Below are 72089 nucleotides of genomic sequence, written 5' to 3' on the forward strand. Positions count from 1 at the left end.
ATATTGGATAACTACGGTTTAACCAAATTCCACAATGCTGTCGGGTATGTTGCACCAGAGCTGGCTCAGAGTCTGAGACTAAGTGAGAAATGTGATGTCTATAGCTTCGGAGTTGTTCTTTTGGAACTGGTCACAGGGAGGAAACCGGTAGAGAGTCCTACTGCAAACGAGGTGGTGGTTTTGTGTGAATATGTTAGGGGATTATTGGAGACTGGCTTTGCTTCAGATTGCTTTGACAGAAGCTTAAGGGATTTTGTAGAGAATGAACTGATCCAGGTGATGAAATTAGGGTTGATTTGTACATCCGATCTCCCTTCGAAAAGACCAAGCATGGCTGAGGTTATACAGGTTCTTGAATCCATCAGAAACGGATTGGAGGCTTAGCTTGTCAAAGTAAATCGATAAATTGTGCTCTTGCCTCAGCATCGGATCAATGATGCATCTTCGCCGGAGCGGAGGTCAGAAAGATAGTTACCTGAATTGGTTGGATTAGTTGGGGAGAGTAGGAGGGTTTTGAATATAGGAAAAATAGATACAATTCATTGTATTCATTTGGGGTTTACCAAAATCAATTGTTTTCTTACATTTTTCAATCCTGCAAATAAGAACATTCATTTACTGTATGTCATTGATGGACAAACTAATACTTAATAAGAAATGTAGCAACATTTTGTTCTGGTTTCTTGTGCACAAATGGGGATGTAGAAATTGATTTCCGCACTCGTCTTCTGTCCATGTGTACCTTGTTTGATGTTAACCTTTGAATTGAACAAATCACAGATAATTGAGGACAGAAACAAACTGAATGTGTACAAGAAAAATGGTGTCTGGAGATCATTTCACTACTTTACGCTAAGTGCATGACATTTCGACTATCAAATTAGTAACACCAACGGACGGTGTGGCCAGTTCAGTTAAAAATTTTTCCCTTTTAACCACAAGAGAAAGCAATTGTGCTTTGTTCTTGGATCCGGTGCACTGACCTAAAAAAATTCTGTGCAACCTGAACCCGGAGAATGAATGAACAATACTTCAACCGTGTGATTTACTGGTTTCGGAAATTTTCCAAATTCGTTCCATAACAACAGGAATATCTTTTACAGTCAACGTTGTAAAACAAAACCGAAACCATCCGGGTTCAATACAATGACATGTTGATCCGGGTGTTACATTTAGCTTAGCTACATTCAACAACCTATCCCAGAGCTCAAGCTCCCCTTTCTCGCTGTAAAAGCAGATTAACCCGCTCATGTCAGCCCAACAGCTGAAACCCCCATTGCTCTTGGTGCACTCAATGCCCAATTGCTTCAAACCTGTCACAAATTTAAGGTACATTCCACGAAGCCTTTCTCTACTAGTATCAATGAACTTCCGGATGAATTTGGTGTCTGAAAGCATAGAGATGAGCACCTGTTGGGATGGGGAGGAAATGGACCAGAACCTTGTCAACTTTTTAGCAGCAGCCAGAACATCCTTGTTAAAGGAGTAGATAGCGCTGGCCCTAAAACCTGGAAGAGAAAGGTCTTTCGATAGACCGTACACTATATGAACTCTGTTCTGGTCGATATCTTCCGATTCAACAATTTCTGTCATGCTTACAAACTCTGCACTACCATACATGGATCCAGAAAATATTTCATTCGAGATTATATGTATGTTTTTCTCTCGGGCAAAGTCTAGAAGGTTGTGAAGTGATTCACGACTATAGAAACTGCCAACGGGATTTGAAGGATTTGAAATTATAATCCCACAAACCTTTACACCGCGTTTCTTTGCCTGGTTGAATGCACGTTCAAGTGCAGTCACGCTCAAGTTGAATTTGTCCGCACTACGGCATGGAACAGGTATAATCTCTCCTCCAGTTCGCCACTTTACATCTCTGTCCAAACTGCATATCATATTAAAAAAGTCAGGACTTCTTAGAGCCAGAGAGCAGAGATACTTACCTACAGAAACTTTCTATGTTGACATTAGTTGATAGTTATTACCCAGGGTAATATGGCGCTGGAACAAGAAATGCATTTCCGCTGTCTGCTAGGCAGAAACTTAGTATCTCAATTGCAGTTGTTGCACCAGCTGTCAATACTATTTGGGAGGGGTCGAAGAAAACTGACTTCCCCATGACTTAAGACATGAATCCTGCCACAGCCTACAGGTCTGGGAAAATTAGAAGTGCACAAAAAACTGACTGCCACTGTTCATATGAAGTATATAATGTAAAAGCATATGCATCCTAAAAATCAACCTGCATGGAGTGCTTATAACTGTTTTAAGTAAATGGACTCACGTTCGACGGACCACTACTAGTTCCAGTTTTCTAGTAAGATATACCATTTTCTAGCCAATTTGTGCAAATTATCAACTAAGTTCGCAAGTAATTAATTGTATTCTACAGGCGATAAATCATTTCGGAGAAACAATGAAACCACGTTCAATTAGAAACTTAACACCAATTGTCTCAAGTGACTTTGCTATTTTGATATACCCCAAAATTATTGAATCCCATCTAGACTCGGACAAAACTTTCAATCATTAGCAATGTATTAAAAGCGTGAGGCGTGGGCGAGGCGTCTGAGGCGAAGCCCGGCCTAGGCGTGAGGCGAAGCCTCACGGGATTTAACTTTTTTTTTTATATATATATATGTTTTATATATTATACATATAATTGTATAAAAATAATACTATGTAAAATAAACATCCATTCTCAATTTTTCATTCAAATCCATAGTCATTCAAAAGATAATATCATCTAAATTCATCATTCAAAGGTAATATCATCCAAATTCATCATTCAAAAGGTAATACAAACAAAGAAAACAATCTTTCATCCAAATCCTCTTCGTAGAAATCAAAATACAAACAAAGATATCAATCAATCATCCAAATCCTCTTCATCTAATTCTAAATAAAAGGCATCATCCTCTTCATTGCCAACTCTAGATGACCTTGGGTGTATGTCATCAATTTATATTTGTGGTCAATGTGTAAAAGACAAACCCCAACCTATAAGTTTATTGTGGCTTTAGTTTAAACTAAGGAGGTGGATATACTTTTCTGTCAATTAACCCCTCTACACTTTCTGACCTACTAGCACCTTCCACTATTATCCACTTATCTACACTTTCTGTTTTCTATCTAATACCAACTATTCAAACATTTCTACAAACAAGGCAGCACACAGAGGCAGAGCTCTTCCCCAGAAAACCTTCCTCAGAAAACTAAATCCCCAACTTTTTCAGAATTTCAGAAACCCTAACCCTTGGGATCTTGCTGATGGCACTGGGCTGACGGTGCTGGGGTGACGGCGGCCGGGTGATGGCGGCGTGGCAACGGTGTTGCTCCAAGCGGCGGCGTGGCGACCGGTGCTGCTCCAAGCAGCGGCTGTGTTCTCTGTTCTGGGCTTCTGGCGCGCGGGAGAAGAAGCAAGAAGGCGAAGAAGGCAGAGGCAGACAAAGGCGATCGAAGGTATGGTATGAAGAGGATGTTTAAAACTGAAAATCCTTACCCAAACGGTGTCGTTTTGGGTTTGGATGGTTTTTTTGAAAAAAAAAAAAAAAAAAAAAGAAACAGGGGCAGACAAGGCGTCCAGCGCCTCCGCGCCTCGGCGTCTCCGGCGAAGCATTTCGCCTACTCCACCAAAACAGAGGCGTTTGCCTCACCGCCGAGCCTCAAGGGCGCCCTGAGGCGAGTTCTTTAAAACATTGATCATTAGGTACATATTGCATAAAAAAAACTCAACCATTTTGATTCATAACTTAGACATACTTTTTGAAAAGTTTTCGGACATCTCAATTGTTATTCAAATAGAAAACAAGAGCCAAAACTCAATTTTCATATATTGACCAAACTAATCATACAATCGATACAGAAAATACAAAGTTAAAATTCAAATCAGGTTCCCACGTTAACCAACCAAACTAATACATTCGAATTTCGACATACAACGATTACATCAAAGGACACAACTTCTAATATCAATTGGCATTTACGTACTTTTAATCACAATCTTGGAATATGAGTACTATGAAACTTACCATTTTTAACTCCATCAATCCATCAAGAGGCTGGTAACAAGCAATCCCACAAATGCCGAGCTCGCCGCCACCCATAATTGCTTCCTTTGCATTCTCCAGGAACCAATCTCCAATCAAATCCAACGATAACTACACAATCCCAAATTCAACAAAACCCAATTTTTAAATTTTAAATTTTTTTAAACAAAAAAAAAAAAAAAAAAAATGAAAATTGTAAAAAGCTAAAGACTTGAAGATATACAAGCCAAAGCAAGCTTGACCCACCTTGTTTTCATCCAAACCCAATTGAATAACCCCATTCGGATTACTCAACTCGTCATACGGATCTTCCGCCACCTTCCTCAACCCATCGTCGTACGGCGACTGGCCACCTTTCAGAACCGAATTAGCCCGACCTGATGCGTAAACGGGGCCCCCGGCGCACCTTGGGGCGAGGAGGGTCCTGGAGACACTCCGGGGGCAGAACGGGAAGTTCCACCGGCCGTCCCGCATGCTCAGAATCGGATTCCGGCGAAGGCGTAGGCGGGTTGGGGTAGGGGTTGGAGCGGTGTCGTTTTAGATAGAGCTGGAGGAAATAAAACAAGGCGCACGGTATGATCGAGCCCAAAAGCAGACCTCCCCTGCCTTGGACGACGCCCTGGAGAGGGACTATAACTCTCATGGCGGTGGTGCCGCCGCCTCCGCCAGGGACTTCGGAGCGGTTGGTGTCTGGGACGGGGGGCAGGGTCCGGGTCATATTGGAGACATGTTGGGCGGATTGAATAGGGTGTTCGGGTCGTCGGAGAGTACAAAGCTTGGAGAAGGAGGAAGAGAGCAGAGGAAGCAATGGTGTGTCGTGTGAGGGAAGAGTGCCGAAATATTTCAATATTGGGGTTTTTGGGGGAATTTGACGCAAGGAACAACCACCACGAGGGTCGTGCGTCCCCAACGAATTTCAAGTTTTTATTTCATACCATATATTCTGAATTTTATTCTTGGTAAATCACATGGATTAGAGAGCTAAAATAATTTTGTAAATCTCTTTTTTTATTTTTATAGCAAAAGGAATACATTAAAGAGAAGAATCCCGCACACAACCGGTGCCATTAAAGTAGAAAAGAAAAGCCATATTTGCTTTCATTGGGAGACAAGCATCCCAAATACAAAGCTCCTTTCTCTTAAGCCCAACAGAGGCCATGACATCCACAACAAAATTTGCTTCCCTAAAATTATGCCTTCATTTGATATCATAGAAATATGTAGCGCACCACTTGATGTCTTCAATGATGGATCTTAAGTTCCAAGGCACATCATAAGCATCATGGACCGCATCAATGACTAGCTTTGAGGCACCCTCCACAATCACATAATTCAAGTTTCTCCTCCTAGCCCAGATCAACGCTTCCCGTAAAGCTAGAGCCTCGACAACATTGATGGTCACAAAACCCAGGTTCATTGCCCCTGCTAGGATAGGTTTACTCTCCCAATTTCCAACCACGATACCCCCTGCTGCCATAGAGTTTGAAACTGAGCCATCAAAATTAATTTTAACATAAAGGGACATTGGGCATTGCCACTTAATCAAATTGTCTTTAGCAATTGCTTCTGGTTTCTCTGCATGACCTGAATTCTCCTCGAAGTAATCATTAACCACATTCATGGCGCGAGTAAAAGAACTATAATGAAATGGCTTCTTATTTTTTAATATACTAGCATTTCTATCATTCCAAATTTACTTGCAGATAGCTAGAGCTTTACTTAAACTACGCATTGTACTTTTATCATTGTGTGGTAAGCCACACAGCCATTCATTCACCGTGAGGTTACTGTCAATATTTAAAAATAAAGCATCATTTGAGCAATTCCATACCTGTTTCACATACGAGCAATGGAGGAAAAGGTGATCCTGATCCTCCTTATGGTTATTACACAAAGGACATTTGCTATCCAAGGTTGTTATAAACTTGCTAAGCCTTTTTCTAGTTTGTAATTTCTCCTTCACAAGACTCCAGGCGAACAACTTAATCTTTGGAGGAACAACTTGCTTCCAGATCTTATTCAGAAGCCATTGCTTTGAAGAGGAACCCAAATCCTCCATTTGGAGCCATGTTGCAGATTTAACCGAGGACTTGCCATTGTTACTTGGGACCTAAACAACAGTGTCCCTTGAGCTAGCAAGAGGGAAAAGGATGTCACAAATTCTGCTAACAATGGCATTATCCATTACCTAGCTTAGTGTGTTTCGATCCCACTGCCCATCAACAATGAACTCAGCCACCTTTATATCCCATTGAATATTCTAATATTGGTTTTCTGGTATGAGGTGAAATAAGGGGTAAGGAAAAATCGAGTTATGAGTCCAAAACAAGATGTCATTGCCATCACCGACTACCCACCTCATACCTTTGGAGATGATATCCCTGACACCCAGAATGGCTTTCCAAGCAGTTGAGTGGTTTTGCTTAGCTTTAGTTTCCATAAAGGAATCAATTCTAAGATATTTCCTTCCAACTATATTTGCCCACTAGTTATCTTTATCGAACAGAACTTTCCATCCCAACTTAGCAAGACAAGCCCTGTTAAAATGTTCAATGTTCTTGATGCCTAAACCTCCAGCTTGTTTAGGTTTACAAACATTTTCCCAACTCATTGGATTACATTTTTTTGGTATTACCCCAGAAAAACTGCCTACAATCCTTATTCTATTTACTAGTGAGTTTATGGGGGCACTTAAAATAAGACATAATGTGATTTGGCATACTTGTAAGGTTAGCATGGATCAGAGTGAGTCTTCCAGCTTTGGACAAAGTATTTGCTTTCCAACCTACTAGTTTTTGCTTAATTCTCCTGCTCAGTTCACTTCTATTCATAGTGTCCTTCCATAACACGATATTATGAATGCCAAGGTATTTTCCAATACTAGTTTTATGCTGGATTTGGAGAATAGTAACTATATCATTTTTAGTCTGGTTACTTGTATCTGAAGAGAAATAAAGGGAAGATTTATTAAAATTTACTTGTTGCCCTGAAGCATTTGCAAACATATTTAAAACCTCCAGAATTTTCCTAGCACTCTTAGTAGTTGCTTTTGCAAAATTTAGACAATCATCTACAAAGATTAAATTTGAAACTCTATAGCCAAACGGGGAGGTGAGCAAATCAATATGGAACTTTAGGGTAATTGCTAACTCATTTAAGCTTCTAATTAATGGTTCCATGCAAAGAATGAAAATATAGGGAGATAGAGGGTCACCTTGTCTAATACCCCTACATGCATTGAAGTAACCATGGGATTCACCATTAATATTAAATGAGAACGAAGTAGAAGTCATACATTCCATGACTAAATTGATCCACTCTTTGCAAAAACCAAAATTTTCCAATACACATTTGATATAATCCCAGTTAAGCAAATCATAAGCCTTTTCCAAATCCCGTTTAATAGCTAGATCTCTCGTGTCACATCCTGGCCCGGGGTCCACCACATCCCGAGCCCGCTCCACCACCGTAGCACGATATTGTCTGCTTTGGGCTTCAACCACGCCCTCACGGTTTTGTTTCTGGGAACTCACACGAGAACTTCCCAGTGGGTTACCCATCATGGGAGTGCTTTCACGCGTTACTCGCTTAACTTCGGAGTTCCCATGAAACCCGAAGCCAGTGAGCTCCCAAAAGGTCATGTGCTAGGTAGGGATGGGAATATACATATAAGGATCACTTCCCTGGGCGATGTGGGATGTCACAATCCACCCCCCTTAGGGGCCCGATGTCCTCGTCGGCACACCACAGCCAGGGTTAGGCTCTAATACCAAATTGTCACGTCCCGGCCTGAGGTCCACCACATCACTAGCCCGCTCTACCACCGTAGCACGATATTGTCCACTTTGGGCTCCGACCACGCCCTCACGGTTTTGTTACTGGGAACTCACACGAGAACTTCCCAGTGGGTCACCCATCATGGGAGTGCTCTTGCGAGCTACTCACTTAACTTCGAAGTTCCTATGGAACCCGAAGCCAGTGAGCTCCTAAAAGGCCGCGTGCTAGGTAGAGATGAGAATACACATATAAGGATCACTCCCTTGGGCGATGTGGGATGTCACAATCCACCCTCCTTAGGGGCCCGACGTCCTCGCCAGCACACCACAGCCAGGGTTAGGCTCTAATACCAAATTGTCACATCCCGGCCCGGGGTCCACCACATCCCGAGCTCGTTCCACCACCGTAGCAGATATTGTCCGCTTTAGGCCCCGACCACGCCTTCACGGTTTTGTTTCTGGAAACTCACATGAGAACTTCCTAGTGGGTCACCCATCATGGGAGTGCTATCGCGTACTATTCGCTTAACTTTGGAGTTCCCATAGAACCTGAAGCCAGTGAGCTCCCAAAAGGCCTCGTGCTAGGTAGGGATGAGAATATACATATAAGGATCACTCTCCTGGGCGATGTGGGATGTCACATCTCGTCCTACCCTTCTTCCTGTTAAAACTTGTAAACAATTCATGAGCAAGGAGTATATTATCCTGTATAGATCTCCTTGGTGTAAAAGCACCCTAGTTATGAGAGATACATAACCAAAGAAGGGGTTTCAACCTGGAAATCATAACTTTTGTGATGATTTTGTAACTAACATTACACAGACTTATTGGGCGGTAATTATTGACCATCTCGAGGTTCTCCACTTTCGAGATTAAAGAAATGTTCGTATGGTTAATAAGCTTAAGACAAGTATTATTTGCAAAGAAATCTTTTACCATGTTGCATACTAAGGGTTCTACTAGATCCCAACACTCCTCGGCAACGGTGCCATTTTGTTGAAGTTCCTTTCGAGTGCAAATATAAGAATAGTATATGGTGTCGAACCACAGGGACTGAGAAATAATTTAGTAAAACCTTTGACTCTTACAAATTAGCATTGGTTAAAGACTCATATGAAATAAGATTTGGGGGGGGGGGGGGGGGTGTTTGAGTAATTTTGGAAAAGAAATAAAAACAAAAAGAAAAGGGAAAAATTAGAACTATCTAAAAGCAAACCTAAGACATGGAATAGGTTAAAAACGTTTTTAGCACATAAATCTGACTTCAAATAAACAAAGGCCTTCCCTTAAACATTCCTGAATCAGTGATATGATCTTTTAACTTATCCCTTTCAAATGCAGAACTAAGACGTTCACATATTTAGCATGGCATATAACTAGATTGTATAAAACCTCTCTTACTTTGCATGTTAGATGCATGGCATATACATAAAACTTATATTTGTAGGTGCAACTTAGCATGGCATATACTCATATTCAGCACCTAGAAACTCATTAAGAACGAAGAGGATTATGAACATCATATGAACCCTAAAACATGGCATTTATCCTAGAACTTCATGGAATCAATTTACATGATTAGTTCTCAACCTAACCACATGTTGCTAATGAATGAAAGAAGATATGGCAGTCATCCTTATCATTCTCAACAGAAAGCAACATAAACAAGGTAGCTAAGCTTGAAAATATGTACTTGAAATGATTGAAACAGAAAACTGATTCTAGCTTGCAAATGAAATTGATTAACTAAAACTGCATCATAACATTAATTCAATCATGTCTAGAGCTTCAAAGCAGCTATTAGTATCCATAAAAACAAAATACATAAAAAGTCATGAAAGCTAGGACCTAGAAACTGCTTAAGGCCGAAGACTTCTGCTCTCTTTTCAGATTCTCCTCAGATTTTGTTGATTATTTGTCTCCTATTAAAAGGCTTAGGACTTATCTAACATCTGACACATTTACATCCTTGAATTGACTCTCATTTATAGCTCATAACAACCAGCTATTACTATTGGAGTAAATGAAAACTGGCTGTTATCAGATTTTGTAGCTATATAACTCCACTTTATTCTGTCATAACTTGTCGAAACCTCGAAATCACAAGCTGTAAAGACCATCAGAAAGAAGACTTCCAGGGCTTTCCAACCATAAATGGCCCATTTTCTAATTCGTTCTGAGCACTTCGGGGCAAAGCTCGCAAGTTGGCTATTTTGCAAAGGCCTTTTCTGGTGGATCTTGGGCCACTTGTTACAATATCCAAAATAAGATGATTTCTTCAAGTCATTACTTTCATCCTAAAATACAATACAAACAACAAAATAACTTGTGATGCATAAAGATTTGAAGTTAAAAACCTAAGTAAAAGAGGGCATATAAATATAACTTTATGCACTTAACATATACTAAGGGTTCTACTAGCTCCCAACACTCCTGATAAAAGCTAGCATGAATACCATCCGGCCCCGGGGCTTTGAAAGCACCAATGCTTTTGATAGCATTCCAGAGCTCGTCATTTGAGGGGATAATATTTAGCATGATAGTTAGGGTGCATTTCAAGCCAATAGGTATTAGCAACCACTCTATCCAGTCTCTAAAAAATAAGAGTATTATCCTTGTGTTTATTAGTCCAAGTAAAAGGAACACCGGAAGCTTGTAAGGAGATAAGGTTAGCATCATTTAGGAAATTAACAAATTTTATCATATAGATATGTCCACTCTAATTTCCCCCCCATTTTTCTTGAGTACTGGTAATACATTTAAAATCACCAAGCACCATCCAGGGTTTATTATCAGGGTTAAGACCTAATAACTCATCCCACATATTCTCTTGTAGAGATTTCTAGGGATAGACATAAACAAAGGTAGCAAAGAAGTCAATATTCAAGCACACATCTTTAACTAAAGCATGGATAAATCTTGAAGAAACAAACAGCATAGTAACATTCATCATGCCAGAGTTCCAATAAAAAAAAGACTCCCCTGGATCTCCCTTTAGGGTTACAACAAAAAAACTGATCAAAACACCTACTAAGGCAACTAACAGGGGCATTTTCCATATCAGATTTAGTTTCAACAAAACAAAAGAAGTCTAATTTAGCCAAACTACAAAGATAATTAAAATTACTCTTAAACTCTGGTCTTCCCATTCCCCTATAGTTCCACACAATCCTCTTCATCAGTCTATCTCATCAAGGTACGCAGATGGTCCAACCTCATCAGCCTTCTCCTCTCGGACTCGTTTCCTCAGACTCAGCACTCCCACAGTTGGCCTAGCACTTGCAGACGTTGCTTCCGCCACAAACATCACAGCAACAAAACTCTCAAAGTTCTCCCTAGCCTTAATATCACCACTTCCCACATTTGACATCACAACATCCCGATTTTGTTTCAAAAAACACTTGGTATCAAAGAAATTTACTTTGTCTAACCTGACACAAAACGAGGACTTAAATCAGACAAATCATTAAACACATCACAATTAGGCAAGACTTAATTATTAATGAATTTAATAACTAGACGAGACTTGAAGCTATTAGTGCCCCGATAGTCTAGAATCCCCACACTTACCTGCTGCACACGTTCCTTAGCTTTCCCAGGTCTCCTCTAGTCCTGCAACAAGTCCGCCTTTACCACCCATTTTTGCTTCGGGCTGGCCACCACATCCTTATACGATTTATCTTCCCTAGAACTTTCACCCGACTTTTTCTTATCCCATTTTCACCTCCACCTTGGAATTACCGTAGTCCAACCCTCCTCATCCAAGCCCTCATCCTCCATTTGTTGTCTTGACTGTTCATTCTCAGTAAATTCCTCATCCACAGTTGTAGCATTTAGAAAATAGAGCATCACATACTTTGGTAAGCCGGCTTTGACATCCTCATCCACGATCACATCCTCCGAGTAGATAGACAACTCATCTTCAAAAACTTTATCAATCATAAAGCAGCCATCGTTCGCTTCCACTTCCGGACACACATATCCTTCAACTTTTCTTCGCCCGCAATAGAAACAAACCTCAAAGAGTTTTTCATAGCTAATCAGGATTGGATAACCTTTTTCATGGTTGACAATGAGCACTCGCTTGAGGGGAAAAAGCAATCCACCTCTAACAGTCTAGCTCCGATCAAATTAAAAGAATCTAGACTTGAAAAAATCAACCGCATCTAGGGAGAGCAGACCCCAAGAGAAGTTAAACCATTCCACGCCCCAAGCAAAGCCAATAATGATTTCGACTATAGACAGACAATTTCAACATGAGGAAATAAGTTCTCCAAAGCACAGAATAAAGAGAGTCACAAAAAAAAACTCAGCCAAAAAAGCAAGAAACACACAAACAACCAATTACACTTACCAATTAAGAAAAAGAAAACAGAGCAAGCAAAACTTAACTTAGTCGAGAAACCAAAAAACCCTAACATAACATACCACTTCACCAGACATCACTTAAGCCTTCTAACACTTGGGACAAGAGGATATATCAATTCAAAGGTCTCCTCGGGGTTCCTTCCCCACTCCACTAACATCCAATTATTATACATTCTTACCCTATTCGAGTTCATGATTACCTTTTCCCCATTTATCAAGAATCCAATTAGGTTTTCTAGGAACTTACCTATCCCATAATCATAAAAACCCATCTTTCCCATCAACCACTCAACCTCCTTCCACTTGATCTCGACCGATGTGGTATCTTGAAGATCAGAGCGATAACGCTCACGGCACCTCTCATCCTGAAACCCTAGAGCCATGACTTTTGTAAGTTTCTTTGCCTTTCAGAGAAGTAGATTAATGTGGCAAAACTACCCGCTGGTTCCCTTTTAAACAAAAAAATATTTGAGGAATAATGATTTTGTCATGTATGTGCCTTGTTCCTTTGTTTGTGGCAAAGATTTGATCTAGTCGTTGGGATATTGGAGCTCACTTTTACTCTTTTAACAAGAATTTCTTTTCCCCCTTTGCTCACTTCACCTCTACTTCATTTATATTTGATTAATCATCATATGCTACGTGCAATCGCCCACAAACCATAATTGCTATATGCTAAATTTGTCATCATATTTTGAGAAATCCATGTTCTCAAAATTCAACAAACCAGAACTGCTTCCAAGTCACGCACAAAGAATATCACTTTAAAAAGGAAATGGTTGGAATTCAATAATTAGCATTTTAATTTAAAAAAAAAATACAATAATGACATGTAATTTAAATAAATATAAAAAATGTTGTCGTGGATATGGTTTAAAATGACTTAATCATAACTTAAAATAGAACCAATGTTTTGATCTAAAAAGTGTTTAAAAAAAATGCAAGCGATTTTAATTTTCTCCATATTTATCTCACAATGTGGTTCTTAATCATAAAAGCTTACTTGCTACTTCTGAAAAATACTTATGTCCTAAGCACTATCATAAAATTTCGACATGCTTATAATAAAAAGCATTTTTTTATAGTGCTTAGGACATAAGTATTTTTTAGAAGTAGTCGACATGCTTATAATACAAAGCGGACAATATTGTGCTACGGTGGAGTCGAGCCCGTGATGTGGTGGGGGCCCGTGCTGGGATGTGACAATTTGGTATCAAAGCCAATCCCTGGCCGGAAGTGTGCCGACGAGGACGTCGGGCCCCTAGGGGGATGGATTGTAACATCCCAAATCGCCTAGGGGAGTGGATCATGTAAGCCTTATATGCATATTATTTCCATCTCTACCTGGCACGAGGCCTTTTGGGAGCTCATTGGCTTAGGAGTTCACCGAAGTTAAGCGGGTTCGCACGAGAGCAATCCCAGGATGTGTGACCCACTGGGAAGTTCTCGTGTGAGTTCCCAGAAACAAAATTGTGAGGGTGTGGTTGGGGCCCAAAGCGGACAATATTGTGCTACGGTGGAGTCAAGCCCGGGATGTGGTGGTGGCCTGGGCCGGGATGTGACAATATTACGTTTAATTACATCTTAAAATTTTACAACATTCTCTAGTTTTCTTCCTATTTCTTGGATTCCAATTAGAGTAGGGCTTTGCAAAAAGTCAAATTTTTATTAAATTATTTAAATAATTTCTTGAATGTGAAAACCAATGAATGAACGAGGAGTGAAACTCAATTTTTTGTTCCGTTCATCAAAAGATATTTTTTCATCAACATGTTTGTGCTTTTAGGGTTTTGTTCTACAATGGAGAGTAAGAGTAGCTATGAGGGCTCGAAAAGTCATTTCATATTAGAGTTACAAGTTGTTTAGTATTACATTTTTAAGTGGGGTTTATTCAACAACATGTGGAAACCTTTTACTTGTTAAAAAGTTTTTTTAGGACTTCCGGAACCAATTCCAATCCCTTACTTCTTATTGGAAAAATAAATTTCCAACCGCTACTTAGCTTGCTTCGAGTTATTAATACAGGATTGAATTGTTATTTTTTCTGCAAGAAAAATTTAGATGGATTTAACAAAAATGTTAGAACATTGGACGCCTCGACTTATTAGCCAAGATAAAAATTTGCACAATTCTACATAAGATTGTTATATGATCTTATATTGATTTTTTTTTTTTTTTGACAAACAATATTATCTATACTAAGGGGAGGGGGTGGGCTAAGTCTCACAATAGGCTAGCAATAATGTGGTTCAAATTCGTCTTTGGCAAGAATCAAACATAAGACTTCTCACTGACAAATGAAGAGGAATACGACTAGACTGTAATGGTCAGTGGCGGACGGACTAAGGAGTAAGGGGGGTCAGCTGACACACCCCAACCCAGAATGTCCACTAGGACCCCTGAAATCGAGTTGTGCTAGCCGACACCTGGAAAGTGACGAAGCCATAAAGTGTGATTGATAGGAGCATATTCATGCGACTTAATTAGCTTGTTCTCGTGCATTTATGTTGTGTTTACTTAGCTATTTTAGTGTTTAAGGCTACTTTTGTGTATTTTCAGATTATAAGGCCAAAATGTGCAAGAAGATGCAAATTGGAGTCTTTTGGAGCGAAAGAGGAATGAATGAGTTGAAGATTTGAAGAAACGACGAATTCCTACTCCAACGATGAATTCTTACCAAAACGAGGAATCCTACTCAAACAAGGATTCCTACTTGAGGTAGGAAGGTTAACCCTAGGTTTCCCGTTTTGGTAACCTTTCCTAAACTTAAACGTCCGTATTTTCTAGCCACTTTGAAGGCCTTGTAGGCACTTTAGGACACAAAACAAATGCCCTAGGTCACTTTAAACCATTGCCGTGCCCTTGTATCTTCCCCCCTTCCCTTGCCGTGCAAGGGAGGGCAATTTTGTCCCCTTTTATGCACAAAACCCTAACTCTAAACCCTAGCCGACCTAATTCATTGCATGCATTCATATTTCTAAACCATTCAGCCACCATATTCCTATTATTCTAATCAGCCGCAACTTTTGATTCCATTCATCATTCACCCAAAATTACAACCATAAGCCATTCATTGATATTTTAATAAGCCATTCATTGATATTTTAATCAGCCATTTTCATCCTAATTATTCTTCTAAGCCGTGGCCCCCCATATATTATTTGACCCTAATTTCCCACTTTGGCCATGGATCCCATCACCCAAAAACCTAGCCGCAAATCCGATTCACCTTTTTCTCCATTCCATCCGCAAATCCCATTTCTTTGTCAAACAGCCGCAGCACCATTCCATTCTCTCTTTTTGTGCCGCAACCACTATCACCCAGAAACCATCCAATTCATTCAGCCCCTTCACACATATTCACTCTCCAAACCGTAACCTAAACACTTTCTGCCGCAGCAAGGAGAAGAGGAAAGAGGAGCTTCGACGCGCAGAAATTCAAGTGGATTCGTTGTGCGTTCTAGGTGTAATCAATCCTTTGTGCTTTATGTTTAAATTCAATTGTATTTCTCTTTTTGTGAACATGAGAGGCTAAATCCCTAATTAGTTAGGGGGTGATTCGAAACCATGTTTATGCTTGCAATATGATTTGATTACTTTTGGTTGGAATTTCTTGAATGGTGAATTCAATTTGTTTAACTGCTTGATCGATAACTTATTTATGTATGTTGATTGAGAGTTCACGCTTAATTTTCATGCATGAATATGACGCTAGAATTTAAGTGAGTTTTGATAGGAGCATATTTAGGCGACTTACTTAGCTTGTTTTCGTGCATTTATATTGTTAATTCATAGTTGTTTTAGTAGTTTAAGCCATTTTCGTGTGTTTTTAGGTTCATATTGTTGATGTATATTTCCTTCCTAATGTTAGAATATATTTAGTATAATGGCACAAGTAAGGGTGTCGAATCCACAGGGACTAATTGGACCTATGTAACTACTTGCTTTGCTTAAAACTCTAAGAAATGAATCAAACTAATCAAATTGAGCAGATTTGTTGTTGTTACTTAAAAGCATAAATAAAAGAAGTAAACACAACTAAATGAATCAACAACCAATATAATGAGATAGTATCAATGGAAATGAAACTAGGGATTCGATTTCACCATTGCTCAACTAAGTCCATGTTTGTCAAGTTAGTTTATACTCATTCATCTACCTATTTCTTGAGTTTGTTTCACTTGGATATGATCAACCATATGATGTGTGGATTTGATCAAATGTCTCTAATCATGAACCTAATTGTGATGTGCAACTTTGGTTCATAATCAAGATTATGTAATGTACAAGAAACTTTCATAAAACCAAAGGGAGTAATTCGGCAGGATGTGTGCTAAACACTCCCTTCATTCATTCACATATCTACCAAGATTATGCATGATGTGTGCTTTAATCTTGGCTACACAACTTAGTGATTAATTCAAATGATGATCAAACATTAAAATCAACATACTAAGTCACCATTAAAACAGAAAATGAAACAAGAAATAGATGGACAAAATGAGCATTCTAACTTAATTACATGGCAAACTTTGCAAGGTTACATCGAATCCCTAGAGGAGGATTAGTTACAATTCATGTTTACAAAAGATTTAACATAAACATACACAACATGAATGACATAGAATTAAGTAGAAGGGACCCTTGAAGCAAAACTGATGTTGAATTCCTTGAAGAGTGCCTTCGGTGTTGGTGCTCCCAAATGTGTTTGTAAATGAGGGTGGAGAAACTTATGTCGAATGGTTTCTGTGAGTGGTGCATAAATGGAGAGAAATGGACAGTTTTTGTGAAAGGGAGAGAGTGTCGAATGAAAATGGAATGGAGAGGGAGAATGAGAGTGAATGGTGGGCAGAAAATGTTGCAAAATGGTGTATGTAATTGAATGGAACCGAGAGAGAGATTAGTGAGTGTTATGGACAGAAAATGGAGTGTATTAGGCTGTGTGTGATCCCCCCTGATCTGAGTCCGAAAATCCCTAAGTCTTGGTGCATTTCTGAATGAGTCTAATGATGGAGAGACAATCAGATTGGATCTACCATTTGTTTAACTCAGATGGCAGAGCATATTTCAGTTGGAATGATGGATTTCTGGCATGATACCTGCAAAGCATGGACATAATCTGCAAAGGTGTGGTTTATTTAATCAAGATGCATGTGCAATGTCTGCAAAGAGAAGTGAATAACCAGAAATTAGTTATAAAATTCTGGGAATGGCAGAAAGCTCACGGCATGGGCAAGAAAGGGGATGGAAATGCAAAGGTGATGTGTTTCGGTGGTGGAAGTGCATCAAGGAGCAGGACAAGGTCTGCAAGTATGTGGATATTTAATCCAAGAAACATGTGCAAAGTCTGCCACAAAGGGGGTGGATAATCTGAAACTTGGTTAGAATAATTTGGACATGGGAATGGAAGTGCACGGGTCAGGTTGTGGACATGCATGTGAATGCATGTTTTGATGTTTTAGAAGTGCATAATCTGACTTGCAATCACATGGGAGTGCACGGAATGGACTGATTGAGTTGGAAATGCAAAGGGAGCTCGGCAAAGTGTTTGAACATGCATGTGAATGCATGTTTTGGTGTTAGAACCTCCCAATCTGAATTCAATCTTTTTGCCTTGTTTAGCTTCACCCAAAGTGACTCCAATGCACCACTTCCTGTTTAGAACCATCTAATGTGGTCGAATTACACCCTTGGCTGCACACTAACACAAAACAATGTAAAACGCAACTAGTTTAATCCAAAACAATCACAAAGATGCCAAATAAGGAAGATATAAATGTATGCAAAATGTGACTTAACAAATACCCCCAAACCTGGTTTTTGCTAGTCCTCGAGCAAACTTAAAACTAAAACACACAAAATACAAACATCTAACTAAACCACTTTCGCTGGCCAAACGATTGCACTGAGCATGTGCAACAAGCCTTTGAACCCCTAGGTGTCCCTAGTTGGAGGAGTTTTGTCTCCTGAGGGTTTACAGTGATGACACCCACAAACATTTACCAAATCTGCAAATAACTTGGTTAAAACATGCTTTAAACAAACTAATAAGAACCAATGAAGATTTTGTCATTCATTCAACTCAAAAGTTTGCCACTTCAAAGAATCGTATCAATTGTAACGTATAAAGATATTTCTCCATGTCTTACAACTTCAAGGTCACCATACCCAAATGCTTAAGATAGAATTCGCCTCAACTCTACTCCTCACAGAATCCATTCAAGTTCTTACTCAGACCCTAAGGTTTTAGTCTCACCACAAGCATATATGAGCGAAATTATGTAAAGGGAATCAAAAGTCTCACATATGAATTTCGAAATGAAAGCACAATTTCTGAGTAGATCTCATGAAATGAATCAAATGCTAAGAATATAGAAATACACACACTTACCATCACCCATGAATACATCCTCAATGATCAGCTAGGTCTTTCTCAAGATTGTAATGTAAGGCTTAGGTTATAGGTTACGAAAGAAGTGATATGAAGTACTAGAGCTTGGGGCATACCAAAGTGTTCTTGAGGATCATGCTCTTGACTTGCATTTGATTTCTTTCTTCTTTGTTTTTGGCAACCAGGCCCTATGTCTTATAATGAGGAGATTTGGAACTTGTATCCATTTTACTTCTCTTCTCTCTTTTTTATTTTTATTTTTTTATAACCCTTTTTTTTTAGAAGCATCTTCAACATAGGTGCCCTCGGTACATGCCACAATCTTGTTCTAAGCTCAATTTACCTTTAGCCTTCATCACATTGGTATTCCCCAAACTATAAGGTATGGCTTGGTATGGGCTAGAATGGTAGATTATGGTGTAGGTGATGAAAGAATTAGGCTAAAGTGTTTGGCTGCAACGAGGGTGAATGGAGCACACAAATGGGTAGGATTTAAGCCTTTTAGTAGTTAAACATGCATAGCCTAACATCATCTCATTGAGTTCATTCACGAATGATACTAAACACATGGTATCTGCAAAGAAGAATGATTCTTAGCATCCAAACGAAATAGAAGTAATGAGATCATTTAAAGTGAAAATGAAAGAAAACGATAGGAGTAGAAACAATTTAAACCCTCTCAAAGAAGCAATTAGGCTCAAAATAACTCACTAGGGTAGTCTCCACTATTCTTCTTCCAGAATTTGAGTATGGTACCTCCATGATCATAATTTCAAGAGTTATAACTTTATAAATGACAATAAGATGCAACTCTTTTCCATAGCAACCCAATCGTTTGTTTTCAAACATAGTCCTCATATACATTCATATTAGCATGCAAAAACACTCTTAACCAAAACTAACACCTCAAACAAACACAAACACACAAAAACGACTCAAAACACTCTTTTTAGGCTTTTTAAAACAAGTTTTTCAAATTTTTATGTGATTTTCGGAGTTATAAAAACAAAACATACTAAAACACTCTAAAACAACTTAAAAACACCTTAAAACAGCAAGGAACAACATTTGAAGTTATGAGTGATAAAATCCCACGAATTTGCATTAAAATCTTAGTTACCCCCCCCACACTTAAATCAAACATTGTCCTCAATGTTTTAAGCATAGATTCACACAAAACATAAGTAAACACACAAAAAGCACTTAAACATACTAAACATGGCAAAATGTAATTAACAAAGAGAAGAGTTTAGGGACGCAAATCTGGTTATGGAGTGTAAATTCCCTCTTCTCCTTGGTGATTGCATAGAGGCATTGATCTTGGTGATTCCACAGGCTTTCTCTTGAACTGGTTTCCGCCCATCATTGATTTTCCTTTGTGCTACATAATCTTGAACTGGGCAGCAGGATTCAATTGGTCTCCCCCGAAGGTCTGAGCTTGCTCCTTTGGTCTGTTTCTTTGTTCAATCTTTCCAATTCGTATTGAAAAGGGTTGGAGGATAACTCAGCCTAAGTTTGTCTCCACATGCTTCAATGTATCATTTTCACTTGCCTTACTCGCTCCCCTTTGCAGAAGTGGTCCCTTCTCTGGAAGTGTATCAACCGTTGAAGATGACTACTCAAGAGCAACGCTAGGTAAGCAATCAGGAATAGATTCCAGGCAGTTGGCTCCAGATCGGAAGAATGACTCCAAGTGCCGGCTGATTGCTTCTTTTACTTTGCCATGCGAGTAAGAACAAGGACAAAGAAAAAGACAGGGAAAGAGCATGATATGAGATACTTTTGCTTTTGACCTTGATGATATGAGATACCTTTGCTTTTGAAGAAGCGGTGAATGAATCAGCACACTTCAATCCGCCGTTTCCTCCTGGGTCATCTGTACTCCAGGCATCTGGTATCATCTTTGGGGAAGAAGAAAGAATTGAGTATTTCGAAAGGCTTTGCTGGGAGTGCGCCCTCAGAGGTGAGGGAGAGTTGGGCATTTTCTTCAGGTTTTCCTTGCCATAAAAGACGAAGGTCGACATATATAGAGATAATATCAAGTGGTGGTACTCTTCTTTTACCCTTGTCGACAAACGTTTTGATCCCGCAAATCCGGCTTTTTGAAATAGTGGCGCCTCCTCGATCTTTGAAGACGTCTCTTCGATTTCTGAGCAGGCGCCCCTTCGATTTCTGAACGACGCCCTTTATCTTTCTGAACGACACGTAGTAGTGCGGATGCGGCTCCTTTTGACAAAGCTGCACGCGTTTTCTGAAAAGCAGAGAAAGCGTCGCCGGACTTTGCGCTTGTCGGCTAAAGATGTGTAGTTGCGATGATGGCCTCCACGTGTTTTCAGCTTTGTCAGAAATCTTTTGACAAAGTTGAACGCGTTTTCTGAAAAGCTGAGGGAGCGTTGCCTAAATTACGCCGGAAATTCCGGCTTTTTGAATTGGTGGACGCGTCGCCTTGGCTTTTTATTGAGCTATCGATCACCACAACAAACACACTCTGAAGATTTCCCATTCTTGAAAATCGACTCCGGGCCTTTGAAATTTAACTCCATCCCTTCTCTTTGAACACTTTTGAAAAATGGCAAACTCATCGAACCTTAGCTTAGATTTGAGTCTCAGCAGCGATCCGGTTGCGCCCCGTCAAGGTAATGTATGGCGCCCTTCTTTTTTATCTTCTAACGGTCTTCTTACAGGTGAAGACTCTGTGATGCAGGACGCCATAACAGCTACAATAGTAGCTAAGAACCTCCTCACTCCAAAAGATAGTAGGCTGCTGTCAGGACGGTCCGATGAGTTGGCCGTTCAAGAGTCCCTCGCACTTAGTGTTCAGTGTGCGAGCTCTGTGTCCAACATGGGCCAACGCCTGCTTGCTCGGTCCCGTCAGGTGGAATCATTGATGGCAGAGGTGGAAAGACTTAAGCAAGAGATCCAGCAGCTTAAGTATGAGAATAGAAGTTTGCATGTGCTTGCAAATAACTATTCGTCGGGGATGAAGAGGAAGCTTGATGAGCTGCAAGAATCTGAGGGTCGAATTCACAGTGACCGTCAAAGGCTTGCGTCTTATCTCCAGAGGCACCTTTTTCCTGGGTCATCCAGCGCTTGGCCAAGTATTGAGGCTTGGAATGCTCTAGCTCCGATGCCTCCCGCTCCGATGGCTTCCTCTCCGATGCCTCCCGCTTCTATGCCTCCCGCTTCTATGCCTTCCGCTTCTGCGCCTCGTAGTGGGGCTTCACGCAAACAACCTTTGTGAAGCTCCACCTTTCTCCATGTTTAGTATCTTTCTTTAATAAATGAATTTTTTTTTTTTTTTTTTTTTTTTTTGACATGCTTTGTTTTATTCAGTGCATTGGGTTGCCTCCCAAGTAGCGCTTTCTTTTACGTCTTGCAGCCGGACGAAGAACCCAATCACTCCAGGATATGTTCACAAATCGGATGAGAACTCCGAGTCATGAACTAGTACCTAAAACAAGAAACAAAACAAAATTAAGAATCTGTAAAAATACAAACAAACGAAATTAAAACAATCCAAGGGATTAGCAAAGTTCTCCAAAGCTCGAAGTTCATCTTCGTTGCCCGCCATCTCTTCTTCTCTTTCCCAATTAAATTGCTCAGATTCTTTACTTGTTGAACTAGGTGAATTCCCTTCCTCTTCCTCACGGTTAAAGGATGAATTTGATGGCACAAAGTTGTCCAAAGTGTGGCCCTTTAATCTTTCAATTCTTTGGCCTAACTCAACAAGTTTATTTGACATATACTACCTGAAACAAAGTAACACAAATGTGAATGAAAATCAAGAAGCAACAACAATGAAAAGAACAAAAATAAACTTAAAAACGTTTGAAAAGACTCAAGGGATGTGGAACTAAACTCTTAGAACACTTAAACAATCCAAAAACCCAAAACAGCAACTAGAAGACTCAAAATTGCCTAAAAACCACTTTCTGGGCAGTTTTGAGCACCTACACTAATTTGGACGAAATTGGATGGAAACTTGAATCAAAACACTTATAAACACAAATCAAAACACTTTCTAACTAATTTGGACAAAACAAAGACTCAAAGGACTCAAAACAGATTCACAAGACTCAAAACAAGCTAAAAACGCTCAAAACTGCCTAAAAACACAAATTGGGCAGTTTTGACACTAAACTCAATTTTGGACGAAAATTAGGTTTGAGCTTGACTCAAAATGCTTCAAAACACAAGATAAGACAGATTCTAAGCCTAAAACCTAACAAAATATGGGGGAAATTGTATTTGGACGAAATGCAATTAAATGGTCAGATTATAACAAAACCAGATTGTAAAGCAAGTTGATGTAAACCAATGGATAATGGAATGGCTAAGGGATTCTTTTCCACACCTGAAATGTATGCAACTTAAATCAACTTCCAGTTATCAATTTGACAAGTTATGAACCTTGACACTAATCAAAATAGCAAACAAGCAATTACAAGGGACTGAAATCAGTCCCCGGCAACGGCGCCATTTTTGTTGATGTATATTTCCTTCCTAATGCTAGAATATATTTAGTATAATGGCACAAGTAAGGGTGTCGAATCCACAGGGACTAATTGGACCTATGTAACTACTTGCTTTGCTTAAAACTCTAAGAAATGAATCAAACTAATCAAATTGAGCAGATTTGTTGTTGTTACTTAAAAGCATAAATAAAAGAAGTAAACACAACTAAATGAATCAACAACCAATATAATGAGATAGAACTCATGCCCATTTCATTCAAAGCATGTCATTGATTTGCATAACACATATTCAAGATGAAGTTGTGTAGTGACCACCATCAAAGCCAATTAGCCATGTGTCCTTAACTCATTTTGTGTTTAAGTTTAACCCCATTGAGCCGTGTTAGCCCATGTTCTTTGTTAACCCATATCATCCTCACCTAGCCTAGATTAGGACCATCCGTACCCTTATTCTTGAAGCATAGTAAGCATGAATGAATTCCTTTTGATTATGGTGTTGCAGAAAATAAGTGTGGGGGAAGGATTATTGATGTGAGTTATGTGCCATAGGCACGGCTAGAAAAAGAAAAAAAAAAAAAAAAAAAAAAAGGAGAAAAAGAAGAAAAAGAAGTAAAAAAAAAAAAAAGTTGAAAAGTATTGTTTGTTGAAGTAAGGGCCCAAAACAATGAATTAGGCCCAAAGAGCTGTTTGAATCTTCCCTTTATGTCTAAAAGTTGATTTCTGCATTCTAAGGGAACTCTAGGTCTTAATTCCATTACTTTGCTTGCTATTGCTTAAAGAACTTTTGTTTATCCCTACCTTTCCTTGTGAGCCAATACCCCAAGCCCCGTTACAACCCTTGACTTCTATCTTGAGTGTTGTGCATTTCAATTGTGGAGTTTGAATTTGGTATGAGCATATGGTGTCACTGGTTCTCGCATCTAAGTAGTAGCATTCCATTCATGAGATCATAACTAAACACGTTTAATTACTCCAGAAATTGCTTTCTTTGTTATAACGTATGTGAGTATTAGTCTTTCATGTTTACATCAATCTTCTCACATATAACTAGTGTAGGGTGTGTAGTCAGAAAATCTGAGTGAAAATTGAGTGCATAACTAGTGAGGAATTGAGGGAATTCTCTAAGGCATGTTACTACATTCAAAATGTGTTTTAATTGATTAAATGCGAATTAGTGAATGGTGACTATGATTAAGTATGTGCTTGAGGGGAAGGAAGACTAAAAAAAACTATGTGAGTAATGATCTTTGACATGTCATGTTCATTGGAAATCCCTGAGGCAAATGTTGGAAGGTTTAGGTTTTGTTTTGTTTGTTTTGTTTCGTCTTATTTTCTTTAGTTCTTTTGTTTTGCTCGAGGACTAGCAAAAGTTAAGTATGGGGGAATTTGATAGGAGCATATTCATGCGACTTAATTAGCTTGTTCTCGTGCATTTATGTTGTGTTTACTTAAGTTATTTTAGTGTTTAAGGCTACTTTTGTGTATTTTCAGATTATAAGGCTAAAGTGTGCAAGAAGATGCAAATTGGAGTCTTTTGGAGCGAAAGAGGAATGAATGAGTTGAAGATTTGAAGAAACGACGAATTCCTACTCCAACGATGAATTCTTACCAAAACGAGGAATCCTACTCAAACAAGGTTTCCTATTTGATATAGGAAAGTTAACCCTAAGTTTCCCGTTTCGGTAACCTTTCCTAAACTTAAATGTCTGTATTTTCTAGCCACTTTGTAGGCCTTGTATACACTTTAGTACACAGGACCAAGGCCCTAGCCCAATTTCTAAACCCTAGCCGCACCTTTATATTTTTGATTTAATTTCCTAAGTTTGCAAGCCTTTGATTTAGTTTTAATAAGCTAGGGTTTTAATTTTTCTAAACCATATATAAACTTAACCTAGCCGCACCCTTCCACAATCTCCCTGGAAGCCGTAGCCTCCAGAACCCTTTTTCTCCATTTTTTCAGCCGTCACCACCATCCCATTTTATTTTTCTTCTTTTTGGCGGTGCATTCCATGATATTTCACCCAAAATTCTAACCTAGCCGCACAAAAAAAAAAACATTCATTCTCTCTGCCGTGTCTTGCCCCTTATTTTCCAGCCCCCTTCACACATATTTTCACGCAGCCACCACCATTCCATTATATTATTTTACCCTAATAAACCAAAAACCCAGGGCCGTCAACACCATTCCAGCTTTTTCCCATCTTCACGCAGCCACCAACACATCTCCATTCTCTAAAAAAAGCCGCAGCACCATAAATCCCATTCTTGATCCGGCCGTAGCTATTATCACCCATATTGCATAATCATCCAGCCTTCCCCCACTTGTGCCGCAGCCACCAAAACCCAAAAATTACAATCAGCCATTGCAGCAAAACCCCATATTGCCGTGCCTTTTTCCACACCATTCCACCACCATTGCCGCCCACTTTAACACCCTAAATCCATCCCAAAGTCAGAAAAATCACCCAAATAAACCCACACAACATCTCTGCCGCAGCAAGGAGAAGAGGAAAGAGGAGCTTGGATGCGCCGAAATTCAAGTGGATTCGTTGGGCATTCTAGGTGTAATCAATCCTTTGTGCTTTATGTTTAAATTCAATTGTATTTCTCTTTTTGTGAACATGAGAGGCTAAACCCCCTAGTTAGCTAGGGGGTGATTCGAAACCATGATTATATATGTGAAATAAGTTGATTACTTCTAGTTATCGTTGCATAAGTTTTGAATACAATTTGCTTAACCGTTTGATTTAAAACTTATTCTTGTATGTTGATTGAGAGTGCACGCTTAATTTGCATGCTTGAATTTGGTGCTAGGATATAAGTTTGTTTCACCTAATCGTTATGAATTTATATTCACAAGTAGTGAAGGTTGCTAGTCACAATCATGTTAAGTAGATTCCTGGCAAGCGTATCATGTTTTTCATAGTTACAAATGCCTTGTCGATGCTTATGATTTCCAAAGAACGTAATGATTCTAACTTATGTCTTTATCATGCTGTTCATATAGAGAATTTGTTAGGAATAATTTGTTTGCGATGCATATTCATCCAATTCAATGATTCTAGGGAAATCTGAAGGTTAATTTAAGCGGACCTAATTAACTTGGAGTGTCGAGGTTCACAACTTATTGGATTGATAATTGGAAATTGATTTACGTTGCATATATTTCATGTGTGGAGAAGAACCCCTTAGCTATCCCATCATCCTTTGATTCATCACAATTTTGTCTTAAAATCTGTTTTCTTTACAATCTGCCCATTTAGTTTAGATTCGTCCAACCACAATCCCCCCATATTTTGTTGAGTCGTAGTCATTCGTATTTGTTTTATTTTGTGTTCTTTTAAGCATTTGGAGTCATAAACACTTCCAAATTCGTCCAAATTAAGTTCTAGTTTCTGTTTGAATCATTTCAAATTAGATTAGCACCCCTAGTTAATCCCCGGTTAGAACGATCCCTACTTACTTCATTACTACAATTGTCACAAATAGGGTTTAATTTGTGTGTCAACATAATTTTCACATCAATAAGTTTGCTATCAAATTATTATGGCAAGCTCATTATGCGATTTAGCCCAAACCTCCCTCACCTTTGTGTAAATATATTGTTAAATTAAAACAAGGAAATGCTAGGAGACTACATTTTGTAGACCACATGTGGATCATTTCTCTAACCAGAGGTGAGATGTAATTGTATTGGTGGGTCTTACTTGTATTAGAAAGATCGTTCACATATAGCCTACAAAATGTGGTTTGTCTATCAACACCATTGAAAAAATGAACAATGCTTGACTACTCAAGGATGAGTAAGAACTTATACTCAAAATTTTGCGTGTCTGATTAATAGAACTTTATACTTATAGTTGAAAACGTTCATATTATAAATACATTATGAATGATTTTGATTAGAAACACTAAACTCTATGGACAAGAAATAAAGGGTTTTTGAGTACGAGCTCCTATTTATCTTTTGAGTAGTCAAGTATTATTCAAAAAATTCCACATAAGTTGCATTTTGAGAAATTTGTAGTGGAATTGGTCTTAATTAATGTTTAAAATATCGGTATACCGATATGCAAATTTGTAGAAATATCGATGGATATATTGAATTGCTATCGATCTTGGTTGGCTTTGATGGAAATAACGGAAATTTAAAATGAAATTTTATACTCTGTTTGGATGAAGAAATTTAAGGAATTTTAAAATGATGAAAATTGAAATGACAGAATTTAATTTTCTAAAATTTGTGAATTTTCTTATTTGGTTACCTTAAAAGAACAATAGAATTTGAAACTTACCTTAGAAATTTGGAAATGACACCTATTTACATGGAATTTAAATTTGGGAATTTGAGGTCCCAAATTCCAAGTATTTTTCTCTGCAGAAATTCTAAATTTCTATGTTTATGAATCCAAACAAGGGATTTGGTGCATGTAAATTTATAAATTCTGACTTTTATCAAAATCCCAAGTTTATTTTCTTCATCTAAACATAGTGTTAGGGATTGTCAAGTATTAGTTTGGACGAAATATAAGAGTTTCTCTGATATTTAACAGATTTGTCAAAAATATCGACGATATCCGTTGATTAGGCTAAACTTAAGAGTTTCTCCGATACCCCCATTTAAGTATCTTTCTTTGATTTTTTTGAATATTTTCACGATAATATCTATAATAATGAAGAAATTTTAAGCACGGGTCTTAATTCACTCCATTACCTTTGTCGACTCCATCAACATCTGTTATGCCGTAATGTCCTCCGTCATCCTTTATTTCACTCCTTTAATTTTTATTTTCCTTTCTTATGATTAATATACAACAATTAATTCCAGAATCTCTTATTTCCTCCGTTGACCTTGGATCACAATCTCATTTTTGCACCGGCCTAGGTCTAGGGAGGGCCCCAATCTTCCCTCTTTTATGACCCTTCATGCAAAACCAACCGTTAGGGTCAATCTTGCAATTTCCACCCAACCCCAAGGGCATACTCAAGATGCGCCGAAATTTCGGAGTCCCAGACAGGATTTCGCCACCCGAAACAAAGCTCGAACACCAACACCCACAAAATGACCCTCCTACCTACCACTCTATTCAAATTTCAAACCCATTTCCGTCGCCATTCCCCAAAAACCCCAGGGGTACATTCGTCAATCCAATCCCTACCCACAATAATAATTATAAATTCTTCAGGGCCATAAATTCAAATTTCCGGATAGAAAAAGCAAGCCCGGCTGGGTGTTTGTCCAAAATCCAAACGCTCCTGCGAAACGCACCGCTCCCTGCTTTAAACCGCTTGTACTCTAAGGCTCGGCGCTTTTGGCCGCTTGTACCTCGCGCTTAAATTTCGGTTGCAATATTTACACGGGCGGTGCTACAGAGCGCCGAGAGCAACCTTTGCGTTTTCTCTCCGATACAAAGCGGAGTTGAAAACTCCGGATTTAGGGTTTTAGCGGGTCGGGTGCGGAGCTCCGAAGCCATAACCAGAGCTATTTCTGGCTCTGCTCGGCGGTGCATTTTAGAGAGAGAGTGAGGATGGAAATGGAGGAAGATATGGAGGTTGAGCAAGTTTTAATGGCGCAGGAAGTGGACATTGACTACGAGTACGATGCAGCTCGGTACTTCGACTTTGCTAGGCAGGAGACTCCGGCTGAGGCTCGCCGCGCCGAGCTCTGGTTCGAGTCCGCCAAGAGCTACCCGCCGTCTCGTAAGCCTCTCTGCCTTCAACAACGCCGTTTCTTGACATTTGCATTTCGGAATCTTTTTAATTCATCAATAGTGAGTTTGGCTTGATCCATTTTCAAGCATTTCAAAAATTAGGAAATAATTTTATTTTTGTTTAAAGATAAAATGATTCATATCTTTTGTTCAATTTTGTATATGTCATCAGATAATTTCCGTGAAAAATGATTATTCTGATAACACATTGCCTTTTCTTGTCTTGAATTATGAATAAAAATCTGCAATTTTAAGGATTACAGCGATGTTTGAATTTATAATTTTGACAATGGAAAGTGATTTCAATGGCTGATGTTGATCTGTTGCAGCTGTTGTGACAATGTTAATACTTGGACTGGAAACCCTCCTGGAAAATGTAAACGCCTCGCCAAAATCCTATGCGGAGACTGCAAATGACGGCAATTGTGATATCAGTGTGGGCACAGAACCATGTGCAATGGATGTAAATAGCAGAGGTATGGACGAAATCCCTTTGATTTGTGCCTTGTGGAGAAGCAGGATTTAGAACAGATTAGTCTTTTGTTTTTGGCATTTTGTTTTCTTGGTTTGAAGTATAAATCTTTTAAGTGCAATGTTTCGTGTTGTAGCTGAAGGAATGAATAGAGGGATCTTTGGAAATTTACAAAAAGTTTTAAATCAACCAAATGGAGCTGGTACAGGTGATCGCTTTATACCTTGATGACTATGGTGTTTGCTAATGGAATTCCCAGATTTATTTCCGAATAAATTAAAAGCATGATATAAACTATACGCAGTTTAAGTCCGCAATTTTATTTTTAAACAAGTTATTACGGACACATTACTAATGAACTATAATAAACTATTTCAATTGGTCCAGACTCCAGCACAATGTATCTGTTGTTTTCATTTTCTTTCTCCCTCTTTAATTTATGCTTTTGTTTTCCAGGGGTGACATTCAACAGTTACTTAAACGGTGATAAGCTTAAAGGTAAAAGTAATGCTTCTGTAAAGCCATCTTTCCCCAGGAGCTCAACTTTGATGAAGCCTACTGCAAGTCAGCTCGCTAAGCAAAATCTGAAGTCTCAAAATGGCGGTTCCAGGTGCTTCAGAATGTCCTGCCTTTTGACTATGCATACCATATTTTTTGCGTTGCATTGAAGTACAGATGTGGTGTTCTTTTGAAATTATTCATATCACTTTATCATTATAGTCGCTTCCGTAGCTAACTTAAGTAATTATCATGTGAGACTGTTTCTCTCCTTATGCACACTGATTTAAATCCCCCAGATTGTAAATTGGGAATTAGTATGTCCAATAAGGTAATTATATGTGAGACTGTAATACCTCCATTCTACGTCCTGTAAACAGAGAAAGTGTAAAATGTGGGCATCTTACTACCTTTAAGTCCCATACTTACTGCATCTGATGTCTTATTACTTAATTGTTAGATTCCAGATGCTGCATGTTCAAAACAATGAGAAGAGCTTATGTAGTTCTTCTGGGGTTGGAAGTCAAGCTCCCAAAAGACAGAAGCTAGATGGGGGACACTTGCATAAGGTACAGAAGTTTTACCATCTGCAACTGGTACTGAGCACATTCAAATTTTGTTATCCATATTTTTCTTTAATGCAAGAACTGTTTCTGTGATATTTATACAGACCTGTATTCTTCCGGACCAAATTTTTGTGGGCACACACGCTTCACACATGGACCAACAGTTTTTTGGCACATACGATTTGACCAATATGTACTGTTTATGGCATGATGATTATGCTCTTTAAATATGCATCTCATTTAGATTCTAATAGTTATTTAAGGAGGAACACTTTGGTTTTTGAACTAGTGCCTGTGAATTGAGTATTCTTCACTTTTCTTCATGACAGGATACTGATGCGAAGGAGCAAACTAATTTCATCCACAAGGTGCCTAAAAAGGTATTCTAGCTTTTATATGCTTTGTATAACTGTCACTCTTAGTACATTATTGAATAACACTAAGTTATTCTATAAAAGTTGTCCTCCAAAAATTTCAACTTTAGACAAATAATAGCTTTGTCTGGATGGGTTTATTAAAAAAAAATACAACTGCTAACTATTTTACAGCGCATTTTATATTGTTAAGGAAGTAATCCTGGGTGTAATAGAGCTTCCCAGATTTCTTTACTTGTGATTTTGTTTCTAGATGTCTGGAGTGATGTATAAAAGAAAACTGAGATGACCTATAATAGATGCACTATTGCTGATGATGTCTTAAATAAGAGATGCTCAATTCATCAGATATGTTTATTAAACTTTCTTATTTATGCATGGTATTGCAGGATGAAACTTTTGACAAAACCACTGTGCATGCTAGGTTGAGACTTACTATTCCAAGAGAGCCTGACTTTGAAACGGCACATAGGGCACACAGGATTAGGTGGGTTTTGGCTTTGGGGCAGAAATCACATCGTTTAGTTTACCAGTCTGCAGGTAGTTATGATATGTTTATATTTCAGGCCTAACAATGGATCAATGTTAGAACAAGTGACATCATCTCATCGAAAATTCAAAGCTCGTCCATTGAACCGAAAAGTTGGTACTTAAAGTTATTAGATGGGGATTTTGAATAATGTTTTATCTTTGATTCCTCCTTCACTGTTTTTTGCATTTATACTGCAGATTTTCGAGGCTCCTTCATTGCCACTCCCAACAAGGAGCACTCCAAAGTTGCCAGAATTTCAAGTGAGTGCTTGATATTTATAAATTTTTTGCTGCTTAACCTATTATTACTCTTTTCTTCAGTGGCTTGGTGGATAAAGACAGTTGTACCCTCAAACTGATTTGAAAAATAAAAAAGGCTGTAAAATAACTGCCTTTTGAAGTTTTGTGGCTCAGAGTTCCTTTGTTAATTTTGCTTTTTAGGAGTTTCACCTGAAGACAATGGAAAGGGCTATGCAAAATGCATCGGCTGTTTCATCATCCTCACATCATCTCAACGATCATGACAAGGTTAGCTGTGAATTTAATTAAATAGTTTTCACTGTTATCTGAAGTCAAAGTGGTCCCTTGAGTCATGTGAAATGTTGTGCTCAAAAGTATTTCATGTAAATGTGCCTATAATCTGCATTTTGTAGGATTTGGAAAAACCTAGTATTTCTACCGTCGTGGAAAACAGAAAAGGAGAATCCAGAAGGTAATAGCATAAAGAATCTTATATAACTACATCAACATGAGAAGTAGAAATGCTCAGTTTTCTTTTTCCGATGTTTTCTCATACTAGGAAAATAGTTCTTACTATGGGTTTGATCTTCTTTGATTAGACCAAGTACAGTGGAATGTCCTCAGCAAGATAGAAATGCAGGAATGCAAACATTTAAAGTTCGTCCTCTTAACAAAACGGTAATATTTTACTGCACTACATCATTCAGTTGAAATTTTTCTAGCTGCCAACTATGGTATTATTTCCTATCTAATTGCAGATATTTTCTAGCAAAGGGGATATTGGTGTTTTCTGCAATAGTAAGCGGGAAACCACTGTACCAATGGTAGTTCATAGATGTTATTCTCTTGCTTAGTGACCATGTATCGTATTTGTTTCCCAGTTTGCAGAATCAGCTAAGCTAACACCACGTTTATTTCATATAAAGGAATTTAATTTTCTGACAGACAGGAGAGTACAGCAATTTCCGCCAACTGACCTTTTTAGTAAGGTATCAAAAAGTTTATATGATGTAAAGTTGTTTTACAAATTTGTGCTTCTCCCATGTTATTCCTTCGTAACCATTACAGTTTGCATAAACACATATATCTGTAATCTCATTTATTCTCCTGTTGAATCCTAGCTCTCTTTGACAACTGAGCTCCAGCAGAATAATGGATCATCAGTGAAACTTTCCCAGCCTACATCTTTGTCTACGAAGGTTATCCTCGTCCCCTTTACTTTCTTATCATTCACGTCACACATATTATTGATTTGATTTCACTTTCCCTAGTATTCTATTGAGTTATTTGTTGTTTTTTCTTTGACTTAAGGACTCAAAAGAAAACAGATCGACTATTTTCCAACAAGAACGTAAGGTAAGGTACCTTATATTATGGATAGTCTTAATTGTTCATTTATCTTTAATTTTTTTTGAGTGCTTGACCGTTCTCTTTCCGTTTCTTCTCTCATATGATAGTACATCCTCTTGTAGATAAAAGAAAAACCTTCTCTGTTGGGTGGAAAGCAGGCTCAAGACAGGTGCACGACGGATGCTGATAAGAAACTGAGGATGAGGTGCGCTAGCTGAATGATGGATAATAGATGCTATTTTAGTTTCTATATTTTTTCTTATTCACTCATCTTGTCCCTGAAATTGTTACAGGAGGTTGGGCGTCCGTTGACGTTAAAGAGTGGCATCTACATGGGAATCAGATTTTGGTATCTTCTATCAAAATAGGTCGGAAATATGTTTACCATTGATGGTTATACAACTCCGCAAAAAGATTATCAAGCACTTTTGTTGTAAATGGAATCCACAATGGCTGGTCTTCTTTCAAATATATGTAAAACCAGCTCTTTCTTCTTTTCATTTCCCCTATTTGTAGGTTTCAGTTGAAATCCAATAAAACGTAGAAAGGCCGGTGTTGTATAGCTGTTAAGGCCACCTCTTACAACATTTTTGGCGGCACGACCAACACATGTAATTGTGATTAGCCAAGAAATATACACAATTTGGAGTATGTCTCTTCTTTACCTCCATCTGCATCCTTGGTTTCCAGATTGTTCTTTGTTAGGGCCTGCTTTGTCCAACGCTTTATAACGTAGGCTCGTTGAAGGGTTTCTTCTCCTTGCCAAGTCTTCTATTTGTTATGGCAATGGCGAGATCGTTTGGAAACAGCGTTTATCAAACAAAGATGTGAAGAAGAGTGGAGATGAACAATACAGACACCATTGCAGTTGACAAGAGAGAGAGTGGCTGCAAGCCCCTTGCTTGGAACTGATGGTACTTGTTCTGCATACTTGATGGCGACTACTGAGAAAGTTGTCACCGGAAAGGTGCAAGACTGCCAAGCCACCGAAAATCTACAAAAATTTGACAACATAACATGTTAGAGATCATTCCTCGTCAAATATAAATCAAACAAATGAATCGAAGATTTAACTTCCCTCAGAAAATAGGGTGCTTTGAAGATGCAAAGGCAGGGTGTAGTTTACCCGGGGCCAGTGCAGGTGGTGCACCGAGGACTAAGAACACGCAGACAACCCAAGGGGCGAAGAAGAATTTGATCCGAACAGCGTGGAAAAGCTCTCTTTTCGCGGCTTCGAATTAGTAAATGCATTTGAGGATGCAGGTGAAGGAGACATAATAGGACTGCCACTGCTAATAGCCAAAGTGCAAGGTCTTAAATGGTGAAATGTCGAGAAACTTGGTAGCTGGGCTAGTTGCCAGGGCATGCCATAAGACAGCTTGGCTGCTGAGATATATATATAAGGTAAACGCTTGTCAAACAATCTGACATGTTAAAGTTACCAAACTGTAAATCTAATTAAACCAATGATTAGATAAGTTCTTATTTTAATGTTGTGTATGACGTTCTGATAACGTAATGCTTGGCGTATGAGTCAACTTATAATATTAGCATATAAAACATTTGGAACAATTATTTCAAGATTAGACAACAACCAGTGTGTTAATTACCTTGACTTGGTCAAGTGCAGGGCTTCTGAGAGCAGCAATGTATCTCCCAGCAGGAACACTTTGATTAACAGACTCATCAACTCCTGTACAGCCTTCATTAGTCCACTGAGACTCCAGATCTCTTTCCTTTCTCGACGGCAACCAAGAGTTCTGCTTACTCAGATTTGATGATTTGGTCTATAAGAGCCGTTAAATTGTGATACTAAGTTTGTAACTGTTCAACCTGTTACCCTGTTTCCAAATTCCGGAAAGTTTTTCTTTTTGGCGATTTTTGGCATATGCAATCTTGTACTACATTCAAACAAGTTTGACGATTGGATCGTGGAAATTAATTTCGTAGAGTGTATATCCTGACAAAACAATAGAAATAGATTCAACCAACACTTAACGGTTATTTTATAGTTCTATTTAAGCGTAATATATCATTTTGTGGTAACCACTACTGTAAATATTTTAAATAGATGATCGGGTCTGTTCATTGTATTCTTCTAGGGTTGAGTAGTGTAGTTGTAAAAAATCATCAAAATTGAAGCCAAAATAACCGGTAAAACTTGATTTTTCGTTTTTAACCGTCGAAGAATTTCATCCTTGTTACCTAATCTCTTATCCGTTACAATCTCGTAGTATATACCAAATACATTGACGGTTGGATCGTGGAAATTAATTGTACTACTTTCCAACCACCCCTCGCCTTTAGATCATCAAGGTAGAAAAACTTGTTTCACTGTATTTTGTTGACAGATATAAGTACATATCATGAATGAGACTACCAGCTTTGTCTAGGTTCATATCATATCAATGACACTTGAACAACATGACTTCCTTGCGGTTTGTGTATAACAATTGAACCACACTTAAAAGCTTGCTGAAGAAATAACTATTCTCATGTACCCCCAGTACAAAAACTCCACTATTTTGAATGCACAATTAATGGTATAGTTCATGTGTCAAGAATTTAACTCTATTTATGTGACAACTAGAGTACGTTTGGGCTTTAATAGGACCACATGCGAGTTGAAGTAATTCTTCATTAAATAAGGGAGATTTGTCTTCTCTTAACGGTCGCATCTAGTAAAGTCCAAATACCACTGTATATGTAGGTTTTTGCAACATATAAAATCAATTTAGTTTAAAAATAAAAACTCTTACATGCTGTGCAAACCAATGCGGAAATAATTATCTATGGATTTCCACACAATTTGAAAGCTAACGGATCTTCATCAGTGCCTCATCAAGTTCGAGAAATGGTGATACTTCATCGCACTTGTTTAATATGAACCAATGAGCCACCTCCAAGTCAGCTTCTTTGAACGGTTTAGACGAATATCCTTCGCCAAATGGCGTGCAGGTTGAGTAAAGACATATATATTTTTTTCAACTGTTCACCCTTGTCAAAATTGCGTGGGCGCTTGTTGAAGGAAGTTTCAACATTCCTAAGGTACCTTGGATAAAAGGTAAGTGATTCTTGTATGCTGCTTGCCTCCGTTATGAATCTTTTGGTTGTGTCCTATTGTGGATGAATTTGTTGGAAATGTGCCCTAAAACCAATCATATGATGATACTTTACGGACATTTCACAAAGTTAAACTAATGTAGTTTAAATGTAAAGGGCAAAGATTATTGTTTGAGCCGTCTCATATAAATGTTATATGCTTAAACGATAAGTCCAAGGAATATGTGATTGGAAGAATGCGATCTAAAGAAGTTAGATTCATGAGACCATTCTTTCGTTGACACATCCTAAACGTTCCTGATCATAGGATTGTCAATTGGGCATTGACAGTCCGTTAAGATCAGTACGTGCTATGTCTTCTCTCAGGGAGAGTGACTAGTCTCGAGTCATTGGTGTGTGTGACATCAAGACAAGTACGTAGGTGCTCAATAGAGAATGAGTTCACTGAACACGATCAACGAAGAGTTCTCATATTCATGTCACATGAGAACTCATGGTTGGGATAATGCAAATTAGTCTTTTGACCTGAGGCATCACAGTTGTCTTGTGGTTAGGTCCTTAATCTTTGATTATGTCAAAGTCACTCCATCAGGAGGGTGTCCACGGCATCGTTGGGGTTAATCCACTTAGCCATGGAGGCAAGTGAATGCGCAACAAGGGATCTCTAACCTTCAAACTGTTTGAGGGAGAATACTCTATGATATGATTAAGAATCTTTGGCCAAAGTATGAATGAGATTTAGGAATGTGTTCCAAATCACATTCAAGGTAATCATATAAGCACAAGACTCACATTGGATAATAGACATGAATAAACTATCAAACCAAACAATGTGGTCAAGAGTATTGTATTAGAGAAAGACCGTATTGCATTTGTAATCCTAAAACTGAATAGGTTCTCCACCTCTTCTGATTAGCTTGGGTAACCATGACATGCTGCTAGGCGTCAACCATGGTTTGTGGAAGCCCTAAAAGTGTATTATCACTAACGGGAGAATTGAAAGTAAGTTTCAATTCACAATCGATTAGAAAGAGTTTTAATCGCCCACTGCCTCACTAAAAGGAACCTAATGGATCGTTCACCGAGTAAGGTAGAGTTTGAAGAAACAACGGAGATGAGTAAGAATAATTAAATGGTTTAATTATTTATCTAAGGCTAGGATTAATTAATATGTTAATTAATCAAACGAATAAGTTCGTTAAAGACCTCGGGTTAGTTTTGGGCCGCAAGGCCCAATGGGATTTGAATGTCAAGCCCATTAACTCAAGTTGTATGGCAACTTGAATAAGCAAAGGGCTTGAAAGCCCAATAAACCCTATAGGCCGGCCATGTTAAAAGAATAGGGCTTTTGGTCCATTAGGTCACTTATTTGAAGGGACTATATAAAGGACTTTATAGCCTAAAATTCATTAAGGGTTGTTTTTGGGGAAAGGATGAGAACACAAGCTCTCCTTTCTCTCTAAAATTTCGGCCACCTTGGAAGGATCATCTAGCAATCAAACTCCTCCAAGGTCACTCATTTCTTCTTCATTATGCCTTGGTGATGAATCATTAGAGGTTCTCAATTTTGGGAACTTTGGAGAAACCTTTTTCATCCATCCAAATCCATAGATCTAAGATGCAAGGAATGAAGGCCCTCTCTTTGGGTGATTAGCCTTTGTTTAAATACAAAGAGGAATCTACAAAGGTATATATTTCAACTCACTTTGTTTTGAGTTGATTATTGGTTCACCATTTTACTAGGCTTTGAACATTCATGGGTAATGTTTTGTTTTTAAGTGCATGCTAGCATGATTCCGCCTTTAATTTGTTAATTGCATGCTAATGATGTTGCTTAAATGAACATGTCATCTTCCAAAATAATCCTTCAAGTGGTATCAGAGCCTAGGCCTAGTTTATGGTGGATCCTTTTGGGTTTTGTGATTTTTCATATTTTGTGATTTAAGTTTTGTAAATGTTACAAGCTTTGTTCTTGCTTTGAATATAAATTTTGCTTGAAAATTTAGCATCTCAAATGTTGTAGATGTATTTCATTAAAGCATGAATATTGGAACTAAAAGTTGGTGCCAAGTGTTTTGGGATTTTCGGCCAAATCCAAAGGGTGATTTTTTGGGTTCTTGTTAGTCTTGTTAAAATGGTTTTAAAGTGCTTTTTGGAACCCCTAAGTACCCTAGGATATTAACCCTCTTTTGAGTTGTGAAAATTTGAGTTTTTGGTGAAAGAAAACATCCATGGAGCTATTATGAGTTTTCATGTATGTTCTTCATATTTCTTGAAGTTCTTGGCAAGAACAAAAAGGTTTTGAAGTTTTGATTCAAAAGTTTTATGTTTTTTTTTATAAAGTTTTGTTTTTCAAATGGTGGGTGATAGTTATTGGTGAGATGTGACTAAAAGAATTTTAAAGTTTTATAAAAAAACATTTTCTTACAAACCATCAAAGTCACCTTTGTCTCACCTACCAAAAACCACTTTCAAAACTTTAGATTTTTTCAAATTTTCAACAATATGGCCGGCCACCTTTGGAAAAGGTGTTGGAGGGACTTTTGTGCAATTATATAAAGTTTTGATACTTTTGTGTATTTGCATTTTGACCCCAAAAGTTTTTTTTTGTTTTAACAAAGTGACCCAAATTGTTGTGGTCATTGTTTTTGGCCCAAAACAAAATGAGAACAAAATTGTTTTGTCTCTTTAATGAGAATTTGATTTTCATTATATTTAGTTCCATTTAAATCAATTCTATGGATTCAAAAACCAAATGATAATTGTTGCATTCAATTTAATTAGTTAAAGTGTTAATTAATTAAAGGGTGATTATGAACCTTAGCCTACGATAATTGAGCTATGTGAATGGCCGTTTCAAATTTGTTTGAACCATGGGAATGAGTAGATTAGATTTTGGTTGTAATTGGATTTGATCAAATTTTGTAAAAGGGCATAAGCTCTTCTTTACTTTAAAGTAATTAGTTATATTCAATTGTTGTAAAGAGCATAAGCTCATATTTACTTTGAAGTACTTCTTTCTTGCTTTATTTGATATGCATGAAATGAAGTAGTTGGGTCCAACGCCCTAAGACAACACGCCTTAATGTGATTAAACGCATAACTAAAATCAATCTCCATCCCTAGTCCGAGATTCAACACAAGGCTCGTGTTGGATCTAATCAAAGGTTCATAGTCATCCTAAGGCCCTAAGGCAACTATATAGTCCATCAATGAATGCAAACCTTATGTTAGTAGTATCATATACTCTTGCTTTAAAAACCGTTTTAAAAGCTTAGTGGGAGTATTATATACAACTAAATCAATCATATGGACCAATAGTTGTAATAGGACCAAAATTGTTTTAATTATGATTAAAATGAATATATATATATATATATATATGTGATGAGACCTAAAACCCTCAACAAACCATTATTAAGTTGATAAGCGAGAGATGCTTTGAATATCTCTTCGTGGCCTTCCACCGTGATAGGCTCCAATCGTTTATGACTTGTACACCACCTTCACCCTATCATGGGGAAGAGCATCGTGCATGCTTATATTCAGGAGGAGTTTATTTACATTTGACGAGGTGAAGGTAGGCAACGAGTATGGCAAACATCGTATCATCGTGACGTTATACTTGAACCCCTATCTAAACTTGCATGGTGGGAAAGAACTTAACTAAGTGAAATGGTGCCAAACATCGTATCATCGTGAGACAACATTCTCTAGAGGCCAAAAAGATGGGTACTTGCATTAGATGCAAATGAGTAAGCGTACTCTCTCATTATTATTAATGCTAGCCAAACATCGTATCATCGTGAGGTGGGCTTGGTAATGGTGAGTCTCCCATACCCCGCTAAGAGTTCAACAAAACTCTCGAATTCCGATGAGGGATATGGAATTTGCCAAAAATAGTGGGTGGTGCTATTTGATTTAAAGACCCGAATCAAATGGCTTAAAATCAATCAATTTATATTCATTATGTATTTGTTTACCAATATATTTGCAAACGCTATCCAAAACTTGACAAAGAAAAGCCGAATGCTTTAATTTCCGGACTTAGTTCTACAATCCCATAGATTGTCTTTAATGGCTTGTAGATGTAACTAAGTAGTCTCATCCTCACAATCTTCCTATTGATAATGTATCATTGGAAGAATATGTTAGATAAGTCTAACATGAGAAGGACAACACTTTTAATGTCATAATTCTTCAAATACAAATTGTTGTATGAAGAAATAAGAGTTGCTTTGAACAACCCTTAATCAACACAAACTTTAGTGCTTGTTTCTTTGTTACATAAACAAGGAACTTTTGAAGTAAGCACAAGGGCATGGACGCTTTATGTGCCATGATTCTTCACTTACAAATTGTTGTATGAAGAAATGAGAGTTGCCTTGAACAACTCTTGAAAGTTTGTAATTATGTTTAGAACATAATGGTTGGTTGACAAAAATAGTCCATCAACATGGACTTATGATGATTTTGAATCATTGAGTGTTGAAGTGTTAAACCACTTAACGAGACGGAAATTAGGCAAGGACTTCACCTTTGTGTCCCTATCCTAATGGTTCACTAAGTTTATTGTAAACTATATAGTGAACAATAACCACACACTCTCCAAATTGTTTGATGTGTATAACACAATTGAAATAAGTTTCAAGAGAGATAGTGGGAGTTTAGGGACCATGACTATTGTAGTCAAAGGAGAAGTCAAATGAAGAAGGCAAAATAACTCCAAGAGAACAAACTTTCTTTATGAAAGGATGGACATTGGAAAGGGTATTTGCAAGAAATGTCTTGCAAGTGTCAAGAACACACCTTTCGAAGGTGTTGTAATATGTTCTTGAAATAGTTCAAAACAGTTGGTTCTTCTACTTGAATGCTTGATTCCGTATTAGTAACTATGTTTTACAATTGTTGTAAAAGTGTGCTAATAAAAAGTAGAAGATTAATGAGAGAAGAGAAAGTACTTCACATTCGGAAAGTGAATAAAATATAGATCTCTACGAAAGCGGATTGTACTTACTTCCTCATATGAACTACCAAAGAAATTGGAAAATACTAAAGATTGTCTTTACATTCCAATTTTAAGGAACTTAAATCCGTCACTATAGTAGAGATGGATAAATGTTTTGTTTGACAAAACATTGTTCTTTATTAATCAATAATTAGATTATTGTAATTTAATTGGTTGTCTCTATAGTAGAGATGATGTGGTAGTTTAACTGTTTAGAATACGATGATGCTTAAAACCCAAAAGGTTGCAAGGTAGTGACTAATCCCAACTGAGTTGTGATACCTCTAAAACATAAGTTACGAGTTGGTCATAGATGGATGCTTTGGATCGTTAGATCGGATCCAATACCTTCTTGTTAAAATTGTATAGAGGCGAAATGTTCGAATCTTTATTCTTTTGGAAAGAAGAAAGAATCACAAAGTTGTTGAGGTTAATTCACTTAGATGTTAATGGCACTTGTCCACAACATAATACTACTCATGTTGTATGACATTCACCGAAGATCACTCTCGGTTGGACTATAGTTTATTTTGAATAAACACAAGTCCGAATACTTTGCAAAAGGTTTCAAAGAATTCAAGAAATGTAAGTAGATGAGTAAGACGTCTAAAGTATTTACCTCCTTAGATTTGATCCAAGGAAAAAGTAACACTTTAGATTAATTTCCTTGAAAAATATCAAGGAAAGTAGCATCGTAAGATAATGAATTTCTCCATTAGGAGAAGAATGAACATGAATAAGATTTAGTTCGTTGGACATTATCAATTACCCATATATATATGATATATACTTCTAAGACAACCTAGTTCCTATACCACAAGCTCCAAGGTAGTCCAGAAGGATTTATAAACCGTCTCAGTTGAATGGTTTGAACTTTATGACCATGTCATAGAGTTGCACCTCTTAATTCGAAAGAAATAAGAATGAAAATCTTTATGACTACATTGAGTGTATGTACGATATATACTCAAGGAAATGGTAAAGTACCATTTGACCCGAAATAATGAAACCTTCACAGCTAATTGGTAGCTTAAGGTGACTACACTCAAAGAGAATGGTTGACTTAGAAGAAACCATCTTTGACGTAGTCTTGGTTTCAATTAATTCGAAGATTGCTAGCTACAACTAAATGGTGATTTAATGTTTGGACATAATATGGGTTTCCGAAACCATTATTAAGATAGTCTTGATAATATATGTCTAAAACTATAAATCACAAGACAGGTTAGTTGTAGAGATCCATCCATCATGGATCTTAGCAAGCTAGTGGGAGCTATAAGCGTCTTATGAGAAAATATCAATTGTTTGATTTCTCATAAAGATGTAAATGAATCTTTTGTTTACTAGGTTTACAAAAGATTAGTGGGAGTTAATCGTATTCCTAAATTTAAATATATATATATGATATATTAATTTTTGGAAATGAAAAGAGTACTTCTTCGTTAAAGTTATTCTATAACGATAGAATGTATATGGGAGATATAGTCTATATAATGGAATGGAAATCTATAATGATATATTTCAAGATATAATTGGATTATATCAATCCCTAAAATAGACAAGAGATGCTAGGAAGTTTCTCATTTGATGATAAACTTCAATTAGAATGACAATTCTAGTGAGACTAGGAAGTTGTTCTTCTCAAAGGGAATGTACCCTTTGACTCCCAAAGAAATAATGCGTAAATAGAATCCTTTATGCATAAGCAGAAAGGTGATTTATGTATTTCATATTGTATGAAAAACATTGATATAAGATGTACCTAGAAAGGTACAAGACAATATCAGTGCAAGCCCAGGATCAGAACCATGGCAACTGTCAAGTGAGTCCTTAAGTATTTGAGAAATACTAAAGGATATATTACTCAATAATTGAGAAAGAATTAGAGTAACGTAATGGAAGCGTAAATGTATTAGATTATGAATCTAATCCATCATTGGATATTTCTTCATTATGAATGAAGAGATAAACAGATATCTCTTTATTATGACTAAAAAGATATTTGGATGGAAACATTAAAGTAATGACTTTAGTGTGTTCCATTATGAATGCAAAATATATTGCCATATAGAAGTTTACAACAATGTTGTTTGGATGGGAAAGTTCATTTATGAACTCTCTATTCGGTTCCAACCAGAAAGTGTATGACACTAATGGGGCGATAGCTCAAGCCAGGGAATCAAGGTCTCATCAAGGTCCGAACTCAAATGAGAGACTGAACCACATGATTAGGAATCATGAATAATGGTGACGTCGTTATTCTCAAGGTTGCTTCTATGGATAACATATAGATATCCATCTTGTTTAGGCCTACTACTCAGCCATTTATGAAATGAATTACAGAAGAGGTATCATCACTGATAACCAAGCTGATTGGCTCTAGTGCAAGTGGGAGATTGTTGGAAATGTGCCCTAAAACCAATCATATGATGATACTTTACGGACATTTCACAAAGTTAAACTAATGTAGTTTAAATGTAAAGGGCAAAGATTATTGTTTGAGCCGTCTCATATAAATGTTATATGCTTAAACGATAAGTCCAAGGAATATGTGATTGGAAGAATGCGATCTAAAGAAGTTAGATTCATGAGACCATTCTTTCGTTGACACATCCTAAACATTCCTGATCATAGGATTGTCAATTGGGCATTGACAGTCCGTTAAGATCAGTACGTGCTATGTCTTCTCTCAGGGAGAGTGACTAGTCTCGAGTCATTGGTGTGTGTGACATCAAGACAAGTACGTAGGTGCTCAATAGAGAATGAGTTCACTGAACACGATCAACGAAGAGTTCTCATATTCATGTCACATGAGAACTCATGGTTGGGATAATGCAAATTAGTCTTTTGACCTGAGGCATCACAGTTGTCTTGTGGTTAGGTCCTTAATCTTTGATTATGTCAAAGTCACTCCATCAGGAGGGTGTCCACGGCATCGTTGGGGTTAATCCACTTAGCCATGGAGGCAAGTGAATGCGCAACAAGGGATCTCTAACCTTCAAACTGTTTGAGGGAGAATACTCTATGATATGATTAAGAATCTTTGGCCAAAGTATGAATGAGATTTAGGAATGTGTTCCAAATCACATTCAAGGTAATCATATAAGCACAAGACTCACATTGGATAGTAGACATGAATAAACTATCAAACCAAACAATGTGGTCAAGAGTATTGTATTAGAGAAAGACCGCATTTGTAATCCTAAAACTGAATAGGTTCTCCACCTCTTCTGATTAGCTTGGGTAACCATGACATGCTGCTAGGCGTCAACCATGGTTTGTGGAAGCCCTAAAAGTGTATTATCACTAACGGGAGAATTGAAAGTAAGTTTCAATTCACAATCGATTAGAAAGAGTTTTAATCGCCCACTGCCTCGCTAAAAGGAACCTAATGGATCGTTCACCGAGTAAGGTAGAGTTTGAAGAAACAACGGAGATGAGTAAGAATAATTAAATGGTTTAATTATTTATCTAAGGCTAGGATTAATTAATATGTTAATTAATCAAACGAATAAGTTCGTTAAAGACCTCGGGTTAGTTTTGGGCCGCAAGGCCCAATGGGATTTGAATGTCAAGCCCATTAACTCAAGTTGTATGGCAACTTGAATAAGCAAAGGGCTTGAAAGCCCAATAAACCCTATAGGCCGGCCATGTTAAAAGAATAGGGCTTTTGGTCCATTAGGTCACTTATTTGAAGGGACTATATAAAGGACTTTATAGCCTAAAATTCATTAAGGGTTGTTTTTGGGGAAAGGATGAGAACACAAGCTCTCCTTTCTCTCTAAAATTTCGGCCACCTTGGAGGGATCATCTAGCAATCAAACTCCTCCAAGGTCACTCATTTCTTCTTCATTATGCCTTGGTGATGAATCATTAGAGGTTCTCAATTTTGGGAACTTTGGAGAAACCTTTTTCATCCATCCAAATCCATAGATCTAAGATGCAAGGAATGAAGGCCCTCTCTTTGGGTGATTATCCTTTGTTTAAATACAAAGAGGAATCTACAAAGGTATATATTTCAACTCACTTTGTTTTGAGTTGATTATTGGTTCACCATTTTACTAGGCTTTGAACATTCATGGGTAATGTTTTGTTTTTAAGTGCATGCTAGCATGATTCCGCCTTTAATTTGTTAATTGCATGCTAATGATGTTGCTTAAATGAACATGTCATCTTCCAAAATAATCCTTCAGAATTGCTTGTAACTAGGCCAGCAGTCTGAAAATTATCAAAATTATAAGAATATTTAATTTCAATTGCTTTACAAATAACATTAACAAACGTAGTGACAAGATTACCGCTCAACTAGATATATGTAACGGTTATGCACCAGCAGCACACTTTGCCTCATAAGACAGATGTCTCATTACGTGAACCATACTCATGAAAGGTGTCTGTGGATCTATTTGCTCTAACTGAGATAGGATGTACACAACATCTTCGAGCATATCATCTATGTCTGACTTTCGCAACGTTTTAGCACATAGTTGCTGGAAGAACGGAGACAAATATACATTTGTCTAAACAACCTCGTGGTCTAAGTATGGTCGAATACCAATTGGAAGGAGTCACTGCAGTAAGCCATGAAATTTGTGACTCTTAAAACCCAACAATGTCCCAGTGTCCATTTTAATGTGTCTTGATATATGGATAGCATACCCGTTAGGAAATTTCACACCCTGCAGCTAATTCAAGAAACCCTCCTTGCCGTCCAACTTGAAAGTATAATGAGTGTCCCTTTTCTTGTATTTACCATTGACTAATGTAGGCCACAAGTTGATCTTATCACCATTTCTTACATGCCAATACGAGTCTTCATAGTATTCTTCAGTTTTCCCTTGATAGGCAGAGTCATTCCTATTGTCGCAAATATTCTTCTCAATATGCATAGGATTAGCAATGTGTTTGAAGTTCAATTTGAACCAGTATTCCAAGTAAAAGAATATACTCATTTTGTCCAATTCAGCTGATCCACTAGTCTTGATCCTTCCCCAAATTAGAGAGTATTCAACTTGGACAATAGCTCATCCCCGAACAATTCTCTTGGTCTAGGTCGAAACTCTGTTTTCCAATCAAATGCTTCGGGGTTGCTACGCCAATCACGATCTATAGAAGCCTTCAGTGTCCCAAGTAGCACACCTTTCTAGCTTGCTAAAAGGACAAGTTGTTTTTGCCGCATGTTTGTCATGCCATATAACCTTTGGTGCTCTATCCCAACAACATACCATAAACTGGGAAATCATCAATTGTCCAAATAACTTTGGCTCGCAGAGTAATTTCCCCAATTGACTTGTCATACGTTTGTACACCATTTTTTCATAAATCTATTAACTCATCAATCAACGGTTGCAAATAAACATCAATGGAGTCATCAGGTGACCTGCGCACGGGTATTAAAAGATTCATGATCATAAATTCCTTCTTCATGCACCTACAAGAGGCAAATTATAAGGAAGAACGACCACAACCCAAGTGATGTGCTTATGAGAAAAATTCCTTAAATGTATTGAAGCTGTCAGAATCAAGTCCTAATTTGACATTTCTTGGCTCTGCAGAAAAAGTAGGATAAATTTTATCAAATATTTCCATGCTTTGCCATTTGCAAGATGACACAACACATCATCATCAATCAGTTCCTCCTTATGCCACTTCATATCATTTGTAGTGTGGGTCGACATGTGCAATCTCTTTAGTCTTGGCTTAAGTGGAAAATAATGTAGCACCTTGTTTGAAATCTTGTTCTTTTGATATCTCGACTCATTACACTTGAGACAAGTATCTAGCTTCTTGAATCCACTATAAAATAATACACAATTGTTTGTGCATGCATGGATCTTGTTATATCCCAACCCGAGATCTTTCATCATCTTCTTCGAGCCGGAATGATTTACTGGCAATCCATTTGGTTTCAGAAACATATGTTTAACAATCCCTATCAACATATCATAGTTCCGATTGATCATATTACACTCTACTTTCATGTGCACCAATTATACAATGGTTGTTGGGATGAAAAAATCTTTACATTAAGGGTACCATTCTTGCTGAGTTTCTTTCAACAATTTATCATACTTTTCGGGGTTTGTGGACGACGCTTCGTCCATATTGAGCGAAGCATTAGGGAAAGAATCATTCAATATGTCCATCACTTGGTTGTGATTAACATGGCAAGATGAAGGGGGTTCATGCCTAATTGTCCCACTGCCGGAAGATGTTGAAGCTATAATGGGCGATTCTCCATGATAAGTCCAATTGGGGCAAGTGTGTACCATCCCATTCATATACAAATGATATTAGACTTCGTCTAGTGTCATCTAAATACAATTGTTGCGTTTCACACATGGAAACCTAATGCAATTACGAGGACTCGCATAATTGCTTGTAAATTGAATAAACTTGTCGATCTCATCCACATATTGCTCGCAACTTCTATATTACAACTTTATCCACTATTTGTCATTGTGTATGTTTTCATAGAATTTATTTCTCATAATAGTTCGATGTACGCTTGATCGCCCTCTTATGCCTTCAGTAATGATCCTATTCCATTCGAAAGTCACTTTCTATGTTGTGATTTGCGATTCACACGACTATTTTTGATAGCAAAAAATGCAACGACATCTCCCTAGGCTTCCCTACGTACACGATGTAGGTATCAGAAACAAATATATAGTATGCACTTATAGTCTAATCGCACATCCAACAGACTCTTAAATTGGTCAAGGTTTTTTCGAATTTATTATACGAAGTTAATCAATAACACACAAACTCAAAATTTCACTTAACTCACAATTTCCTAGGCTAATGCTACAAAAATTAATTTCTCATAAGCAACATATATTTCAATAAGACATAAACTCAAATTTCACATGACTCACAATTTTCACATACATATATATCACAATTAAATAATTGAAACTTACTAATTTATAATTAAGAAACAGATAAATACCTTTCCTTTAATTCTTCCAATCCAATCACAAACCTACAACAATTAAAATTAATTAATTATACAATTAATTGGGAGAGAGAGAGATAGAAGAGAGGGTGTGAGTGAGAGAGACAAATTTTGCAGAGGAAGAGAAAGCAACAACGTTGGGGAAGAAAGAAGAACAGAAAGGAGAGGGGAGAAAGAAGAAGGCATGGACCTTTTTAATGGATAGGGGTTTGCTTGACAAACTATTTTGTCGAGCAAACATACAAAAGACGTCGAGCAAAATATTTGCTGGTGATTTTTTTTACATTGTGGACCTTTACCCAATAGCGTGTTTACACTTTACTCCACGAAATGTGCAATTAGGTAAAGGACCTCAAGTCAATGAACATATATTTCACCGGGCAAACCTTTACAAAATACAGGCCATTTTTTCCCTTCGGCCCAAATGTTTACCCAATGATTTTGTTCTTACCCTTCGAATTTCATCATGCAAAATTTTTGGGAAAACCCTAAATATTGACTAGCTTTGCCCAACCATTTGGAAGCTTCGTTGGGTAAAATCACTTAGTATAGTTCGCCAGATCCACGGTACCAAACAAGGTGGAGCTTTTAGTGGGATAAACCTTCAATGAACCCCAAAAATATTAAGGTGTGCCTGCTATTACAACAGCCAAAACAACTATAGACGACAAGGAAAGCTTAGCAGAGTATATCCACTGCTAACTGATTTTGGGTCTGTGAGAATCCCTAAGGGACATTTATTCGGGTCTGTGTTAAAGGCTCCATCTATGCCGGAGATGCAACAATTTTTGGGTTAGAAACCGAGATTTTACGATAATTTTTTGTCAGTTTGGGTGGTTGCTTGTCTTGGGTTTTCGGGTGGCTAGTTGTCAGTTTGGGTGGTTAAGTCTTACAATTGGTTTGTCATAATAATGTGGTTCAACTTCGCCTTTGGCGATAATCAAACCTAAGACCTCTCACTTATAAGTGAAGAAGAATACGAAACACCTTACAAATTTTGTTTTCACCAAACGGTCTAGAAATCCCAAATCCATAGGGCAGGCCACCTGATGCATCGAAGGTTCCTGGTCACACAAAGAATCCAATTTTTTGAAAATGTCTCCAACAAAAACAAACTTGATCTTCTAGAGGGTATGTGTCATTTGTTTATATATGTTGTACTTAACTATCAAATTCTTCTGAAGCATTCGGCAGGGCAATGCCGTCCGTAGGTAGAACCAATGCTTGACTGACTCTACGAACTTCCATTGATCTCAAGTCGATCTAGTTCCCTATAAATATTCAACCTTTCAATTTATTTGGGCAACCAAATCAATTGAGCTCATCCTCTCAACACAACCAACTTCACAGAGTAAACCTAAAAGTAACTCAATACTAGTTGTGATGATTTCTTCCTGGCTCTTCATAATCCTTACTGTTCTCGCAACTTTTGCGCCTTCGATTTTGGCCACAGATTATGTTGTTGGTGACGACAAAGGGTGGACAATTAATTTCGATTATCAAGCTTGGGCTCGGGGAAAGATGCTCTTTGTTGGCGACAACCTTGGTAAATTTATAAAACATAACCTAAGTATTATTACGGTGTTTGTAGTTTTAGCGAAGTTCAACTTTAGTCCATGTAGTTTCAATTGTTACGATTTAAGTCCATGTAGTTTAAATAATCGTCAGAATTCTTGTATATCATTTCATTACTCATCCATTATTTTGCGATCCTTGATCTTATGCAGTTTTTAACTATCCAAAAGGAGTTCAGAACGTGTACAAAGTGAATGGCACTGGCTTTCAAGAATGTTCAGCTCCATTAGACTCTGTGCCATTAACAAGTGGAAAGGATGTGATCAACCTTGCAACCTCCGGAAGAAAATGGTACATTTGCGGTGTTTCGCGGCATTGTTTAGATGCTGGCCAGAAGCTTGCTATAACTGTGTTTCCATCATCCTTTGCTCCTAGCCCTAGCCCCACCTCTGAAAATAGCGACCGGAAGTTTTCTGCTCCCAGCCCTAGTCCCACCTGGGGATACAGCAACTAGAAGTGTTAACTTGGAATAAAGACATGGGTATCTCACGATTAATACCGACATTTGTCGTGGGTAAACCCGATTATTAGTATCCTAGTCTTTTTACTAATTACATTGTTACTGAGTAGGTGATTTTTCCAATTATTAATGAGTTTTGCAATCTGTTTGTGATACTACAAACGATGAATGAATTGTTCTCCACAGTTTGTGTAATTTGCATCTTAACGAAAGTTGAAACACACTTCCTCTGATAAACTACTTGGACCAGTTCAATCTTCACTTTTGGCACGTAATACTAATTTGATTCACCTTTGAAGTGGGGAAAAATCTTAACGATCCATGGTTGTTTATCTCTTGTATCTATCTTCATCCGCAACTTTGGTCGCATAACGAGAGATAAAAAGATATACAACTGATTACAAGACAAATTTTTGGTTGGTTAAACCATCCAGGCTTCTATGAACCCCAAAAAGTTAAGGTAGACAAGACAACTAAACAATCAAGAACAGCCTAGCAAGCCATATATCCACTTGGGTCGATCGACACTATTCGAACCGAACAGGCCGATCCGGGCAGCAACAGTCTTTGGTTTTGACCAAAAAAAGTTAGACGGTTGAAAATCAAGAACAGTAATGAATTGGTTTGGTTACGGTTTCGAGCTTCTATAATCTGCCCTAAATTGAACCGGACCGACAAATTACGTATTTTTTATATTATTTTAGTTTACATATACAATCCTTTAATTCACTAATAACTATATAATGATATTGATTTTAAAAGCTGATCGATGTACTAAAAAAAAAAAAATTGTATATGTAATGTTTGATTGCATGAATGCGATCCCGCCCTTCATTAGCCGTTGTGTATGAGCTTCGCTACAGTTGAATTTTAAGATGCTTTGAGATGTATGAGAAAAATGCAGGAAAAATGCATGGTTTGCCCCTACTTCGAGTTCGCCGTGTAACTGATTTGAGGAACCTCCGGACCTCATCTTAGATTTACTTTTTGAAGGGGTGTGCTATCCACACACCCCTTTTTACTTCTCACGCACTCTTGTTAATTTATGTCTGTTGGTCTTCTTCAATTCATCTGATCCGATGACAGAAAACAGAAAAAGTGTGAAAGAAGTAAAAAGGGATATGTTATCAACACACCCGTTGTTTGAATAGCTTCACCAAAAACCAAGATAACACACCCCTTGTTTGAATAGCTTCACCAAAAACCAAATTGATCTTCCAAAAGAGTGGTGGTGTACCATTTGTTTTTTATGTTGCATTTAGCCTCTCAAATCAATTGGTACCGTTAGGCAGGTCATGCCGTCTGTTGACAGACCCAATGCTACAAAAAAAATTCATGGGAGACAAGTCGATCTACAACCCTATAAAATTGTCAGCTTCGCAACTCATTTGGATAATCAAATTTAGTTTACCTAACTTTACTTTTCAGCTTAACATCATCACATATTTGTTAAAAAAAACGTCATCACAAAAAAAAAAAAAAAAAAAAAAAAAAAAAAACTACCCCTTGTTGGTCCCAGGGGACAGAGGAGGCTAAGTTAGCCCAAAAATAGTTATTGGTTCAAGGACGCGGGGTGCCCCTGATTTTTTAAGGCAAGAAGGGGTGGAGAAAATGCCTCGAGCCAATGTTCTTGTACTAGGCGCTACGGCGCTGAAGTAACCCATGCCATACTCCTAGGAAAAGCTCGAACAACCTTCAACAAAAGGGTACTTGTACCTTAAACTAATACAGGTGGGTAGGTAGAGAATACCTGGGGGCGCGAGACGACTTTCTCTAAGGAACTCAGCAAACTAGCCTTGTAATTTCGGAAGAAGGGGTGCCCCCCACAAAGGGAGTCACAGTGACCAAGCCCCGACAACTATTTACCAAAAACGCAAGCCTTTAGAAAGTCGTAAGATCATGTATGGTGGTTGACGCCTACATGCCGGAAGGTCAAGGAAATTGTTGACCTATAAAAACCAATAATTAACGTACAAGATTAAGCAACTCAAATAGTCGATACAAACCCTGATAGCCTCTTCCCAGCTCTTCGTTATCCTTGCCATTCTATCAATCTTTACCCCTACAATTTTGACAAAATATTTTGTTGTCGGTGACGACCAAGGTTGGACCATTGATTTTGACTACCAAGCTTGGGCTCGGAGAGAGATGTTCTATGTTGGCGACAACCTTGTAAACCGAAAAACATTAAGCTCTTCTTTACACTAATGTGATACATTAAATTAGGCAGAAGTATGATTATGGTCCTTGTAGTTTATTTGAGCAATGTTAAACTTTAGTCCATATAATTTCAGTTGTTGCAATTTAGGTCCATGTATTATAGTAGTAACCAAAATTCAAGAATTAAAATGTCTCTGTGAGTCTTTCCGGCCTCTGAAATTGATAAATAACCATGATTTGCCACCAGTTGTCTCTCCTTTAAAAAAAAAAAAAAAAATTCAAGGATTAAAATCACGACAATTGATACTACGAGGAAACTAAACTTTGCAAAGACTAGAGGGATCAAAATCATTATTTGGCTTGGTGAAAATTTCTTATAGACTGCCATTTCGTTTATTTATAAATTGTGATGTTTGATCTTATGCAGTTTTTAAGTATCGAAAGGGAGCCAACAATGTGTACAAAGTGAATGGCACTGGGTTTCAACAATGTGCAGCCCCATTAGACAGTGTGCCAGTGCAAAAATAATATTCATACTATTTATTTATACCATCATTTGTAGCATCTCTCTAACAGAGATGAGACTTACATACGTTTGCGGACCTTACCTATAATAGAAATATGATACAAGTGATAGTATAAATAGATAAAAAGTGTAGCACTACTTGTGCCATTCATTAGTGCAAATGACGTGGTCACCCTTGCAACCCCAGGGAGAAAATGGTACATTTGTGGTGTTGGTCAGCTTTGTGCATCAAGGAAGCAGAAGCTTCTTATAACTGTGTTTCCATCGTCATTTGCTCCTAGCCCTAGCCCCACCTGGGGATACAGCAACTAGAGGTTTTAACTTGCAACCAAGATACGGGTGGCTCATGATCAATATCCAGGTTTTCGTGGGCTCATCGCGGTTTTACCATCGGATTAGTCTCGTAGTTTTTTTTGTTTTTCAATAACACTGTTTTTGAGCAACTGCTTATTTCTTTGAGTTTTGCAATCTCATTGTATGAAGGATAGAACTTGGAAGAATCAGCAGCACACCCTGCTGATTCTTCAGCAGCCAAGTCCCGTTCTTGTATGAATTGTTCTCCACATTTTGTATAATTTGCATCCTAAAGAAATGAAGGCACTTTCTTTCGAAAATACTACTATACCCTTAACCTCTAACCCTAAACCCTTTAGGCCCTGTTTTGGTGGACCAGGATGAGTTATTTTCAATTAAATTGGACTTGTAACCCAACCCATATTTGATGAGAAAATTGTAACATATACTGGATTGGCTACAAGTTTGAAATAGGAAAAATAGGAGAGGTTATGTAACCCATCCTCACATACGGGTTACAAGTCCCATCTCCGGATCTGTCTTCTTCCTCTATGCCCAAATTCTTGTTCTTCGTTGTGCGATCTTCTTCGGTTTGGTCTTCGATTTCTCTTCGGTTTGGCATTGTCTTCTTCTTCATTTCAGCGAGCTCATCTTTGATCTGGTCGTACAACGGGGATGGGATGTTGGGAGCAACGTCGCGCAATCGTCATAGCATCATCGGGCGTTGTTACAAGCATCTGATTTTGCAATCTTTATGCAATTTCCTCTTTTTTGTTCAAGGTAATTCTCTCTTCTCCCTCCTCTCTTCGAATTCGAAACATGGGTACTACGGTTTTTCTGAATCTAGGGTTGTAACGGAAAATTTGGTCCAGAGTTAGCCTTAAATTTGTTTGATTTTTATTTTGTATGCTCTTATAATTTTTCAATTCAATGTTGGTACAAAAGATGGTGCTTTAGAATTCTCTGGGGATTTCATGAATTGTTGGATGCCTCGTATGGTTTTTGTTAATGGAGAGTGAGAGTTGGCGTCAGAGAAGGTTGATTTGATCAGAGTAGGATTCTCTCCCGTCTTCTTTCCTCCCTCCTCTCACACTTTGTTTTTTGTCTTATTGTCTCTATATAAAAAATCAATATAAGATGTTGACGGGAGAGAATCCTTCTCCGATGTGATCTTCACAAAGAGCTCCTGCTGTATATGCCACAACATGAAGAACGCTTTTCTACAAGCACGACCGATACGCCAATGGGAGGGAAATAGAGTGGGCATTGAGAAATCTTGACTGCAATCCTGCTCTTCCTGCTGAAAGATGCACAAGCCATCTGTTTCAGCTAGCTAGTACCTATATATATTATCACACTGGAGGCTTAAGCTCGCTATGCTAATGTTTTGTTAGTTCTAGTAGTACATACAGAAAAGAATCCCAATACTATGCTTAAAGAAAATGTTGAGATTCAATTTTCCTTCTACTTTGTACGTAATTTAACTTCCCTAGCTACATTTTATACGTACGCATAAAATGCTTGAACTTGGTTATCCCAGATGTTTGAATTTTCAGAATTTAAACTTTGTTAAGGTTTGGATTTTAATTTGGCGGTTACATTTCAAAAATAGTACTTTTCTGGATAGCTATATGGATGTATCTTCATATGATTTTCTTATTATCAAATTTGAAGGTTGTTTATTTGTTTTGATTAATTATATGTGATATTGAATAAATTAAAATTTAAAAATAAAATAAAATTTTTAAGTCCAATCCAGTTATGTACCAAACAATGGACGGGGATTCAAAGCCTAACCAATTCATGCCAATTCAATCCTATCGTTAAGGCCCCATCTCATCTAGCCCACCGAACAGGTCCTTAGTGCTCTCTCACAAGCTTTATACTCCTCCTTAGATCAAAATATTCATCTCTTTACATTTGGCACATAATACTAATCCAACCCACCTCTAAATTTGAGAATATTCTTAGCTATACCCAGTTGCATATCCCCTTCGTGTCTATCTTTCATAACGTGACATTTGGTCATGTGATGAGCGATAGAATGCATTACAAATGGTTACAAGACATATTGTCAATTAAATTTCGCATAAACTACCAGCCTAGCAATGAAGCCTATAACATGCTATAGAGCAGCAAAAAGAACTAAAAACACCTTAAACTAGAACAATAAACTGAAGATACCAGCACCGGACAAGTAAGTTTCAACCACCAGATCCACCAACACCAAGTGCAAATAGATTGCTTGTCCTAATTTCTTACCTCCTTGATGCTGAAAGGCTGCCTGCTTCCAGAAAACGCCACATTATCAGACACCAAAGTCATGGGATAAAACATAAGCCACATGCTTAAAACCCTCAGAAGAATGAAGCAACTAGTCCATTTGCAGCAAATGGGAAGTTGCCAATTGGCAGTCATCTACACAAACATATTCCCAACCAGATGGGGTTTTTAGAGGGATGAACATTCCATGAACCCAGAGGAGTTAATGGAAGCCTGGAAGGACCAAGTTTAAGGTGTGGAAGCTATTAGGACAGACAGATAAGGCAGCCTAGCACGGCATATCCAATACCAACATCTCAAAGAGGAAAAATACGGAGTTTTTTTTTTTTTTTTTTTTTGGTTGAAATCCATGTTTGATTAGACAGCATTTGGGCTTTGAAAAGCTTATGTTGTTATGTCTTCACTACCCTTATGGTACTCCGAAGGCTAGAATACTCCGGACTTTATGTCAAAAATTCTATGCTTATGTTTTCAATCAAATATCTAACGGTTAAAAAGTTTGGAGTATCAGATACTCTAGAGGATCATAGAAAATCTTGCCTAACAGGAATTATTCACTTCTTAACCAAAACTTGTGGGTAACAACATGAAATCTTTATCGTGTTCTCATCTGGAGACTGTTCCTGGATTTCCATGAATTCAACTACTTGTTGATTTCAGTAAATCCAATCACTTGTTGACACATCTTCTTTAGTGAGAGAAAGATGATCCAAAGTCTAAAAAATCCTTCACCTGAGTAGCTATAAAGTCAAATAAGCAAGGCCAATCAGATGTTTTTCTCATCAAACAGTTTTCCTATTCCAATTGGTGTCCCTAATAAGCTCAATAATTTTGGAAAGAAAAATAATTATATCACAATCCTTCTAGGCTGATGGTGACTCTGATATCATCAGCAAAGCAATTATTGTAGCAATAATTTAGCAAAATTATGTTTTCATTCAACATAATTATCAAATCAGATGATACAATCAGAACCCTAGAAAACATAGTGCCACCGAATTAGATGTTGATACACTACAGGATTCAGAGGGGGGAGTTTCGAACCCAATATGCAGCGGTCGCAAGGCTAAGACCCTATAGTTCCACCTAATCATGATACTCAATAATCTAATATACACCCTGGAAAACACTCTTGTTTTTTCTAGTCCTGCAACACAAGCACTTCATTTTGTGCAGAATTGCTCCATTTAGACCGATAGTTCATACAGTTACATCAATGAAACACTGAAATCAAAACGAATAAGCTAAACATTCTTCCAAAAGAGAAATCAGCTAAAATTTCATATCAGTAGACGGGCAAAAGAAGAGAGAACATGTTTTACAATTTGGATTTGGAGGAGAAATTTTCCCTTCCCATCAAAATACTTGTATGTGCTCAATTCAAAATGCAGCATATCATATAAAGTTACACAAAAGGGTCAAGTAAAAGAGAAATACTTACATATTCCTCCCTATCACCAACAATTTAAAGCTCAAAAAAGCAGATATTTTTCCTCTTTTTCCCCACCATCCTATACATTCCAATCCCACTTCACATTTGATCCAAATCTTCCTCCTCTTTTCATTCCACAGATAAAAAAACAATAATAAAAACAAAATCAATTGAGTAAGAAAGAAAAAAGTTGAACAAATTCGTACCCGAATTTCTGTGGCAGTCAAAATGAATGGTTCTTTTTCGGTTTTTGTGCTTTCAATTTCAATCTTTATGCTCGTCTCTGTCAATGGGTTGTAATTTTGGACCTTTTCTTTGCCTCACTGTAAAGCACCACCCCCATGATCGTCACCGCAAACCCCGTCATTCCCATAACCGTGACCGGGTTCCGGAATATCAACACCGAAACGACTGCCGCCACCGCCGCCTTGGCATTGCCGAGAACCTGCAGTGTGAGCGCGCTGGTGTGCTTGGTCACCAAGAAATTGGTCAGGTTAACCAAATAGGCCACCGTGGCGTTCCCCAGCAACAAGAAGACAATGAAGGGGTCGGTTCTCGCTTTCTCCACCGTCTCCGCCGCCACATTGCCCTCGATGTAGAGAGTGAAGGGGAGGAGGATGCAGGCCGCCATTGGCGCCATGTAGAGGAGCAAGTTCATGGAGTGGAGCTTCTCAGAATCCGAGGTGAGTAAAATCCCCTGCACCACCGATTTCAACGCCCGGCCGGCGGTGGAACCCACGCAGACCAAAAAACCGAACAGATGAAACAGCGGCTCGCTGTTGCTGGCCAACACGATTCCCAAAACAACGGGGAGGAGGGCACCGTAGACCTCGGCGGACTCCTTTTTACACGTGATGACGAACGCAAAGATGGCGGTGAAAAAGGGGGTGGTGGCGCCGATGGCCTGATTGAAGGAGACAGGGAGGTAGCGGAGGGAGGTGTTGCCACAAACGACGGAGAAGCAGAAGATGGCGGAGAGTGCGAGGATCTTGAAAAACTGGCGGCGGGAGAGGATGTGCTGACGTGGCACGATCTCGAGGAGGTGGATGGCGACGTAGCTGTAGGCGGCGCAGGAGATCATGTGGAGCATTGTGAGGAAGATCGGGTAGCGAAAGCCGTAGAAGCTGAGGAGGTACTTGTTGAGGAGGAGGACGCCGATGTTCGACAGGTACCAGGATGCAATAATCGCCGCCGTCGATATTGTCGGGGAGAGGAGGGATCCGACGGCGGAGGAGAACCCGTAGCTCGTCCCGTTGCGGACGTCGCCGGGGGGAGTGGCCGGAATGTCGACCACCTGGTCGGGGGACGTCGTGTCCTGCAGCCGCGGGTTGCTCATACGACGCGTCGTCCATGTCTGTGCCTCCACCATCGAGGGCAAAATGGGAATAAAATAATTCAAGCACCCCAACAGTTGGAACACTATCTCACTTTCTCTCTCAGATCTGAAAAATTGAGACGTGGGATGACGATTGAGGACTTGGGGGTTTTGGTACTTTTGGTCTGTGTGATCGGACGGTGGAGATTTAGATTTGGGAGGAGGGTGGGGTAGGAGATGTTGGATGAGGATGGGGGTGTATTTAAACTAAGATTCCTTGAAAAGCGAGGGGAGTTAGAGTGTCAGTGTTTATAGTTAGCTGTACTGTGATTTTCTGGTCGCGGGTGACTCTGCGGCTCGTGACGGAGGGTTTTAATTTTTGTTTTTGATTTTTGTTTGGCCTTAATTTTACATTAGTTAATAATAATGTGATTCAAATTTCTCTTTCATGGGAATCGAACCTAAAATCTCACTTGCAAGTAAAAATGAATACTACTATATCATAGTTTTAAATAGCCATCTAACGAAGATTTTAACTTTTTATCTATAAAAAAAATAAAAAATAAATTTTATCTTCAATGAGCCGGAAAATGGGGCTAAATCTACCAATGGCGCTAGCAACTTTCTTTCTTAGGTAACATAAAATCGGTCTACATCTAGCCCCAAAAAACAGTGGGTGCCACAAAAAAGTAACAACCCATATGAGGAAAATTCTATTAATCTCCCTCTACTTGCAAATACACTTATATTCTCCTTTTATTATTAGGATTGGTTTCTTTTGTAGTGAAATCTTTGCTGAGTGATTGGTTTTTATATTTATTGTTTGTTTTGGCTACAACAATTATTGGTAAATACCAAGAAGATATCTTCTAAATTAAGTTTGCTTATTTTCAACTACAACGGTTAATGACTAAATGGAATGCAAATTGTTAGTAGTTTGAATTGGAGAAGAATTAGTCAAACTATAGTACTTGTTTGTAGCACTATATTTTCTACAAATTTTTTCATATTCTCTTCACCATGTGAATGATTTCAAATTTTCTAAATGGTTTTAAGTTCAAATCTCATTGATGACGAGTTTAATGTCAATTTATTTCTTGACTATGGAGCTAGTGGTTGTATTAGATGTTTAAGTATTTAATATATTATTTGTTTATCAAAAAAAAAAAAAAAAAAAAGAAGTATAATTACTTTCTACTACTACAGTAAAGTGTCATGTGCACTAATGTTTTTCATGCATTTTGAGTTATAGTAAATCGATAAATAAAGGGAGCCTTACTTATAGAGACACAAACATATACCATATTTCACACAACTTCACAACCTTTTAAACATTACAATGAGAGACAAAAAACCCGAACATCATAAAACCAAGCCCAAACCAAAAAGAAATGGACTGTAATTTGGACTGAGCAAATTCCGACCCCTGCCCCTAGATTATAAAACGAACCATCTGCCATATTCAAAACCACGAACTGATGGTTTTTCATTCAACTTATCCAAAAAAAAAATCATTACGAAGCTCTCTCATTTTAAAAATCTTCCCAGAAAAACCCTAAAAATTTCATAGATTCCAATATGTTAAATGCTTTCAGTAAGTAATACATAGACTTCAGGTGAATTTGTAGAAGTTCAGTGACAACTCTGTTGCAAAAACATGGTACCTACTACTAAAAAATGTTCTTTTGCATAATCATTTTTAGATTTATAGTTTGTATTTGCAAAAAAACACTTTCGAATTCTGTGAAACGCAGTTTCGTATGCATGCATTATCATTTTCGCTTTTATAGTTCATGTGTAAAGTGATTCTTCAACTACATTTGGATATAAATGATTATGTGTCTACTTTTTGTGAGTAAAAGCATATATTATCCGTCTAGCTTTTGTCTGTAAAATTATTTTGAATATACATTTTAGTGTTTCCAAGATCTTTTTATGCCAAAGTGATTCTACACCTACTTGTTGTTTGTAAGTGATTCTGCACTTACCTGTTGTGTGTAAGTTGCTTCTGCACCTACCTGTCGTGTGTAAATTGATTCTGCTACTACTAGTTGTGTGTAAATTGATTCTACTACTATTTTTGTGTGTAAATTGATTATGCACATAAATACCATGTGTACTAAGTGATTCTACATCACCCGTGTGTGCTAAGTGATTTTGCATCTACCTTGTGTGTCAAATGATTTTGCATATACCTTGTGTGTCAAATGATTCTCTATCTACCTTGTGTGTTAAATGATTCTACATCTACCATCTATATTAAATGATTCTGAATCTACATATTGGATAGTCAGTTTGTCATTCAACGACTTCATAGTTTTGATTAATAATTACCAATTACCGTTCCATTTTTCTTATGAAGATGCCGCTACAAGAGAAACATTAAGCAACGAAAAAGAAAGCGTCTCAAAAACCTCCTGCTATAAAGCGTCGGACAATTGATGATAGCTATGCTCAGATAAGATTGAATCTCCTGGTCTTTACAGAAAAATACAGGAGCTCAAGACAAAATTTGGGGAAAATCTCGAAGTCTTGACGTTCATATATAAGTCACCTTTTGCTACGCTTTTAAAAGCATACGTAAAAGGTGAATTGTAAATAAGGAAATCAGACTGGGATATGATATATATAGTGAACTGGTATAACACTGAAAAAGGAATGTTCAAATTCAAGAATGGATAAAGTCAAGCACATGTTGATGATGTCCAACGCATATTTAGGATTTTAAACTGAGGGAAACAAGCCTCTCAGTCAACAAGAGACACAAGAATTCCAAAGGTAAGAGAAAACAGATTTGTTGAGAAATACTTCTTAGATATGAAAAGAATTGGCAGAAAGTAAATTTTTGATACATTGAAAGTTGCATTCAATTGTATCTACTACTGGTACAAATGAAAGAAATGAAGATGCAGCCTGCCTCATCATTTAATTTTTGCTCAACAAAATGCTTCTTGGGAGCTTGGCAGGGAAACTATCTTGGAGTTTGGCCAAGACTTGTAACTGCATCGCAAACATAAATCAGTACAACTGGGCGAAAAAAACAGCGATGTACCTAATGATAGCAGTTGATAGAGCACAAAAGAGGAAAAAAGACAAACAACCAACCGTCAATGGCACTATTGTACTTTTAATGGTAAGCAAACAAAAACTCATAAAAATCAGCTTCTATGTTATTTTCCAAGAGATGCAAATTCTAATCAAAATCTTTTCTTTTGTCTACAATATTGGATTTGTGGTCACACACAATGACACACCCCGATCGAGATCAGGGCATGCTAGCCGTCACGTGGAAGTGACGTAACCATGTGCATAGTGCGGAAGCTAATAAAATAATAATATAAATAGTACGAATAAATAAAAACTAGCTTTACACAAAGTAATAACAAACAAGTGCAAGCGTAAGTGCGACACTAAGTTCAGAGCATAAAAGCCTAATGCAGTTCAGGAGAAAACGACGCAACAAAAGCACACCTGAAGGTGGTCCTACACTGGTGATCGTCTGTCAGATATGCCAGGGAAATCCTCATGGAAACCACCAAACGTATTAGCCAATTAGAACCTGGAGGGGCACAAAACAAAAGCGTGAGTGGGTAAAAACAAAGCTTTTCGAAAACCATTTAATAAATAAGTTATAACCCCTCGCCGTAAAACCTGTATACTTCCCAGAAAATAGAGTGTGTATATATATATATATATATATATATATAAGTCATGCTCAGGAATATACTATGCCAAAACCTCAAGGTAAAATGCAAGTGCTCAGGTAATAACGCATCAATATCATATAATCTGTCAGCTGGAGTCACCTAACGTGACCTGTACGGCTGAATCTAGAGCTCAAATCTCCATCTCACTAACTAGACCTGCACACGAGTTGGAACCACCTAAAGTGGTCTGTATGACAAGCCTGGGTGTAACATATATATATACGCTCAAGTGCTACGATCACGTGAAGGCTGTGTGAATAATCGCGAGTCACCTACGAGTTGGAACCACCTAAAGTGGTCTGTATGACAGGACTGTGAACCTAACTTGGATCCAAGCTGAGCGTGTGGTGCGGGAGGTGAACATTACGTGAAGGACTATGCCCAACTCTCTGGGCGGGAGCACTAACACCGGGGGTGCAGGTTATGAGCTCTCTATGCATCTCAAATCACTACTGAATGTAAACATAAATCACAACTCACCTGACACTTACCTGTGCGTCCGCGACACCAAACATGCATATATATAAACAATTAACAATGCATAAACAACGGAAAAACTATATGCATGGCATATAAACAATTAAACTTTCCAATTCAATTTTTGGGAAAAATATAAGTATATAGGTATATACGGAAAACCAAAAGCCCACTCACTGGTAAGTGGAAGGGTCGTAACCCCCTGCCGCGAGTGACCACGCTCGTCCTCGGGATAGGATTCACCTATATGCGAAACAACTATAAAAACGTTAATTTTAAAGCACATAACCAAACTTAAGAAATAACTTATCATACAATGCTCAAATGGGGTGTATGAATACACCAACATGATCTACTCAATCTCAGGAACATCCCCATATTTTTAAAATAATTTTTCACTGCCGTACATGCCCCCACGCGTCGGCCAAGGCATGGCCACACGCGCCGGCCACGCGCAGGCACGTGCCTGGCACGCTGACGGCGTCAGTTAACGCCGTCAGGAATATTCCGTTAACTTTAACGGATTCTAGCAACGGCGTTAGGAATATTCCGTCCAAACTGACGGAATATCCCGTCGTCTTCTCCGGCGAGGCACCGGCGCCGTCGCTGGTGCCGGAAAATCGGGAAAATTTCAAATCGTGATATCTTCTTCGTTTTTCAACCAAATTTCACAAAATTGGTACCAAATTGAAGCTTACAATGAGAGGAACAAAATCATACCACTTTCAAGTGCTAAAATCCACTAAATCACACCGGGAAAATACCCCTAACTCCGACCAACCTCGAAACTCGTGATCCCGACGTCCAAAACCTTCAAACGAACCACCCTGAGCCTCTTAAGGACCTCACCAAGCTTCCTACAAGCTTGAAATTCCCAAAAACATAAGAATTTACGTGTGCATGAACAGTACCAAAAATCGGGTATCCCAAGTTCGACGTGGAAACGAAGGTATCCTTACCTGAAATGGGTATGGTTGGACTCCAATGGACCTCACGAGCATGGATATGTACTTTGTTTCTTTGATCTGTGAAGATTACATGGGTTTTGGGGGTGTGTCCGTACAAGGGATATAAAAATAGGAAGGGAAATGGCACAGGATGGGTGCAGGGATAGGGGAAGGGGTGAAGGGAAGGTGTGGGGGAAAATGTGTGGTGCAAAACCAGCCACACCAAGCTTAAAACAACCACACAACGAAAAAAAAAAAAATCACACTAGGGGCAAAATCGTCTTTTCACGCGTACGTTTTAAAATTTTCGGAACGGGCTGTCACAACCTACCCATCTTATTAGAATTTCATCTCGAAATTCAAAACAATCATACAACAAACCCCTAGTGATCAAAGAACAACCGAGGATATAAATCCCTCATCCGATCTTCAGTTTCCCACGTAGCTTCCTCCACAGAATGATTTCTCCACAAAATTTTCACTAAGTTCACTGTCTTGTTCCTCAGAACCTTTTCCTTCCAATCTAGTATTGTCACTGGTTCCTCATCATAAGTCAAATCTGGATTGATTTCCAAGGGTTAAGGAGGTATTACATGAGACGGATCAACAACATAATGTCGAAGCATAGACACGTGAAAAACGTTATGCACTCTAGCCAACTCCGGAGGCAACTCCAACCTGTAAGCTACTTCGCCAACTCACTCAGTGACCATGTATGGTCCAATGTACCTGGGACTCAATTTACCTTTCTTTCCAAACCGTACCACGCCTCTCCATGGTGAAAGCTTCAGAAATACCCAATTTCCAACCTCATACACTCTGTCAGTAGCATGCCGATCTGCTAAACTCTTCTGCCTGTCCTGGGCTGCCTTCAGGTTAGACTTAATTACCTGAACATTTTGAGTAGTCTCCTCAACAATCTCCGGACCCACCAAAACTCTTTCTCCGACCTCTGACCAACACAACGGTGTGCGACAAGATCTACCAAACAATGCCTCAAATGGTGCCATGCCGATACTCGAATGAAAGCTGTTGTTGTAGGCAAATTCCATTAGATCCAACCGCTTGTGCCAAGCATCACCAAACTGTAGCACCGAAGCTCGCAACATATCCTCCAAAGTCTGAATGGTTCTCTCTGACTGTCCGTCCGTCTGAGGATGATACGCCGTACTATAAAGTAGTCTCGTACCTAAAGCTTCCTGAAACGCCACCCAAAACTTAGATGTAAATCATGGATCACGATCCGAGACAATACTCATAGGGACACCATGGTACGTCACAATCTTTGAGATGAACAACTCCACTAATCGGCCCAAAGAATACTTCTCCCTCACTAGAATAAAATATGCTGACTTAGTAAGCCAATCAACAATCACCCAAATGCCGTCAAAACCATTATGTGTACGCAGAAGCTTGTACACAAAATCCATAGTAATATTTTCCCATTTCCACTCTGGAACGGGAAGCGGCTGCAACAACCCAAACGGCTTCTTCCTTTCAGCCTTAACTTGCTGACAAACAGCACACCTACTCACATACTCAGCTATTTCCCTCTTCATACCCGGCCAAAAATAAAACGGTCGAATGGTATGATACATTTTAGTAGCTCCTGGATGCATAGCATAAGCCGAGATATGTGCTTCATCGAGAATTGCTTTCTTTAAATCCAAATTATCAGGCACAAACATCCTACCCTCCTGCATTAACATGCCATCCGAATCACGAATTCTGAGGTCTCTCCTCCTTCTCCGATCTCGAGCTTGGATCAATTCTTGAGTTTCCCTATCAGCTACTTGAGCTTCAAGCACCCGATCAACCAAAATTGGCCTAACTTGAAAATTAGCAAGTAAAGCCACATCTCGATCTTCTGCTTCCAACCTCACTCCCGTAGAACGTAAGTCTGCCAAAAGAGGAATACGACTAGCGTACAACGCATTGATACGGCCCTGAGACTTCCTGCTAAGTGCATCAGCCACTACATTTGCACGACCAGGGTGATAATCAATCGTACAGTCATAATCACTGAGTAACTCCATCCACCTCCGCTGACGAAGATTAAGATCTTTTTGCATAAAGAGATATTGAAGACTCTTATGATCTGTAAAGATCTTACATTTCTCTCCATAAAGATAGTGTCTCCATAACTTCAACGCAAAAATGATAGCTGCTAACTCCAAATCATGTGTAGGGTAATTCAAGTCATGGGGTTTCAATTGTCGTGAAGCATAAGCGATCACCCTACCATGCTGCATCAACACACATCTCAGACCATTCAAAGAAGCATCACTATAAACCTCGAAATCACCACTATCGTCCGGGAGTGCCAAAATAGGTGCATGAGTGAGACAATACTTCAATTGCTGGAAACTCTGCTCACATTTATCATCCCACTCAAATTTAAAGTCTTTCCTCGTTAACCTCGTCAGTGGTAAAGCAATCACAGAAAAATCCTTAACAAACTACCGATAATACCCTGCTAAACCAAGGAAACTCCTCACCTCAGTGACGGTTCGCGGTTGCTCCCATTTCTCCACAGCTGCCACCTTCTGAGGATCCATCAAAATACCCTGAGCTGAAATGATGTGCCCTAAAAACGCAACTTGGTCTAACCAAAACTGGCACTTGCTAAACTTAGCATACAATTGGTGTTCCCTCAACCTTTTCAACACCAAAGTAAGATGTCGAACATGCTCCACTTTCGATTTAGAATACACCAAAATGTTGTCGATAAAAACAATAACAAACCTATCCAAATATGGCTGGAACACCCGGTTCATCAAATCCATAAAAGCAGCTGGTGCATTCGTCAACCCAAATGGCATAACCAGAAACTCGTAATGACCATAACGAGTCCTGAACGCCGTCTTAGGAACATCATCCCTACTAATCTTCAGCTGATAATATCCAGACCTCAAGTCAATCTTAGAGAATACACAAGCACCTCGAAGCTGATCAAACAAATCATCGATATGCGACAACGGATAACGGTTTTTAATCGTCACCCGATTCAATTGCCTGTAATCAATACATAGCCTCAAAGTTCCGTCTTTATTCCTCACAAATAATACTGGAGCTCCCCAAGGTGAAGTACTAGGCTGAATGAAACCCTTATCCACTAATTCCTGCAACTGAACTTTCAATTCCCTCAACTCAGCGGGAGCCATACGATAAGGAGTCAAGGAAATAGGATTAATACCTGGAAGCAACTCAATAATGAACTCCATGTCTCGGTCTGGTGGTAAACCAGGTAATTCCTCAGGGAAAACATCGGGAAAGTGTCTGACTACCCTCACATCCTCAACTCTACTAGGAACAGCCTCATCCAACACCACATGAGCTAAGTACCCCTGGCAACCTTTAGACAACAACCTTTTCGCTCGCAAGGCCGAAATAACGTCATGTCTCACCATACTCTGCTTGCCCACAAAAGTAAACACAGGTAGTCCAGGACGATGGAACGTAACTATTTTCCCGTAACAATCAATATTGGCACGATTGAAATGCAACCAATCCGTGCCCAGAATCACATCAAAGTCAACAATGTCTAACGGGTTAAGATCAGCTGGCATAACAACATCCTCCACTATCACTGGACATCTTGGGTACACACGATCTACAATACATCTCTCCCCTCTAGGCATAGTGAACTCTAAATCATACCCTAGAGGTGTAGGGCGAGGTTGCGTCACTTGAGCAAATGTATGAGAAATCATAGAATGTGTAGCACCACAATCAATTAATACTCTAGCAAAATAACCAAGGATATTTAACGTACCCATGATCAAATCCGGATTGTTCTGAGCATCCTGCAGAGAGATATTATGAATACGCCCCTGGGTCTGTTGTCGTCCACCTCGACCTTTGCTCGTCTGGCCACCAAGACTTTGAGTGCCACACCCCTGACTGGGCTGACCAGACTGTCTCGAAGACCCTGCACTACTCGTAGCAATCTCCCCCTGCTGAATCTGTCATCCCTGAAACCACTGAGAACCGTCTGCTGGAGCTGGAGGATACAACGTATAGCCGCCAGAATACGGAGGATAACCGCCTTGGGAATACGGGTCCTGGGGATACTGATACTGTCCCGGGGCATAAGGAACAACATCACCCTGATAGTAGTAGGCGGAACAACATCACCCTGATAGTAGTAGGCACCACCTCGACCTGTCTGCCCATAACTACCCGGACCCTGAATCTGCTGAATCGGTACGGGTAGTGGCAAGAAAGTCTGTTGCGGCTTCTGCTGCTGACTCTGGGGACAATTTGCAGCCCGATGTCCCATCTGCCCACAAGTAAAGCAACCACCGCTACCTCGTCTACACTCACCAAAATGCCGATCATTGTATCTGCGGCAAACTGGGGCCCTACCTCTACCAGCATCACCGTCTCTGGCCTCTAGCACCACCAGCAAACCTACCTCCACGTCCCTGACCAGTGGCGCTAAAACCCCCACTAGAAGAACTCGAACTAGTGCCACCCCTCTTGAAGTTCTGTGTCCTGCGAGATCCAAGCGACGCCTGACCTTTACCCTTATCATCATTCCTCTGATTACCATCTTTCTCTTCCTATATTTTCTGAATCCTCAATTCTCAGCAGAATCTCATAAAACTCCTGGTAGGTATCACAGTGGGTAGTGGTCACCATCGAACGCCACTTCTTCTTAGTGCCTAAACGGAAACGACAAAGCATCTCCGCCGGATTGCCAGCAACATCTGGATGATAGCGAGACAAATTAGTGAACCTCCGGTAGTACTCATTCGCTGTCAACTTCCCCTGTCTCAACTTAGTGAATTCCTGCTTCTTTCGATCAATATACTCAGGAGGCACAAACCGTCTCCTTAACAACTCTCGGAAAACATCGCAATCAGTCTTCTTAGCTGGAGTCAAACGACGAAGTTCCTGCTCCCACTAGGACGCAGACTCCTTACCCAAAAACCACGATGTCGTCTTAACCTACTTCTCGACAGGGAGATTCCCCTGACTGTGCAAAACACGAAAAGTCTTCTCAATATGCTCTAACCATCGCTCCGCACCCTTATGACCCTCGTTGCCTTCGAACTTATCCAACTTCAAATTATACATAGTCTCAAGAGGAGTCATCTGGGGAGGGCAGATCGCCGACTGAATAGCTGTAGCAATAGCTTCCCCCAGCTGAGCAATATCAGGGAAACTAGGCTCAGCAGAGTGACGTGGTTCCCGGTGAGGCGGCATAATTCTGACAGAAGACACCAAAACCATTAGAATACTCACAAAATCACAGGACTGCCAAACCTAGGCTCTGATTCCAAACTGACACACCCCGATCGAGATCAGGGCATGCTGGCCGTCACGTGGAAGTGACGTAACCATGTGCATAGTGCGGAAGCTAATAAAATAATAATATAAATAGTACGAATAAATAAAAACTAGCTTTACACAAAGTAATAACAAACAAGTGCAAGTGTAAGTGCGACACTAAGTTCAAAGCATAAAAGCCTAATGCAGTCCAGGAGAAAACGACGCAACAAAAGCACACCCGAAGATGGTCCTACACTGGTGATCGTCTGTCAGATATGCCGGGGAAATCCTCAGGGAAACCACCAAACGTGCTAGCCAACTAGAACCTGGAGGGGCGCAAAACAAAAGCGTGAGTGGGCAAAAACAAAGCTTTTCGAAAACCATTTAATAAATAAGTTCTAACCCCTCGCCGTAAAACCTGTATACTTCCCAGAAAATAGAGTGTGTATATATATATATATATATATATATATATATAAGTCATGCTCAGGAATATACTATGCCAAAACCTCAAGGTAAAATGCAAGTGCTCAGGTAATAACGCATCAATATCATATAATCTGTTAGCCGGAGTCACCTAACGTGACATGTACGGCTGAATCTAGAGCTCAAATCTCCATCTCACTAACTAGACCTGCACACGAGTCGGAACCACCTAAAGTGGTCTGTACGACTAGCCTGGGTGTAACATATATATATACGCTCAAGTGCTACGATCACGTGAAGGCTGTGCGAATAATCGCGGGTCACCTACGAGTCGGAACCACCTAAAGTGGTCTGTACGACAGGACTGTGCACCTAACTTGGATCCAAGCTGAGCCTGTGGTGCAGGAGGTGAACATCACGTGAAGGACTGTGCCCAACTCTCTGGGCGGGAGCACTAACACCGGGGGTGCAGGTTATGAGCTCTCTATGCATCTCAAATCACTACTGAATGTAAAAATAAATCACAACTCACCTGGCACTTACCTGTGCGTCCGCAGCACCAAACATGCATATATATAAACAATTAACAATGCATAAACAACGGCAAAACTATATGCATGGCATATAAACAATTAAACTTTCCAATTCAATTTCTGGGAAAAATATAAGTATATAGGTATATACGGAAAACCAAAAGCCCACTCACTGGTAAGTGGAAGGGTCGTAACCCCCCTGCCGCGAGTGACCACGCTCGTCCTCGGGATAGGATTCACCTATATGCGAAACAACTATAAAAACGTTAATTTTAAAGCACATAACCAAACTTAAGAAATAACTTCTCATACAATGCTGAAATGGGGTGTATGAATACACCAACATGATCTACGCAATCTCAGGAACATCCCCATATTTTTAAAATAATTTTTCACCGCTGCACGCGCACCTACGCGCCGGCCATGCGCAGGCACGTGCTTGGCACGCTGACGGCGTCAGTTAACGCCGTCAGGAATATTCCGTTAACTTTAACGGATTCCGTCAACGGCGTTAGGAATATTCCGTCCAAACTGACGGAATATCCCGTTGTCTTCTTCGGCGAGGCTCCGGCGCCGTCGCTGGTGCCGGAAAATCGGGAAAATTTCAAATCGTGATATCTTCTTCGTTTTTCAACCAAATTTCACAAAATTAGTACCAAATTGAAGCTTACAACAAGAGGAACAAAATCATACCACTTTCAAGTGCTAAAATCCACGAAATCTCGGCGGGAAAATATCCCCAACTCTGGCCAACCTCGAAACTCGTGATCCCGACGTCCAAAACCTTCAAACGAACCACCCGAGCCTCCTAAGGACCTCACCAAGCTTCCTACAAGCTTGAAATTCCCACAAACATAAGAATTTACGTGTGCATGAACATTACCAAAAATCGGGTATCCCGAGTTCGACGTGAAAACGAAGGTATCCTTACCTGAAATGGGTATGGTTGGACTCCAATGGACCTCACGAGCATGGATATGTACTTTGTTTCTTCGATCTGTGAAGATTACATGGGTTTTGGGGGTGTGTCCATACAAGGGATATGAAAATCGGAAGGGAAATGGCACGGGATGGGTGCAGGGATAGGGGAGAGGGTGAAAGGAAGGTGTGGGGGAAAATGTGTGGTGCAAAACCAGCCACACCAAGCTCAAAACAACCACACAACGAAAAAAAAAATCACACTAGGGGCAAAATCGTCTTTTCACGCATACGTTTTAAAATTTTCGGAACGGGTTGTCACACACAAATCATCAAATCAAAACTAGGAAATGACAAAAGCTTACAAACAGCAGTCAAATGGGATTTTTTAGTTCTGCATAGTAAAATCCTTAAAGACACAAATGATAATTTGGAGGTAAAAATTATTCTGCATATACTTTGTGTGTAAAAATGATTTTGCATGCACTTTGTGTGAAAAATGATTCTGCATGTACTGTGTGTAACATGATGCTGCATGTAATTTGTGTGTGTAAAATGATTTTGCATATTTATTCCAAATAAAAGGTATTAAACATTAACTCTTATTATCCACAAATAGACATTGCAGAAAAAAGAAAATTGATTTATATTATGTAAAATTGATTCTGCATGTACCTTTGTGTGTGATATGATTCTACATGTATCTTTGTGTGTGATCTGATTCTACATGTATGAACTGATTTGTAAAGTTATTCCCCAAAAAAAAAAAGTATAAAAAATTATAACTTTCACAGATGGACAATGCAAAACCAATTGAGGATTTAATTGAACAAAGCTCAAAATATGATGATGATGATTTTGTCGCCTCTACCTGCATCAAAAAAGAGGAAATTTGATAAGTAAGTCACCAAAGAGGAGCCAAAAGCCAAGAAAGCTAAAGTAGCAAAACAATTGGTACTTGAACATGCAGAAGAACAAGTTGTTGAGGAACATGCAGAACCTGCAGAAGATGATCAACTTATTAGAAAAATGATGATAATGATGTTGAAAGAACAATATCAGAGGGATGGAAGGGGATGACGTTTAAAGTGAAGATGATGACGTTTAAAGGGAAGATGATGATGATGAAAGAATAGTTTCAGAGGGGCTGGAAAAAGATGATGATCAAACAAAAGATGATGATGAGATACAATGACACTGTCCTTATGGTTGAAGAAAAGACAAAGCCAAGAGCAGCTCCAAAAGCAAAATGAAGACCAAACAAACAAAATATAATCCCAAAAAAAAAAAAGTAAAATAATTCTATCTAGTTTTTGTGTGAATCTTTTATATAAATTAATGTTGCATACGATTTTCTATAACTAGAAAACTAATTCTGATAAACCAAATTTCAGGAAGAAAGGGAAAGCCAAAATGCAAATGAAGAACACTTTGACACTCAAGGTGATAGTTAGGATATCTTTGGCATTCAAATTCTGAATGAGCACGTCCAAGATGTTGCACAGGATTTCACCTATCCAAATATTGAATGCAAATCACTGACATGGACACAACTGAAATTGGTAGGATGATCAATGATGTGGTCAATTTCAATAAAGAAGACGAAGTACAAAAAATGACTCCAAGTACATCAAATGCAGAATCAGTTCCTCAATTGCTTGTTCAACCTCAAGAACAAGAAGCAAATGCAGAATCGGTTCCTCAAATGCTAGTTCAACCCTAGGAGTCGGTGATCAAGACAAGGAAGTAACAAACATTCTATAAATGGTTTTTTTGGTCCATTTACAGGTGAAGAAAAATGGGAATGAGAAAATTCTGAGGAAAAATTAACACAAGAAGAGCTCCACTTACGATTTCAAAGCTGTCCCAAGGAGTCTCACTTACAAGCAGTTCGGAGGGTTATCAAGTATATGTGTGACACCACTG

General features: G+C 38.6%; 4 protein-coding genes, 1 long non-coding RNA gene and 1 pseudogene across 5 annotated transcripts in view; 4 read left to right on the plus strand and 2 right to left on the minus strand.

Moving 5' to 3' along the window:
- The window catches only part of LOC137711020 (probable LRR receptor-like serine/threonine-protein kinase At1g12460), a 3964-nt gene extending 3272 nt beyond the window's left edge, over positions 1–692 (plus strand). Inside the window, exon 2 of the mRNA XM_068450214.1 lies at positions 1–692. This exon is cut by the window's left edge and continues 1102 nt beyond it. Within this exon, the coding sequence (XP_068306315.1) occupies positions 1–384 (384 nt within the window). The 3' untranslated portion in view covers positions 385–692.
- Positions 693–1032: 340 nt separating this feature from the next.
- On the minus strand, positions 1033–4993 carry LOC137710015 (probable aminotransferase ACS10; annotated as a pseudogene).
- Positions 4994–28285: 23292 nt separating this feature from the next.
- On the plus strand, positions 28286–33460 carry LOC137710016 (protein TPX2-like). Its single transcript, XM_068448981.1, has 18 exons — positions 28286–28762; positions 29103–29249; positions 29382–29453; positions 29702–29855; positions 30204–30312; positions 30639–30689; positions 31073–31170; positions 31250–31325; positions 31413–31475; positions 31656–31742; positions 31868–31926; positions 32054–32132; positions 32213–32278; positions 32381–32443; positions 32576–32653; positions 32766–32810; positions 32927–33009; positions 33098–33460. The coding sequence occupies exons 1-18, from the start codon at positions 28591–28593 to the stop codon at positions 33114–33116; spliced, it is 1521 nt and encodes a 506-aa protein (XP_068305082.1). The 5' UTR covers positions 28286–28590; the 3' UTR covers positions 33117–33460.
- Positions 33461–49216: 15756 nt separating this feature from the next.
- Positions 49217–49862, plus strand: LOC137710017 (blue copper protein 1b-like). Its single transcript, XM_068448982.1, has 2 exons — positions 49217–49379; positions 49561–49862. Exons 1-2 carry the CDS (start codon positions 49217–49219, stop codon positions 49860–49862), a joined length of 465 nt encoding a protein of 154 aa, XP_068305083.1.
- Positions 49863–53330: 3468 nt separating this feature from the next.
- LOC137709819 (uncharacterized) lies at positions 53331–54309 on the plus strand. The gene is made up of 2 exons (XR_011064935.1): positions 53331–53628; positions 53794–54309. It is a non-coding gene; the product is annotated as an uncharacterized lncRNA (long non-coding RNA).
- A 1842-nt stretch (positions 54310–56151) lies between these two features.
- Positions 56152–58247, minus strand: LOC137711113 (probable sugar phosphate/phosphate translocator At1g12500). Its single transcript, XM_068450320.1, has one exon. The coding sequence runs from the start codon at positions 57930–57932 to the stop codon at positions 56850–56852; it is 1083 nt and encodes a 360-aa protein (XP_068306421.1). The 5' UTR covers positions 57933–58247; the 3' UTR covers positions 56152–56849.
- Positions 58248–72089: the final 13842 nt, after the last annotated feature.

Source organism: Pyrus communis, chromosome 12 (genome assembly GCF_963583255.1).
Source record: "Pyrus communis chromosome 12, drPyrComm1.1, whole genome shotgun sequence".
Classification (NCBI taxonomy): Eukaryota; Viridiplantae; Streptophyta; class Magnoliopsida; order Rosales; family Rosaceae; genus Pyrus; species Pyrus communis.

Bases quoted from the DNA above. Each gene is read 5' to 3' on its own strand.
- LOC137710016 (XM_068448981.1), top strand. From the start codon at position 28,591: ATGGAAATGGAGGAAGATATGGAGGTTGAGCAAGTTTTAATGGCGCAG. The intron at 32,279-32,380 runs GTAGTTCATAGA...TTTCATATAAAG, and splicing joins GGGAAACCACTGTACCAATG to GAATTTAATTTTCTGACAGA. The intron at 32,811-32,926 runs GTAAGGTACCTT...ATCCTCTTGTAG, and splicing joins TTTTCCAACAAGAACGTAAG to ATAAAAGAAAAACCTTCTCT.
- LOC137710017 (XM_068448982.1), top strand. From the start codon at position 49,217: ATGATTTCTTCCTGGCTCTTCATAATCCTTACTGTTCTCGCAACTTTT. The intron at 49,380-49,560 runs GTAAATTTATAA...GATCTTATGCAG, and splicing joins CTTTGTTGGCGACAACCTTG to TTTTTAACTATCCAAAAGGA.
- LOC137711113 (XM_068450320.1), bottom strand. From the start codon at position 57,932: ATGGTGGAGGCACAGACATGGACGACGCGTCGTATGAGCAACCCGCGG.